The 72089-nt window shown below is 35.2% G+C and overlaps 1 protein-coding gene and 3 pseudogenes across 3 annotated transcripts; 1 reads left to right on the top strand and 3 right to left on the bottom strand.

The window, feature by feature from the left end:
- Nucleotides 1-10826: 10826 nt before the first annotated feature.
- Nucleotides 10827-15231, bottom strand: LOC143547331 (L-type lectin-domain containing receptor kinase IX.1-like; annotated as a pseudogene).
- A 20709-nt stretch (nt 15232-35940) lies between these two features.
- On the top strand, nt 35941-38722 carry LOC143547330 (pentatricopeptide repeat-containing protein At4g19220, mitochondrial pseudogene; annotated as a pseudogene).
- Nucleotides 38723-38802: 80 nt separating this feature from the next.
- Nucleotides 38803-45313, bottom strand: LOC143547329 (nudix hydrolase 3-like; annotated as a pseudogene). Its single transcript, XR_013137754.1, has 21 exons — nt 45240-45313; nt 43639-43818; nt 43455-43532; nt 43282-43378; nt 43072-43205; nt 42903-42984; nt 42383-42469; nt 42208-42313; nt 41916-42087; nt 41631-41836; nt 41457-41538; nt 41283-41348; nt 41134-41211; nt 40947-41042; nt 40179-40285; nt 39913-40081; nt 39756-39839; nt 39584-39678; nt 39396-39486; nt 39016-39162; nt 38803-38934 (listed from the first exon to the last, which is right to left on the bottom strand). The product of XR_013137754.1 is annotated as a nudix hydrolase 3-like (transcript).
- Nucleotides 45314-46415: 1102 nt separating this feature from the next.
- On the bottom strand, nt 46416-50645 carry LOC143547348 (uncharacterized). Of its 2 annotated transcripts, XM_077038798.1 has the most exons (9): nt 50253-50645; nt 49748-49895; nt 49338-49415; nt 47963-48323; nt 47766-47878; nt 47519-47683; nt 47293-47420; nt 46817-46909; nt 46416-46741 (listed from the first exon to the last, which is right to left on the bottom strand). In XM_077038798.1, the coding sequence occupies exons 1-9, from the start codon at nt 50327-50329 to the stop codon at nt 46582-46584; spliced, it is 1323 nt and encodes a 440-aa protein (XP_076894913.1). In that variant the 5' UTR covers nt 50330-50645; the 3' UTR covers nt 46416-46581. The 2 variants fall into 2 exon arrangements, with proteins under 2 accessions (XP_076894913.1, XP_076894914.1); XM_077038799.1 differs by lacking the exons at nt 46416-46741; nt 46817-46909 and adding an exon at nt 47046-47207.
- Between the last annotated feature and the right edge of the window lie 21444 nt (nt 50646-72089).

The raw sequence follows: 72089 nt of genomic DNA, 5'->3' as shown, positions 1-72089 counted from the left end.
GCGACGAAATCGTACACTGGTTGAAGCTGCAAGAACCATGCTGTCATACTCCAAACTCCCTTTATTCTTCTGGGGGGAAGCCATTAACACTGCCTGCTACACTCAGAATCGTGTGTTGCTGAAAAAAAGATTTAATAAGACACCTTATGAAGTCTTTTATGGAAACAAGCCAAGGGTTAATTTCTTCAAGACATTCGGATGTCCTTGCACAGTTCTTCCGCCAAATGTTGCTACAACTTCAAAGTTTGCTGAAAAGTCGGATGAGTGCTATTTTGTTGGCTATTCCGCTGACAAAAGTGCTTATCGGGTGTTCAACAAGAAAACCTGAGTGATTTTGGAGTCCTACAACATTGATTGGCAAGAACTGAACCCTACCGATGCACACCATGGTCCTGATTGGATGTTTGATTATGAAGGCTTGTTTAGGCAGTTTCGAGGAATGTATGTACCACCGTCTGCACCAGTGATGTCTCCTGTTGTTCCTGCACCATCTCCGACAATTGTTGATCAATCAATCTTGATGCACGCCATTCTGAAAGGTCTGACGGACATTCAGATTGATGCACCCGCACCCACACTCAATGGTCCACACGGGGCAAATAAACCTGTCCCAGAAGTCAATATGCAAACATCTGCAATCTCTACTGAAATTTCCGCTGTCGAAGACACAGATGATTCAGACACCGACTCATTTATGTCAGCTGACAATGTGGGAAACGACCAGACCATTCAACCGGCTGATCAACAAACCAACCAAATGGAAGCTTCCCCAGCTCATGATACAAGTATAGTTGAATCAGTTCCTACACCTTCCTCTGAAGAAGAAGTTCATGGATCTGCTGAGGAAGCTATTCAAGAGAATGTGCAGAATGACACCGTTCCTGTTGGAAATTCTCGCACCACTGACTCATCATCGGTACCTGCTGTCGTCGTACCTTTCTATGACAACCTATGGGAAGGCACCATCGCTCAGGATCATTTGGTTGATTAAGAAGAAGATGCAAGTGATCCTCAACCAAATGCCGCTGTCAATGTGACCACGGTCTTTCATCCCATAGAGAGCCTGACCATTGAGCTTGAGGCAACGCCAGTCGAGATTGTCGAACAAATTCCACAGTTACTAATACATCGCCGACATCCGACTGAGAAAATCATTGGAGATCCGTCCACTAGCATCCAAACACGCAGCACCTCTGGTAACATTAACAGGTGTCTTTTTGCTTGTTTTATTTCGCAGGTAGAGCCCAATGACTACAGAGTTGCTTTGAAGGAAAACTCTTGGCTTGAAGCAATGCAAGAAGAACTATTGCAGTTCAAGAAGCTAAACGTTTGGAGGCTAGTGAAGAAACCAGATCACAAGAAGCCAATCGGAACAAAATGGGTGTTCCGTAACAAGAAAGATGACAAGGGAGTGATTATAAGAAATAAAGCCCGGTTGGTAGTGCAAGGTTTTTGGCAACGAGAAGGACTTGATTACGATGAAGTTTATGCACCGGTGGCCAGATTGGATGCAATTCGTATCTTTTTGGCATATGCCTCGTACATGAATTTCAAAGTATATCAGATGGATGTGAAAACTGCTTTCTTGTACGGGAAAGTAAAAGAAGAAATTTATGTGAGCCAACCACCAGGTTTTGAAGACCCAAATTATCCTGACCATGTTTACCGACTTGACAAAGCACTTTATGGTCTTCACCAAGCTCACCGTGCTTGGTATGCCACACTGGCTGATCATTTAGTGAAGAATGGATACAAAAGAGGCATTGTTGATCAAACTCTCTTTGTCAAGAAAGTGAAGGGTGATTTGATTCTCGTTCAAGTGTATGTTGATGATATTATCTTTGTGACCACGAATGAGACTCTGTGCAAGGAGTTTTCTGAGATCATGCAGAAGCGATTTGAAATGAGTTCCTTAGGGGAGATGACTTTCTTCCTGGGCTTACAAGTTGAGCAAAAGAAGGACGGGACTTTGATTCACCAAGAAAAGTACGTTCATGACATTGTTTAGAAATTTGGTTTTAAAGACTCAACTGCTTTCATGACACCAATCGCTACGCGTCCTGTTCTCGCTCCTGATTCATCAGGAAAACCAGTTGATCAACACCTTTACAGGTCAATGATTGGTTCCTTGATGTATCTCACTACAAGCAGACCGGACATCATGTTCCCTGTTTGTCAGTGTGCCAGATATCAGTCTGACCCAAGAGAATCCCACATGACTACTGTCAAGCGTATATTCAGATACTTGAAATAGAGACCACGTTTGGATCTTTGGTATCCAAAAGACTCTCCCTTGGAACTTCATGCTTACACCGACAGTGATTATGGGGGATGCAACTTGGACAGAAAATCCACATCTAGTGGATGTCAATTCCTGGGAGATCGGTTAATCTCATGGCAGTGCAAGAAACAAGTCACAGTGTCTACATTCACAGCCGAAGCCAAGTACATCGCCGCATCCAGCTGCTGCTCTCAAGTGATATGGATCCAGCATCAGCTGCTGGATTACGGTTTGAATTTCTATGGATCAACGATCAAATATGATAATGAGGCGGCCGTTGCTATTGTCAAAAACCCGATCTAGCACTCAAAGACTAAGCACATTGACATCCGGATACACTTTATTCGTGATTGTTATGATCGCAAGCTTGTCGAAATAAAATGGGTCCATATTGATTTTAACTTTGCAGATCTCTTTACAAAAGCTTTCAGTCGTGCCCGATTTTTGTTTCTCGTTGAGTCTTTGGGCATGATTGCCTTTCAGTAAAATTTTATCGACTATCTTTTAGTTTAAAACTGTAAATATTTTTCAAATATGTCACACTTTTAGAGGGAGAAAATGAGTTAACTTTAACTCACCAAAAGATTTTAAAATTTACTTTCAGTAAAACAAAAATCAAGTCATTTGACTTAACAAAAAGATTTTATTTCTATAGTTCAAGAAAATTCAAAAAGAATTATTGTCCCGCTTAGAGGGAGCTCCTGCTTAGAGGGAGTCGGAAAATTAAAATTTTCAAATTTTGAGAATTAGATCTGACTATTTGGAAAGTGATAGTACATTGGTTTGTAATGATTCTAGCGCGTTAAAAAAATAGAACAAAAGGCTACAAGGTCATTCATTTATGTGTAGGTAGGCTTGACAAACAAGTAAGTTTCAAGTGATATAAACTTAAACTAATGCCGGTACAAGTGGATATACAATTATAAAGCGGTTGCATGATTCCGTTAAGTCATATTAATGAAGGCAAAAATGTAACTACACATGTCATACCCAAGCCTCTCTTTACCTGATCATAGTCGTCTTATGAAAGTCAGTGTCAATTTTCATTGAGTCAAGTAAAAAGTCAAAGAAAAGCAAGAAAAAGAAAAACAACAGAGTCAGAAAAAAAAAAAGAAAAGAAGTCAGAAAAAGAGTCAGTCCTAGGAATTTTAACTTCTGCTTTATTTCTTCATTTATTTTCGACTCAAGCCTTGGACTTTCTACGTTTGTAGTCATACAATATCTGATTGTTAAGGCCCTGAGTCTTCTGCTTTGTTTTATTTTCTTTCTTTTGTTCAAGCCTTGGACTTTCTCTGCGCGATAATATGGTATTATCCGACCTGATTGTTATGGCCTGAACTTCTGCTTTATTTTAATCTTTCTAGATCGAGTTAAGTGTACAAAGTTTCAAGTGCACAAAGTCAAAGTGTCAAGTGTGTTAATAAGATTACTGTGATCAACTAAGAAAGGTCTAAGTCAAGTTGAGGTGATATGTTAACACAAAGTAGGCCTGAGATATGATGGAATCAGTAACATATCCGATTAAGTGGGGACCACATACGCACCGTGCCTAATAATACCCTAAATGTATCACTTTTGGCATCAAAACATTTGTCAAGTTAAAAAGGAGGACAATATCTACAGTCAATGATGAACTTGTGTCACAATAATTTCAAAATGCAAACGCGATGTAGAGCTTTGCAAATCAATATGATTCCATATCGTGATCATTCTTTGAAAATTCTATGAAAATTAATTTAAATATTATTGCTTTTAACTTTAAAATTGTTTTATTTTAAATTTATTTCTATTTACTTTGTTTTATTTTTATTTTTATTTTTAGTTTGATTTTACTTTAGTATCTTATTTTATTATGATTTGTTTTGACAAAAGAGATCGATCGTGCATAGGTTAACAGTTATGGACCAACAAAAGGAAATACTATAAACAATCAAGTGCGTGGATTCGGTGGGTAGATGTTTTTCGGGTTTGAAAATGCAAATATTTTTAAAGACCGAGGACTGAGAATGTATTTTCGGTAAATACTCACGATGTTTTGACCTTATCGCGAGATAAGCTGACCCTATATATAAGGAAAACCTAAAATATCTTTCATTATTCATCAAAATCTTTTGAACTTTCACTCTCTCCTCTCTCAAATCTTCAAACTCTCTAAACCCAGATTTTCTTCAAATCTTTAAAGCATCCGGCCCTCATAATCACAAATATGCCATTGAATCCAGAGTATCCACCTTGGGTATAACAATCAGAACTTCATGAATCCTTCATCTTCTTGTTTTCTGGGTTCCCGTGGATCGAGACGACGGTTCAGATGAGCCGTCGGGTCAATTCATAATTGATCTTCATATGAAATTGGTTCATATGTTATGAATAATCTGTTCTTGGACTTATAAATCTTGAGTATCATCATTAATTTTTAGCCTTAGGGTTGTTTGTATAAAGTTTGTAGATTTAAGTTTTTGTTCATATGTTCTAAGGACAAATTGACCTAGTAATCATAGGAGCTTCAAGTCCAAACCTTCCAGAAACCCAATTCGCTTTAAGGCGATCTTGAGTAAAGAAAGAAGAGGATAAAAAGGGGCTAAGTACAGGTCTTCGCATGAAAGAGTCTTTCGCTTCGTTTGACCATGCGAAGCAAAACACTTTCTGTTTCGCTTCGCTTGACCATGCGAAGCGAAACAATGTCTCATGCGAAAAACTCCTACTTAGCAAATTTTTCAGAAACTCAAACACAATGCAACTGATCTGTTTTTACTCAAACACACTGTTTGGACTTGTGGTCTGTTTTGATCTTGATCTTTGTACATTATGATCCAATTGACTTATAGATTGTCTAAAATTAACTTATTAACTTTTCACATCTAGAATTTACATAATGGTAGTATTAAATCTAAATTTTTTCTACTATGTAAAGTCTTAATGTTTATGTACATATCTTGTTTGTTTTGGTTTGACTTAATGATGATTCTCATGATCTTTTGATTTTAAAATTTCAGGGTCATAACAACTTTTGTGCTCTAGCGTTGCCTAAGGCAAAGGGTGACAAGGTGTTTACTCCCATTGTCAAGGGGCTCAAGCAATCGCCCCTTGCATATGCCATCACTGCGGATCCAGCCATCTATTACAAGTGGATCTTAGATTTCTGGGCCTTCGCCAAAATTGCTGACGATTCTATGTCCTTCACCACGACTATTTCAAGACAAGAATTAACTATCACTGAAGATGACATCAGAAGGGTGTTAAAGATCGACGACCAGCCCGATTACAAGTACGAGAAAGGAATCAAAAAGATGCTGGAAGGGTTCGTTACACAAATGGGGTATGACACAGAATGGAAGAGCCTAGAAAAGAGCCATCTATCACCATATTGGAGATTTCTCTTCCATATTATTACTCATTGCTTCACAGATATTTGAGGCGGTTTTGACAGCATGAGCACAGACTGGGTTCGAGTTATGTACGCATTGACCAACAAAGAGAAGTTTAACTACTCAAGACGAATATTTCTGTGCATGCTTGCGAACATCAAGAGTGGGGCCACATGGTTGATGTACCCAAGATTTGTGCAGATGTTATTAGATGATATGATCCCAGACGTTCAAAGGCCGGGATACAAGAAAGTAAAAGACAAGAGGTCACACCCCGAGACATTTCACATTCACGAGATTAAGAAATCAGTTTTTGGTGTGCTGTTGAGCACCAAGGGCAGAGGTCATCAGTACACATGACCACGACCTGCGCCCAAGTTTGGATTGTTTGAAGAGACAGAGCCTGTTGGTGTAGAGGCGTCTGGTGAAGGAGAAAGTGATGAAGAACTTGTAGCTGGAGGTAGTCAAGATTCGTCCGATGAGCCGGCCGAAGATAGAACAAAGGCCAAACACGATTTGAAGAGAAAGTTAGCAGAAAATGGCAAAGTAATAGAGCTTGAGGAGGAGGAAGAAGACCAGCCGCCCCTAAAGTGTTTGAGGAGACATGGAGACTCCCAGAAGTCAACCAAGTCTCATGTTAAGTCTCCCTCACAAGACAAGCCCTCAGACCAACCAAAAATAACCAAAGAAGCCCTAGCCCAAGCCCTCAAAACCCTAGATGTGACCAAAATACAAATCCCTGCCCTTAAACCACCAAAAACCAAAAAGAAATCCAAAGCCAAGAAAACCAAGAACCTACTCCATGACTCACCTGAATCCTCACCTGAACCCTCCACCTACAGACCAACAAATTCCAACTTTCCTACCCCAAATACCTTCCTCACCACACTCACCACCTCAACAACAATCTCAACCTGAACCTACCCAAGCCTCAACACCACCTGCACAACCAACCTCATCCATATTCACTTCCTTAGTTTTTAGCTCCCCAATACAAACTACAAGCATATGGAGCAAAACCATCCTTACTTCCCCAACCCAAAACCGTCACACCAACTACAATACTACCAACACCACCCACCACTATAGCCTCACAAGTCCTCACTCAAGCCATCACCCTACCTTTACCAACCACCTCACCACCCATAACCCCACCATCCACCATTATCTCTTCCAAACCAATCTCACGAGGGATGTCTGCGACACCTCCAGTGTACGTTGATCCTATCCTCGATAGGGTCGTCGCACTGGAGGAATCAAACGCCAAAAGGGCAGAACGATAGATTGCCCTCCTCAAGCTTATCAAATAAATGAAACAAAAGGCTCTTGAGGATGAGAAAGAAAAGGCGGACCTAAGGGAAAGGATCCGGGTGTTGGAAGACCAGAAGGCAGCAAGTGATGAAGCTGCTGAAAATCAACGGTTATTGACCAATACCTTCCACACCCGCATCCAAAATCTTCAGACATTGATGAATCATGAGGCATCTGAGAACGCTAATCTGAGAGCCGATCATACTAGACTTGGAGATAGATTGGCCACACTTGAAAGAGACTTACCAAGTGCTAGTGCTCTCAGATCGAGCGTAAACAAGAAAATTGAAGATGCTACAAGAAGGTGGAATGTTGAGAAGGAAGCTACAAACTCAAGAGTTGCTGATTTGGAAAATCAACTCGCTTCCTCCACCTCTCTTGAATTGCTCAGATCGGACATGGAAGCCATCAAAGAAAGAATCAAAGAACAGGCCCGTCTAAATGAGCTCCAGCTCAAGACAAACGAAGTGATGGTGAGCAAGACCAGGCGGCCTCAGACCTCATGGGCATTCAAGAAGACGAATTTCATGGTCTGGAGGATAGGCTTGATGTTGTGTTCAGAACTTGGAGAAGGTCTGGTGAGACGTCTCAAGTTGGTGGTTCGCAACCTGCCGCAGGTCCTTCTGTGACCATGCGGGGAGTACAGGTTGCTGTGTCAGAAGGAGAGGCGACTGTTGGTCGATTAGTACAACAGGGCGGCCAATCAAGCGGTGTTGGTGGTGGATATGATGGTGATAAAGAGGATGATGGAGATGAAGAGGATGATGATGATGATGAAAAAGATGACGACGACGATGAAGTTCATGACAGCTTTGATGATGATGATGATGACGCTGGTGGCAACGGTGGTGGTAGAGATGGAGAGGCCGGGGCGGCAGGAGGTGGAGGTGGAGCTAACACTCAATCACCTCCACACTCTCAACACGACACTCAAGACCCTGCTAACCCCGGCTCAGCCAGCAAAGTCAGAGAGGATGATTCAATACTTGACAGCTTATACAAAGATATCATCTCTCCGATTGACAATACAGGTGTGATCGCTGACTTTATTAATGCAGGTATGAGCTTTGAAGAGTTCATCGAGGGAACGGAAACGGAGAAGGCAGTGATTGAACAAGACGATGACATTAACTACTCGCCAAATCCGAATACTCCTCCCACTCAAGCTTCAGAGGCTCCTGCAACAAATCCTGTCATTGTACAACCACCAAAGAAAAAGCAAAAGACACACATTGTCACAAGCTGTGCGTCTGCCCGCGTGCTCAACTATCCATGTCACGATGACTCGCTGATCGTATATGCTAGGTATGATCAGCGAAACAAAGTTCGGCCATCAGACGCTACAGCGGGGATCTCATTTATCTTAGTCATCATGAGCTGAAAACTATACCTGAGCTTGATCTGAATTATCTTCAAAAAGCTCTAGGTCCTGGTGCTACTGGAAGCACGCTGGAAAGTTGGGTCCCGACTTATCTGCAGCGACAATCAAGAGTCAACTACAAGGACTTCGAGCGAAATAAGGGTCGCAGGTACAAGAATCCAAGAGAGATAAACTCTGCTACCGGAGAGCCTCGCACTATGTGGAGATACAAGGCGCCGAAAGAATGTCACGAGATTTATCATGGCAAGCCTTATCTTCCCAACACTCTCTGAGACTTCATAGATTGGGAGTTCGATAACACAACCGGCGAGGCCGTTATTCACTGCCGTGGCATGCACGAGATCAGAGTGTTTGACGAGCATGAGCTTATGGGACTAAACGTTGAAGATGTGAAGAAGCTCTACAAAAAGCCGCCGGGAACCGTCGAGGATCTGGGCCGTCAGAATACCGACCGGATAGTGGAAGCCTTCAACAAGTTCGTGCATAGACTTGTTGAACTTCCACTGACCGAGGACGAGTGCCTGATATACGACACCAACGGGTTTCAATACTAAAGACTAGAGGGAGATTGTTAGGCCCCGTTCTGTATAGTTAGTCTTTTGTATTGATTAAATTATGTATTTGGGCCGATGGGTCATTTTGTACATTGTTTAGGCCATGGTCCATTGTAATGAAGCCCATTGGCCATTAGTAGTACCTTACTTCTCATGCATGCTTCCCTATAAATAGGAAGCATGCCATGAGAAGCAAGGTTGTTGATGAAAAAGGGTTGATAGTAGTTAGAAGTTCATGTTTGTTGGTTGTTGAAGTAAGATATACAAAAGAAAAACATTTGCAAAAACTCTATCTCTCTCACTCGGCTCTCTCTCTCTTACTTTCCTCTCCTTATCCGAAAATAAACTCAAGATCCGAGACCTCTTGGTTGCTTAGTGTGATTTCCGCTAGCACTAAGTTAGGTTGATCCAAAGACGTTGTTAGATCCACCCGAATAGGGACCTACACAGGCTGCAATGTTGACTAATCTCACATTGATGGTGGATGTAGAAGAAAGCGAGCATAGTTGTATATAAAAGGAGGGGCTGCGGATTTGTTTAAGGTATTTTTGCGTTTAGGGCAATGACGCAGATGATGAGGTACAATTGTTGGTTGAAAACTATTTCCAAGTCCCCCCCCCCCCCCCCCCCTCTTTGGCCTTGGGTCTCCCTTGGTCATTGAGAATTTATGGAAGTAGTCCCTTCTAAAGGTAAAGTATTACAACTTGTATTATTAAAATTTTTTAGTGATATTTGTTTGTTTAAAAGTGTCCATAAAGGTAAAGTACCACAACTTGTATATAAACAAATTGACGGTGTGTGAGAGAGAGAATGATATTGAGTAGTGAGAGATTGATGATGTTCTTGTGCAACCACACCCAAAACAACGGGTTATTTGAAGGCGGTGGGGGAGAGGTAGGAGGTAAAAGGCGTGTTTTTGGGACGTTATAAGTTGTTGCCATACTGTCTTACATGTATGCACATCAAATTTTATTAGTATTTTGATGGTTATACATCGTCCTAAATTCCTAATACTAAAAAAATTAAAATTTTGGTTTGTTTAAAAGTAAAAAAATTGCTCACTTGAACTCGGGTCAACCCAATATTCGACTCGCCTGTTTGCGTGCTTAATCCATTAGCATCAAGTTTTCCTGATAAAATAGAGAAGGTAACTTCGCATAAATAATAAATTTAGTTTTATCTCTATTAAAGTTGAATTTATAACTTATCACAAAGAAATTCTGGAAAGTCCCCCACTTTCAGGCTCCCTTTATGCCTTCAAAATAATTGTTCTGGCCTTGCAAAGATAGTATTATTTAAATTTTAAAAAGTTATCTGTTAAGACCTTTATTATTGCTAGTATGATCAAGTCTTATGTAGTGATATTCTTCAAGAATAATATGGGCTTCAAATGAGTCTTTCAAGTTTTTTCTGTTGATTTGAGTCTCGAGTGTGTTACTTTAAACAGGTATTTGTCAATCAATAACATCTACAGCGTAGTCTTCCAGATACATAGCTTCAAACCATAACTGGTTCCAGTGGTCCAGCTACTATTTGCGTAGTTGGTTAACTGCATATATATTAAATTCTAGGTTTCAGGTTATCGCGTTGAGTGAGCCAACAAGTGTGAGTGACATGAAGGCCCTGGTCTATTGGCAATTTTCAAATCATAAATTCACCACCTTTTTTTTTCTCGCAATGTGTTACGTTATGAATCAAGTGGTTTCACCAAAACTACAAAAGCGTGTTATGCAATGAATCAAGTGGTTTCTCTAAAACTACAAAATTCGCATCTAAAATTTCTACTTAATGTTACCCAAGAGGTTAAAGAAAACATTTTACAAGAAGGTAAATCTCATATGATAATATATATATATATATATATATATATATATATATATATATATATATATTCATTCATAAAATTGCTACAGCATTGCCAATAAAGGTATTTAACGACCATATAAGTAAGATGCAGATGTTGTCAAATCCACATTAGAGCCACCATATAACAATGGCATGCGTGTTGTTGAGTAAGACGCTACAGGCATCTTTGAAGGCAGTATAGTGAGGGATGCTTCGGAGTTTAGTACTTGAATCACTTGTCTCATTGATGGGCGAAGTTTTGAGTCAGGATGTACGCACCATAATCCAATGATTATTAAACGCTTGACTTCATCTTCATCAAATTCTAACCCTAGACGCGGATCAACTGCTTCGAAAATGGACCCAGCCCCATAAAGCTCCCAAACCCATTCCGGTAACCATGTTTTCTTTTCATGTGCGTTGTAGTCAATGGCTTTTCTCCCACATACTATTTCGAATGCAACAACACCGAAGCTAAACACATCTGTTTCTTTGCTTGCCTTGCCTGTCACTACAGATTCGGGAGCCATATAACCCAAGGTGCTGGCCAAAAGTGTTGTTTGGGAGCCTTTCTCATGGTCAACCAACTTGGCTAACCCAAAATCACCAAGCTTTGCATTGAAATTTGAGTGCAGCATCACGTTACTAGATTTGATATCTCTATGCAAAACACACTACTCCAAGTCTTCATGTAGATATAATAAAAACAGAAGCCAAACCGATAGCAATTTTGTACCTTGTTCCCCACGTCAACAAGCTCTTTCCCTTGAAAAGATGTGAGTCTAAGCTTCCGTTTTCCATATACTCGTAAACAAGCAGAAGTTCTCCTTTCTCATGGCACCAACCGATGAGCTGCACCAGATTTTTGTGCCTCAGCCGACTAATGATCCTGACTTCCGATGCATACTCCTTCATTCCCTGTTTGGAAGTCTTTGACACCCTTTTGACTGCTGCATATGAGCTCAAATCTTTCAAATACCCTTTATAGACTCCTCCAAAACCTCCCTGCCCAAGCTTCTCGTTCTCTGCAAAGTCAGTGGTTGCCTAAGCTAATTCAAGGTAAGAGAATCTTCTTGGACCGGTGGTGCCCATCTCAAAGTCATGGTTCATTTCCATAGAAAACCCAACTTCCTCGGCTTCATCACGATCTTTTTTCTTCTTCCTCCAAAACACGAGTGCAAGAATAACAAAAAGTGTGATTAGAACCAATACTCCAGCTGTTAATCCCACCACAAGCCCGATCTTGTTTCCTGGCCCATCGTTTTCATTAACTTGTATATTAGTACTACTAAACATCTAAGATGTTACAGTGTTCCGATCAAGCAATTCAGAACTTGCAGCTGTAAACCCAAAAACAACCTTTTCAGGCAACTCATCCCGGAGATCAACTTTGTATCTTATTGTGTCACACCCCGACCATGACGGAAACGTCGGGGCGCAACCTATTATTCATCGCACACGACACTATTAAGTGACAATATTTAATCAACTCATTTAAATTCATAAAAACACAAAGAGTCACATAACTTGTTCATACAATAACCGAATTCAAATCATAGTAAATAATCTATTGTTCGTTTTGCTAATATCCTAATAGTCTCGATAACGTTTTTTCTTCAAGTCCTCGAGTCAACCTAAAGTCAAACCTGTAACATTGCATAAATAGATTTTGTCAACACAAAGGTTGGTGAGCAATTTCATAGTTTTTGAACAATAGATATATAATATGATATTCCACAACTTGTATACAAAACAATAAATAATAGCAACAATTTAGATAAATGAAATCGTTAATAAGAATACATTAACGACACCTTTCTATAAGGGGATGCCAAATGTACTCGAATTTTGTATGAAATCGTTAATAAGAATACATTAACGACACCTTTCTATAAGGGGATGCCAGATATACTCGGATTTTGTGAATCAACCATCCAAAAGCGGTAAACACATTAGCACTTAAGCATATAACACCAAATCGAGCATTTATTTAAGAAAAGTATACAATAAAGTTTGTGGTTTAAGACTCAAGTATAAATCATTTGAATTTGAATAAGTTTGCAATGTCACCCCCAAATTATAAAAGAGTGAAAACAGGGGATGAAAGTACTCACGTTCAAGTAATAAACTTGAAAGATTTGATGATTTGGAGATTAACCATAACGATGAGTTTAACGAACGAAGCCTAAAGGAGAAGAAGTCTTGTATTATAAAAGTTGTCTTGGAATTCTTTAAATGATAAGAAATGTAAACAATTTAAAGTTTAAGGTTTAAAATGTAAATATTTAAGAAATTATAATAATAGTTCTTTAAAAATGTAAGTTTGCTCGAAACCAGGTTAAAGTATCTAGCCCTTAATTTTACTCAACCTATGTTAAGTAATAAGGTGGGTAAAAATGCAAGAAAGCAAGTCCCTTTATAATATAGATACTAAAACGGGTTTTAACGAGTGTTCGGGTGGTCGGTTCGGGTCTGTGTGACTTGACCAAACCCAAAGTCAACTTTCCCAAAATAATAAATGTATGAGATAACTCAATAAATCTTAAAGAGACTTAACCAAGTATGTAGTTCTATTGTTTTAGAACTAACAACGTCCGTTAAGCGAGTGTTCGGTTTAATCGGTCCAAACTTTGTTATAAGATCAAGTTGGATTCAACATTCCGAGTACTTTGGAAAATAATTAAAATCAGTTTATAAAGTATTTTTAAAGAAATATATAAGCTTTAATGGTTAAAAACACACTTGTGTGTCTTAAGCGCGTAAACTTGGTTTAGTTCGGTTTGGTTCGGTTTTTATCTTGGAATAAGGCCAAGAATGGTTACCACATATCCAAACATCATAGAACTTGTAAAATAATTTATAAATAATAATACCAAAGTTTTACATACAAAAAGTCAACAACAAAGTCTTTAAACGAAAATTCGGTTTCCGGTTCGGATCTTGTTTCGAGATAAGACCGAGGTTAGATTCTACAAACCCATAACCATGGAACTAATTAAAATGATTTTAGAAACTCAAATCTTACATAAAACATGTTTATACAACTATTTAAACAAACTAGTAAACAAGAGTTCGGCTTCCGGTTTGGAGCTATTTACGGAATAACTGAGGCTAGTCTCTACAAACCCACAACCATGGAACTCAAAATGTAAAATAGAACTAAGATGAGCAGAAGTTAAACAAGTATAACAAGTTTGATGGTTAGATGCGGAAATGTATATAATCAAGGACTACTACGAGTCCTCCATGTAGCTTTGTCTTATGGGCCGGACACTTAACCGACCGAGACCGGAGAAATGCCCACCGAAGGTACAAAGGGTGCTATTATATATATGTTGTATAACATTCTTCAAGTATAAATAAGTGTTAACAAGTTGATTATAATGTAAGACTATGGTCAGTTTGACTTTGGAAAGTCAAACTGCCAAAAAATATGAAGAACGCCTTTGAATGCTTGAGAATTGAAAGAGAAAGAGATGAACGAGCAGGAATTAATGAAGGGGATATGGGTGTATATATAGGGTGGGTTGAAAGGGTCAAGCATGGGGTGTGATATCAAGGTTTGCATGCAAGAGGGGTCAAGACAAGTCACAAAACAACAAAAAAAAAAGGTGGGGCTGCTGGTCTGCTGCTGGTCTGCACGTCGGTTCGCGTCCGGAAGCTCGTTTTTAATGTATCTTGAGCGTTTTAAGTCCGTCTTCGAATCCGTAAAAGGGGTTTTTCAAATTAGACAAGCGGGAATGTTTCAGTAACATAAAATCCAATATTTTATATATTTGAAATGTTCGGGATATAAATCGGGTCGGTTTACAACATAAAAATAAATACAAAATAATACAATTTGACCCGAAATCGAGGGATGTCACATATTGCACCGTCTTGAGATACGGTATTGTTGAGGAAACCAGTGAAGGAAACAGTAAGAGTATTGAAATCCGAGTTGTACTGAATCCAAACTCGACACTCTTTTCCAGTTGACAGGTCATTAAGCCATCTAGTTTGAATAATAGAAGCATGAGAGTTAACGTTGATACCGACATGACCATATTCAGAACGGCTTTCCCAAGTGTTGCAATAAGGATCAAACTCTACCCAAACATACGGATCAGAGATACCATTGGTATCTAACTGATCAGGAGGCATAGCACTACGTATCGAAGAACTATTCTGAGCAAGGAAGAATATGAAGCCATCATCTAGATGATGTTGCTTAGCTGGGTCAGATAACTTTATAAATGAGAAACTGGTAAAAAAGCTGGCTAGCTCACCAGAGCTTTTGTCCCAAAGATGAAGCCGTTCTGTATATGTCACCCGCCCAACGACCATGTCACTTCTATTTTATGGGGTTACTTGAATTGCGTCTTCAGAGACATAAGCTCCACCATCTAATAAGAACATATCCTTATCATTTGGACTGATGTTTGTATAATGGAAGGAGACCGAAACTACTTAAGGGATTAAGATAAGACGGAAGGAAGCTAAGATGGTCATGATTTAGCAGGAAACTTGCTAAAGAATTTGTGAATATTTTGATAAGTTCTTGGCAACTACCATAGATATGAACCAGAGACTTTTATTGACCGTATAAGGAAGGTGTTTTAAGTAGAATTCTCTAAGGGTGGGGGGAGTGGTTCCTAAGCCATCTCACATCTCTAACCAATTTCTTTCTTGCACGTCAACGTCACATTATTTAATCCCACAACCTTTCAATTCATCCCTAAACCCTTAAAACCGTCCCTATTCATCTTTCAATCACTTTAGTTTTTTTTCTTTAATTAAATTAACTAAATTATTTTTAGGGTTTGTATCAAATACAAATTAAATTAACTTGTTAACTGTGAGAATCAAGTAGTGTAGGTATATATATAACATGGTGTAATTATAATGTAATGTAATTACACTACGATGTAATTACATCATTACACTACTTGATTATCACAATTATTACGTTAATTTAATTTATACGTTAACTTTCCTCTTATTTTTAAACTAAAGAAACATAAAATATAAAACAAAAAACACATTCATTTTAAAACTTAAAAAATCATTAAAAGATTACATCAATCTATAAGACAGTAGAACATAACATTAAAAAAACTAAATTCAAAATACATAAATTAAGGGTCCTGCTAGGGACACCCCTACACCCCACCAATACGTCCCGTATAGCTCTATATTGATTGGTTTTTCTAGAAAAAACCACCAAATTTGTCTTATTATGTTTTTTTGTCTGAAAATCAGAAGGGGCGTATAGCCCTATACGCTGCCTCTGATATATTTTTTTTAATTTATTATTTGTTATTATTGTTGTTGTTATTATTATTATTATTACTGTTATAATTCCGATGAGGGTGCTGTAACATCTTGGATTTTTCGTATTTGTATTCATTTAAGTTTAAACCGATTCGGGATCGTAATTCGGATTTTTTGAACTATTTAAAACTTGTATTTATTGGTATTTAACTTGGTTTAACTTATTTTAAAATTTCATAACTTTCAATTATGCCAAATGTCCCTTAGAAACCTTTAAAATCGCTTAAAAGGCTAAAAATCGCATTTTTGGGAACTATAGGCTAAAGTCAAACATCTTTGACTAGTCAATTTCTCATGCTTCTGGTTGGAACCGACTTTCGGTCTAGAAGACTTTTATTTTTGTAACAAAATTTTAAGGCTACTCACCAAAACCCGACTTCCGACTCGCTGTTCAGATTATGGTCAGTACCAGCTCGCTTAAACGTTTAATTTAACATAACCGGAGTTCTAAACATCCGTTTGGATCGATTCCAGCGGCATTTTAGAACCTGAAACTTTGAGATATGATAATATAAGTAAAAAACGAACTTAATGCCGCTGGAATCGATCCAAGAAGATGTTTAGAACCCCGGTTATGTTAATAACAACAATAAATAATAATAATAATAATAATAACAACAACAAATGATAAATTAAAAAAATAAATATCAGAGGCGGCGTATAGGGCAATACCCCTTCTGATCTTCAGACAAAAAAACATAATAAGACAAAATTGGTGGTTTTTTCTAAAAAACCGCACCAATACGCCATATATAGCTATACGGGGCGTATTGGTGGGGTTTTTTTAGCAAAAGGGGGGGTGGCTGTAGAAAACCCCAATTTCGCTATTGTCAGAGTCATATTGAGCTGAGCCAGATCTATCTTTCTAACCATTTTATATATTCTTGGAAAATTGGAAATAAATAATCCCACCTGTTGTAAATTGGCCAATAATAATCCCACCTTTAAAAACCACTAGCAATGGTCCCACCTTTTAACTATTTTTGTCTCACTGGTCCTCAGTTAAAAATACTTAACGTCGTTATGTTTTTCCCTTAGTTTCAAACATATGTTGTAGGGCTTTTGATCGAAAGAACGATACGAGTCGATCGATGTAAAACTTATCTTGAAATGGTGATCCAAACGACGAAACAATGTTTCAATTCGGTGCTTGAATTTCCAATTAACAAAAATCAAGCCATTTAATCACCGTTTCGAAATAAGTTTTACATCAGTCGACTCATATCGTTCTTCCGATCAAAAGCCCTAAAACATCGGTTTAAAACTAGGGAAAAAACATAACGACGTTAAGTATTTTCTAACGGAGGACCACTGAGATAAAAATATTTAAAAAGTGGGACCGTTGCTAGTGATTTTTAAAGGTGGGATATTATCGGTCAACTGACAACATGTGGGATTATTTATTTAGCTAAATTCTTTTAAAATAAAATAGCATAATATTAATAAAAATAACATTCTATGAATTTAAAACAATATATACAAGATTTGCTTAAAAATACACAAATAAAATTAAAATTCATTTATATTACAAATAATTGGGCTATTATTTTAGGCTACTACGCATTTCAAAAAATAAATGTGGGCTCATCATTTCGGATCAACACAAGGGCATGAGTGACTCAATGAAGAAAGATCGGGATCTTTTGATCTCCGGTTCGATTGTAAGGGCGCCCGAGTTTTACCACCGACGGGTGGGTTTTTTGGTAACTGAAGATAACATGAAGGCGCTTAAAGGCTTCTACAGCTGGGTTGGGCCATGCCGACGGTGGTCTTTTACCATTGGATCATCCCGTACAGAATATCTAAAAAATTCTTTATTTGTTGGTTGTTAAAAGAAACAAAAAATATAATATAAGTAATTAAATAAAAAAACAAAAAAGTAAAGCCTAGATTAATGAGATCGTCACCATCTCCAGCAACCTCTGCTACCACCGTCAACCATTCATATTCTTCATGATATGTTTATTAAATAAAAGAAAGAAGAAACCAAAAAAAGAAGAAAGAACGAGATTTTTTTTTGAACGGCCAACTAAATATAATATAATAATTTTAAACAAGAGTACTAAGACCATCTGTAGCTTTTTCTTCGGAAGGGACGGCAGTGTTCCTGTACCTCCCGCGTGCACTAGTCTAGTCCCTAGCCCCACTCTGTCCACCCTAAGTAGATTAGTCGGACAATAATGTTTAATGCAACCACTTATCTGGACTTGGTCGGACCCTTTATTCATCAAGATTTTATGTGCTAAAAGATTTTTCTTTGAATTATTAAATAATTGGATGATTTGTTCATACAAGTCGGGCTGGTAATTCGTGTCTTAACAGGTTTAACACGTAAGCAACGACGTGTTTAACACAAGTATCAAACAGGAATACGACTCATTTAATTACTTTATATGTCATGACTATAACACAGTTTTAAGTTTCATATACCAATAAGGGGAAATCATGAATTCTAGCCTACTAATTTCAATTATAAGAAAATAAAAAAATCACATGTCGCACTTTTTTAATTATTTAACAGGTTTTATCGCGTCTTAAACAAATACCCAATTACCACATAATAATGACCATAGAGTTAATGAGTTGGATCACACTTTTTCCATATAATCTTTTCCTATCGTTTACGATGGAAACACACATCATTTTCATCATTACAATCGGTGAACATGCTATGCTGTCCGTAGCTGCCAAGGTTTAAATATATATATGATTTGGTAGAGATATCCTTCGTGATGTGTTAAATGAGCAAGAATATCAGCAAAAAAAGAGACTCTCGTGAATTTCCTGTCGGATCCACGTGAAAGGAGGTCTACTCTCTAGTCAGCGGACGTTCTTATGTTTGGATGGCCGCGGGGGGGGGGGGGGGGGGGGGGACGCCTGTGTGGACCTTGCTGGAGTGTCCCCCTATGTCGGGCTTAGGGACACTGGATTTGTTGCAAGACAGGTCGTATTAAAGGCAGAATCTGAAAAAATTGTTAAGAACGAAAAGACATGTGCCAAAAATCAACATATCTTCCATCGCTTTTGATGCATTTGGGTCCTTTGCCCCAGATGTTGTTACGCTTCAGAATAAAAGTTCAATGGGTCGTGCACAGTAACATATCGATGCCGAAAAACTGTAACTTTGTTTTCAGTAAAATCAGATTTGTTATTCAAAAGGGGTTGCAACGCAACTTGTTGTCCGCTTTCCTGCCTCTCTATTGTAATTGGATCATTTTGAGAAATAGTAATTTGAGTTTAAAATTACAATCACTATTTAATAAACCATTTCAAATAAATAAAAAATGTAATATTAAGATTATATATAAAACTAATTTTAAATTACATAAACTATTTAAAAGAAATAATAATAATTCAAAATATTAAAACTGGAAATGAAATAACATTTTATTTATATAGTAAAATCAATTAGAAAATAACACCGTATATGTTCATTGAAAACAACATTATCACCATCTCCTACTCGTGTAACCTTTCCCGCTAGGCTGTTCAATGCATGACAATGGTGGAAAACAAAGTAATATATGTTTGGAAGGCCGTTATTTTGTCTATGTTGCCTAGCTATGAGTGGCTAGTCTTTCTTTGATCAATCCCTAGGTGTAGAGTTTAGTTAGTAAGTTGCATTTAATTTGATTCTATGATACATAATGTTGATTTGAATTTCAAAGAGCGTCAAAATCATATTTTTCTTATTCAACTTGTTGGGTTTTGATTAGGAAATGAACGACTGGTCTTAATTCAACTTGTTGGGTTCACACCTTTAGGCCAACACGGTTGGATTCCGTATTCGTCCCTTATCCTTAGAATATTCAGAAAAATTGTGTCCAGGTAATCTTTTAACTAGAGAATTAATATCGGCTATACAACTATAAATTACAATTGTTTATAGTAGAAACACATTTTACATTAAAAACATCCAAACGATTACAATAACGTGACAGGTAAACGGACAGCAAGCTGCGACGCTTAATTAAATTGATGTTTCTTAGCGACAATTAATCCTTTTGTAATCGTATAAAAACAATGACACGAAAAGAAAATCAAAATGAATAAGAGGGAGAAATTTTATTGCTTCATAATCAAATTACAATACATTGAAAAATCAACATATGCGCTCACCCCCCCCCCCACTCCCCCTCGAGTTGGAGGTTGAGAAAACCCCAACTTGCACAGAAGCTCGTGAATAAGGCCCAGGTAAGTTTTTGGTAAAAATATCAGCAAGCTTATCGGTCGTCTTCGTATGGTATAAAGTCACTAGACATTCTTGTAACTTCTCGCGAACAAAATGGCAATCGATCTCAATGTGCTTAGTTCGTTCATGAAAACAAGATTTTTTGCAATATAAATTGCAGCTTGACTGTCACATTTGAGGGTGACAAGGCTAATGTTAGGAACACTAAACTCAGAGAGAAGTCTTGCCAACCATGCAAGTTCGGCAATGACACGTCGTAAAGATCTGTATTCGGCTTCAGCAGAACTTAAAGAAACAGTAGGTTGTTTCTTAAATTTCAAAGAAATTGGGGAACCTCCAAGAGAAATATGAAAACCACTAACCGATCGTCGAGTATTAGGACAAGCCACCCAATACGAATCACAGAATGATTGTAAGTCAAAAGAAGGATTGTTGTTGAAAAATAATCCTTAAGATAAAGTGCCTTTGACATATGAAAGAGTGTGAAGAGCAGCATTCCAATGAGACATCCTTGGATCTTGCATGAATTGACTCGAAAATTGAACAGCAAAAGCGATATCAGGTCTTGTGTGAGTAAGGTAATTGAGTTTACTAACAAGTTTCCTGTGTCGTAAAGGTTCATCAAGAGCGAGTCCCTCATGAGCTTTCAGCTGCAACATGATGAGGCAATGGAGAATTGTGGATAGTGATCGATGTCGAAATGGTCAATCAAAAACATTTATAAAATTACTTTTACTAGAAAGGGCAAGTAAGGTGTCGAATCCACAGGGAACAGTGGAAAGTGCCAATCGAGTTTATTGTTAAATAATTATTATATTAAATGGACAGATGATGTCAAGCAGATTTAAAATTAACTTGGTTGTATAACAATTATGGAAAAGTAACCAACTCCAAGTTTCAGGCTGTGAAGTAGACTCGACCAATTGATTAAACCTATTCGGAAAACTTGTTCGATACACCTATAATCAAAAGATGAAATATTTGACCTTACTAATTGACGGGCTTTAATCCGAATAATTGGTTTGGATGAATAATAACTTAATTGATTACCAGTTTTAGGGGTTGATAAATGGAGGTGATTTAATGGCGAACAATAAACGGGTCAATGACTCAAAGAACTTAATCCTAAAAGTTGATGACCACAAATCAATTTACTGATAAAATCACAAACCATTTAATTAGGAAAAAACTGTTGAATGCATGAACAAACATAAAAGGTTAATCAATCGAATGATTAATCAATTCTAGTTCCAAAATAAAGATTCAAATACAAAAAGTCTTGCTTACAAACACAATCCTACTCCCGGAGATGGTCACTAGCGGATTAGCCTAGCATAGTCATCTTGAATAGCTTCTTTGATTCTTGAATGGATGATGGCATGGAGGAGTATGATGATTGAGATGTTATAGAATGGTGTCCAGAGGCTCCAAAATCGTCCAAGTATGTTGTGATATCAAAGGTAGGCGGCCTAGGGTTGAACCGGGAACAAAAACCTAAAAATCGTGTTCTTCCACCCAGGCGACCGTAGCCTATGGTCTCCCCACCGTAAGCTATGGTGGGACCGTAGACTACGGTCATCAGACTCTGCTTTACGGTGACAGCCCCCCGCACTGTTTTGCCCATAACTGCTTCATTATAACTTCGTTTTATGCACCGTTTTCGGCCACGTCTTCGTCTTCAAATTCTCTATCATTCCATGCGATAAAATCTTCATTTACATTCCATCTCATATGTTAAAATTTAGATCATTTAAGTTCCGCTCACCTATAATTATGAAACTGCTCAAAGTAATCGTGTTCCTGGTAAATAAACCCACAAAACATGTGATATGACTCATTTAACACACGATATTTCACCCACACATCAGATAATAATGTTGGAAGTATCAAATTCCAAAAGCATTTCTTTAGCAAACTTGCGTTGACACATGATAACACCCTTAGTGATATAAAAAACCTCCATTCCCAAAAAATAATTGAGTCGTCTCAGATATTTAATTTTGAAAGAAGAATCCAAAAATTCTTGAGATTATTTATCTCTTCCAAATTGTTTCCAGTGACTAAAATGTCGTCAACATAGACATCTACATAAACCACTGATGATCCCATGGATTTGGAAAATAAATAATGATCATTCTGAGAACTCATATACCCTTTTGAGTTTAAAGCAGATGACAATTTTCCATACCATCGTCGAGAAGCTTGTTTTAAACCATATAAGGATTTTTTAAGTTTAAGCACTTAGTGATTAGGGAGCAGCATACCAGGTGGTGATAGCATATAGATATTCTCATCTAAATCTTCATGAAGAAAAAAATTGTTAACATCAAGTTGAAAAGGAGGCCAACTTCGTTTCGTAGCAACAACAATAAGATTTCGAACGTTGGTCATCTTGATAATAGGAGAAAATGTTCCAGTATAATCAATCCCCTCTGTTTAAGTATCTCCTCTTACCACCAATCATGCTTTACAACATTCAACCGTTCCATCTACTTTGTGTTTGACTTTAAACATCGATTTGCTTTTAATGGCCTTCTTTCCAGCAGGAAGATCCATAACAGCCCAAGTATTAGTATTTTCAAGAGCCTAAAACTCAGATTTCATGGCATCTTGCCACTCAGGGATATTGGCATCTTCCTTATACAAAGTAGGCTCATTTAAATTAGATATTGCTTTGGTGAGAGATTGACTAGAAGGAAGAAGATGAGAAGAAGAGCAAGAGGTGGAAGAGCAGCACGAATTAGTGACGGTGTGGAAACAATGATGAGAAGAATCAGAGTGATTGTGATTTCAAACATAGTCATTCAAATAAGAAGGCGGAACAGAAGTTTTGGAAGATCTTCGAACATGTGGATTATTAGAAAGAGAATCAGAAGAAGAAGGATTAGGAATAGGAGTAGGAGGAACATAATCAGTAGCCGTAGTAGAAGCGGAAGATGGATAAGGATCATCGAAAATTAATTGATGATAACAAAGGCTTTCTTTAGATTTGGTGAGCGAAGGAAATAAAGCTTCAAATAAAATCACATCTTTTGATATGATAATCTTGTTTGTATCAAGATCATTTAATCTTTAAGCCTTTTTACCAAGAGGATATCCCAGGAAAACACAAGGTACAGTCCTTGATTTGAATTTGTCTCTTCCATGAGTCAAAGTGGAAGCGTAAGCAAGACAACAAAAAGATTTCATGTGATCATAAGAAGGAACTTTTCTTGTTAAAACCTCATATAGGGTTTTATTATTAATAATTTCAGTGGGAAACCGATTGATTAAATGTGTTGTGGTTAGAACACAGTCACCCCAAAACTGAACAAGAAGTTTAGATTGTAATATGAGAACTCTCAAGGTTTTAAGAAAATGTTTATGCATTCTTTCAACAATACTATTTTGTTGAGGGACACAAGTAGTCTGATGAATAATGCCTTTACTCAATAAATAAGCATGTTGGATTAACCCAGTCCCCAATTCAAAAGCATTATTAGATCTAATGTATTTCACATTGGTGCCAAATTGGTTGCTAACCATTTCAATAAAAGATTGAAGTATGGGAAATGCATTGCTTTTAGTGGAAAGCAAATGTGTCAAAGTGGTTATGCTATAATCATCCAAAATGGTTAAAAAAATATCTAAGGCCATTAAAAGTAGCTGTATGATAAGGCCCCCAAACATCAATATGAATTAGCTCAAAAATTTTGCTAGTTCATGTAGTTCTAATTGGAAACGGCAATTTATGTTGTCTTGCCTTAGGACAAATGTCACAATGCTCGATAGATTTGAAAGAAACATTAGAAATGAAAGGTAATTGTTTCAGTTTGTAAATTGGAAAATGTCCTAGACGATTGTGCCAAGTTTCACTATTTACAAAATTACAAACTTTATTGGAAACTAAAGAAGTATCAACAAACTACTTAGTTGCCTCAAGAAGATAGAGACCATTCAGTTTATCACCAATTACCTGAGGGCTCTTTAGAAAAGGGCCTGCAAAACACAATTGTGTTTAGAGAAAATAACAATACCATTAGCATTAGAAGATAAAGAAGATTATTTCTAAAAGAAATTTTGACAAAGAAATTGTATCAGTTAAAGGAACAATCCCATACTGATGAACACCAACGCTTGTGCCATTAGGAAGAATGATGAAAATCGGATTTTTTAGAAGAAACGCTTTAAAACAAATTTTGATCATGACACATATATATGATCATTAGCACTAGTGTCAATGATCTATTTGGAAAAAAATTTAGAAGATTTGCAAGATATTATACCTCGGAAAGAATCATGATTGATGGTTGTAACATTATTAGCAACATAAGTATTTAAAGGTCCATGTTGAATTTTGTTTTGATGTAATAATACCATCAAGTCATGGTATTGTTGTTGACTGATTCCTTGCTGAACAGATTGAGTTTGATCACTTGTTCCTTGTTCCTCAGCAAGATTTGAAAATTTCTTTCCTTTAGCGAACTTGTAGTTCTTTGGGAAACCAATCAATTTACAGCACTTGTTCACTGAATGCCCGTTGCTTTTACAATGGGCGCACACCAAAGTCCTCATGTTCTCTCCCATTCCACCACTGACATGTCCTCCACTGCTTGCATGCATAGATGCAGAGGATGCAGTGAAATCAGTGGTGGTGGTGTGGATTTCTTTTTGCTTCTCATCTTGCATGATAATCCCATAAGCACAATCAATGGAGTGAAGAGGCTGCATCATCAGAATATTACTTCTAATCATATCATAACTCAGATTCGGTCCAACAAGGAACTTGTCCCAGCTAAATCGGAAACGCTTGAGTGTGACGTACAGATTGTTCAAAACACATGTGACACTATTAAGTGACAATATTATCATTAATTAATTTACAAATCAAATTTATAAATCAAGTACACAAGTTTGCAATGAGGAATACCAGGAAAATATAAATACAATAAACACTTTGTCCATTTGTTTAAGTAACCTAAGTCTAGTGTCTTCTCCGTGTGTCATCTTCAACTAACATTACCTGTAGCATATGTATCAAATGATGTTAACTATATGAATAGTTGGTAGTTTAGACAGTTTGATATAAATATGTAAAAACCATACAATTCGATGAACAAGTGTAATCGAGCAAGTAAAGTCCTTTCCAGAGGTAACAACCAATGTACTCGGATAATCGCGCAAGTAAGGTCCTTTCCAGTTGGTAACAATCAACGTACTCGAATAATGAGGCCATTTTTCACTCATAACAAAATGGTCGTGAGCGCAAAGGGGAGAGTATGATCATACTTATTGAGGCAACCACTTGAAATTGAAATTAACGTAAGTAAGTAAGTAAACATGCAAGTCCATGTAATGAATTGTAGTTTTGTAAATGACTCGATAAACCATTGAGTAAATAGGATACATATGCTACCCCCAAAAGTAATAAAAGCATTAAAAAAAAGGGGGTGTGAGAAACTCACCTTATGTAAGGCCCAGGTCCGGGTGCCCTACTTTGCGTTGAGGTCCGGGCGCCCTACTTTGCGTTGGATTTACTCATAAACACAGTTCTAAATATCAAAGTTAATTAAAACTTTTCGCTGAAATATAAAAGTCATTCATTCTTACAAACCAACAAGTATTCATTCAAAACAAAAGAACGTAAGTCTTAACGATAAACACAAATAACACGTGAATCTTCTTTCTTTCGATGCCAGTCTTCACTTTATTTCATTGCCACGTGTCTCCCCTCAAGCAACCTGCCGCATTCTACTCACCTGCGTGCATACTAAAAGTCAGCTACTCTGAGTGAGTTCTAGTTTAACAGCTACAGGATTATTCTTACACGTTCTTTCATTTACGTCCAAATGTTACTCGGTATTATTCTTATATTATTCTTACATTTTCTTACATAGCATACAACTATTCTTACATTCTTGCACAAATATTATAAGGGTCTGCCACCCTACTTCTTGCACAGATATTAGAAGGGTCTGTCACCCTGCTTCTTGCTCCGATTTCATAGAGTCGGCCACTTTATTCTTGCCCAGGTATTAGAAGGGCCTGCCACCCTGATTCTTACATATATTCTTACTTGACTCTTACAATCATATTTAGCTATCAAACTAAACACATACAATTTCTTACCACGTTCTTTCATTCTTGCATTAGTTATTCACCTTCATCATATATGTATGTAAGTGCGCATATATATATATAGGGGATAGATCTTGCGAGAAGTGATTTTATAGCGAGAAGTGCGACAACTTAATCATAACCATTGATGATGATTGATCTATGGTCTACAATCAAAAGGGTAATAGTGTAATTATGAGTTTCAACATCTTAACGGAAATTAATGGGGTTCAAACAAAAAGGATATATTGGTATTTTGCTTCGTAGAAGCCACATTTGTAGCTTACATTTCATTATTACATTCCTAAATTTTAACTACATCATCTCTCAGATAAAAATTCTAATAACTTAAGCTCGCAAGAAGTTATCACAACCTCAAAAAAAAATCATATAGTCTATATTACCAAAACTTTTTATTACCAAATAAATTCGTGGGTTTCACCATACGTTTTCTAGTTTATACAAGCTAACACGTTCTTCAATGTTCATAAAAAAACGTTGACCAACAAATGTTAAAGTTACATTATTTAGGAATTAATTTGTTCACAATTAATTAATTTACTAATTAAATTCATATTTTAAAAATGATTATGTTAAAAGTCAAATTATTTATTTTGTTAGTGTATGTGGTATTTCAAATTCTGTATGCTTATTTTTTTCGTGTGTATGTTCATTTATATACTATGTAGGTTCATACATGTATTGTATTTGTGGTATTTTGAATTGTGTAAGTGTAATTTTTATCGTGTAGGTTCATTTATGTAATATGTAAGTTCATATATGTACCGTGTAGGTGGTATTTCAAATAGTGTAGTTCTATTTTTTATCGTGTGTACTTTGTAGGTTCATATATGTACTTTATATATGGTATTTTTGAATTATATATGTGTATCTTTTATCACGTGTAGATTTATTTAAGTAATGTAGGTTCATATATGTACTGTGTATATGATACTTTGAATTGTGTATGTGTAATTATTTTATCATGTGTTGGTTCATTTATGTATTGTATAGGTGGTCTTTTGAAGTGTGTATGTATAATTTATATAAAAATCTTGAAATTAAAAAAAATAAAAAAAATGTAGATTTGTTTGCTAATAAACTGTAAATAAGATGTAAATAGGTTTATGTGTATAATATGTTATATGACGTGTAAGATGTGTTGCTTAATGTATAGGATATGCTTTATGATGTGGAGGATATGCTATATGATATGTAGGATTTATTGTTAAGATTGATGTGTAGCATGTATTTTTAATGTGTAGGATACGTTGAATTATGTGTATAGGATATGTTATTAGCATTGACGTGTAGTGTGTATTTTTAATGTCTAGGGATAATTATTAGGAATTAGTTGTTTTAATATAAAAAACTGAATTTGTGAAAAGAATTTCAAAATAATAAAAAATTAACAATCAATGTAATATAAAAAATGATAAAAAGAAAATCATGTTTGAAACTCCTAACTTATTTATTAGTTACCAAAAACAAATCATGAAAATTTTTAAAATATGCCCTAGTAATTAATTAAACATAAAATAAAAAGAAAATTATATGATTGGCTAGAAGGACTTCTCGCACTTCTCACAATAAGAAAACTTCTGAAATGATAAAAATTACACATACATCATTCGAAATACCACCTACAGAGTACATATATGCCTACACAATAATGAACCTACATAGTACATAAATGAATCTACGCACGACAAAAATTACACATACACAATTCGAAATACTATATACATAATACATATACGAACCTACACATTATATAAATGAACCTATACACAATAAAAAATACGCATACACAATTCAAAATATTATATACACAGTACATATACGAACCTACACAATATATAAATGAACCTACACAATACAAAATAAACTTTTTTTTATTGCATTAAACTATTTATAATAAATAACGGATAATGATAATAACTTGTACTTTTAAAATTTTCACATACACATTCGTGATACCACCTAAATAGTACATATATAAACCCTACACGGGACAATAATTTTTTTATATTTTTTTACATATAATAAATAACAAATCATGTTAATAGCCTGCAATTTTAAAATTTTTACATACGCATTCGTGATTCCACGTACATTATACATGAATATGCATGTGTATGCAATACATAATTAAAAATGTGTAGGCATTATATAATAGTTAATGCATTTGAAGAAATATGATTGAAGATATTATAGTATTTGATTAAAGTTATATTTGTTTAACATTAGTTTGATTAATAACATCAATTAAAAATAACAATTAAAAAATTCATTGGTAACTTTCAATTAGTGAGTAATGATAATAAATAAATGCTATTAATTGCTTAAGTTTTACTTTGAAAAGTCTACAAAGCAAATACTAAACTACCCTTCTTCATTAAAATATTGGTAGATTAATATCTTAATAATTACAAGTTTGCCATAATTTTTCTAATCCATTGATTACACATAATCAATGGTCCATATTGATTTCTCGCACTTCTCGCTGTAACTTGATTTCTCGTATGATCCATCCCCTATATATATATATATATATATATAATATATATATATATATATATACACTTCTAGTTTTACAAGTATGCACCCATCCCCGAAAACACTTCAAAGATAAATGGGGCTAGAACTCACCTGAAGCCGGTTCCTCTCGGAGTTAATGGTAATACCCTTCTTTAGCTGCGCACGGCTAACTGTTTAACAAGTTACGAGCATCAGTTATCTGTTTCTACTACTTCTTACATCTAGGTTAATGAGCCCCTCAACTAACGGGGGTCCAGGGGCAGCGCCCCTGGTAGCGGTGTCTAGGGGCGGCAGCCCCTAGCAGGGTCCAATAGGCCCTTTATCAAAAATGCACCAGAAAATGAATCGGGTCATGTTTTACAACAATTTGAAAGAATTCGCATGGAAGAATTCGCATGAAACCATTCGCTTCGCATGGCACCATTCACTTCGCATGGAGCCATTCGCTTCGCAGGGAGCCATTCACTTCGCATGGAGCCATTCGCTCCGCATGGCATGCGATGAAATCCTTTTTGTGCGAATAGAATCTCCTTTTCTTCATTTTTACCATTTTAAGGCAATTTTAGGACCTGATTCTACCCTTTTTATGGGTTTTGGGCCTACCAACTTTGTATACTCGTGTTTTTCATGGTCAGAACATCACCTTTGTGTCCTATAACACTCCCGTGAGGTTATAACTCACCAAGTTTATGTTTTTCTTACATCCTAAAGCCCGATCTAACGTTATATCAGTTTGCATGTCGAAACCAACCATAAAAACTTAACCTTTTTAGCCAAATCTCGCCTTTTGGTCTCGGTCGGGTTCGGATTTGGACAACTCGTAGATCTGGGCGTGTTCTTGTTGTTTCGAGACGTTGAACACGAGATTTGTCTCACCTTTGGCTCAGATTGGGATCCGGGTTTGAGAGAAGTATGTGTGTGTGTTTGGAAGGAAAGAGAGAGAGAGAGAGAGAAATGGGAAAATGGGAGTTGCTGCACAAGGTTGGGGTTTAAATACCCCACCCTATGGGCCTTGGGCCCGTATCCATTTTCTCAAGCTCATTCATAAGTCCTACGTCCATCACTCAATCTCTTTATACTTGGCAAAATTAAATAACGACACACACAATGAGTACTGAAATTCTATTTTATTTAAAATTCTCAAATTACGGATGTTACACCTTGAAATTGAAGATAAGCATTGCAATAAAAACCGAAATAATGATAACCGAAAGTGCGTTAAAGTACCTGAAATGATTGACTTCTCAAACTATAATTAAAACAAAAACAAAATCTAACTATCGGATTGTAAAGGTCATATATATTCGGTTAATAGAATATTGCATTAATATTATATTATTTTCAAGTTTTAACAGATTTTTTTAATAGGCTTTAAGGTTGTGACATATTATTTTAGTAGCTAATATAATGAGGTTTACATTATTTGTTAAATGCGATTTGTACAATATATAAGTTTATGAACTAACAAAGTGATTTAAAAGCTTAGCGACTAAAATTGAACGAATTTATAATAATGGTTAAAGATTTATTAATATCTTAATATTATTTAAATTGCAAGATTAATACTAAATTTGAATATTATAACGCTTACGGGATTTTGGTGTTAACGGTATATTTTATCTTGAAAACAAAAGTGTTAACGAATTTTAAAGTTTTACGAACAAAAAACATGTTTAACGAATTTAAACGAGACTTGACGGATTTTGAAATATTGGTTTTTCGGTGAAAATGATAAGTATAATTCTATATTTGATTTTATATGATTTAAAATGATATATATATATATATATATATATATATATATATATATATATTATAATAATAATTACTTTAAAAGGTTTAAAAAAATAAACAACAGTATTGCATTGACCCGGGTTCGAACCCGGGTCTTCATGGTCATAACAAACAGACATAATCACTGGACCAACTCAATTTTGTTGTTTTAAGCATGAAACATTATATATATATATATATATATATATATATATATATATATATATATATATAAGGGTTTTTCCTCACTACATCATTGTGTCACTTGCAATATTTACTTGTTATTTCGTTTACATCATCAAACATCATACCTCACAATTAAAGTTTGGTTAGTTGATTATCCTTGTGTAATTTTAACCAAAACAAGTTCCTGGTGCTTTAATAATCGAGCGTGTATATGGGGTTGTCAGGATTATGAGACAAGCTAGTTGTACCACCCCCAAATGTGATTCAAAACGTCTACTCCATCTTGGAAAAATCTTCAATATTTATCAATTTTGGAGTTTTTGCATGAGTTTTGATCTCGTTATCAGAATTAAGCATCGTTTGCATGACGGAATTATATGAATCCAATGCATAAAACTCAGACATATTTGGGTATTTCTAATTAAAAATATTGAGAATGATGAAAGCAGTGAGTGAAAAATGACAAATTTGAAAGTATAAGGGTTAAACTTGTCAAATTGAAATGTTTAGGGATTAAAGATGTCAGTTCATACGCTTAATTGATGGAAGCGTATGATTTATACTGTAAGTGAATGAGTGAAACTTGTTTTGTGACTCATACTCTTATATGATACAGGCGTATGACTCATTTGAAGAAGTTAATGAAAGGTATAAGCAAATAGGAGGTTAGGTAAGTGAATGCGTGACGGTTAAAGTGAATGAGAAACAAGTATGGTCACTGAACAATACTCAACAACACAAATGTAGCGACCAAGCGAATGTACGGGAATTTTTGAAAAATTGTCAAGCGAATGAGCCAAACGACTAAGCCAATGAGCCTAGAACAATCTTCAAACATTTTCCAGAAATCAACTCTAAACAATATCAATATACCAACTCAACCAATTACACTTGCAATAGCAAACGAATACCAAAAACTACTAGAATTTTGACCTATGCTAAGTCAAATTGGTCAATTAGGAACTCCATTTTTCGTGGTTTATCAAAATTCAAATAAAGAAAGGAAATAACAAATAATATAAAGAAAGGAAATAACAAAAACTAAGTCAATGGAGGCGGAGTGGGAAGAGGTTACCGGACGTAAAGACAATGATGGGGAAAGAAAATAAATCCTCGGTGAGATTCCGACTGATTGCAGTCGTAAAGAGATGATGGAGTTTTCCAAGAAAGAAGGATAAGGGTGGGAAATGCTTTGGCTTTGTTTCATTCACAGGGGTGAAGGATGCGACAATATCTCTAAAAAATATCAAAATGGAAAAGAACAAACTATTTGGGACAGATTAGAAGAAGAGCCAAAAACTCAGGAATACCCCCCGATGGGAAGAACTTACAAAGATAAAACAAATTTACACAAGAGAGCTTTTGTGGGGATGGCAAAGGATCTGTCGTTAGTAGGGAACATGGAAAATGTGCATGCAATTAGTGAAAAGACTTTCAGGTCAGAAGATTCTGGGATAATTCAGGTTTCAGTATGGATTTTGTGGGAGCTACAGGAAGATCAGGTGGTCTTCTTTGTATTTGGGATGAAGCTATGTTTAGACCTATAGAGGTTGTGAAAGAAAGAAATTTTCTATTTATCAAAGGCTCGGTGGTAGGGAGGATGGAACCATTCTGTATATTGAATGTTTATCCCCCCCAAGGGACGGGAGAGAAGAAAAGACTTTGGGACCGTATCACGAGCTTGAAAGAAGATCACGAGGGTCTGTGGTTTTTTATGGGAGATTTTAACGTGGTTAGATTTCCCTCCGAAAGAAGAAATTCGAGCTTTAACCCGATTAGAGCTAGGGATTTTAATGCCTTCATTTTTTAAAATGATTTATCCCTGAAAGGGGGTAAGTTTACTTTCTCAGTCTGTAATAAGTTGAGTAAGATTGATAGGTGTTTGGTTTGTCAAAATGTAATTAATATCTGGCCGAATGCGAGTTTTAGAGTGTTACCTAAGTTCTTGTCCGATCACTGTCCTTTAATTCTCATCTTAAAGGATGTGAACTTCGGGCATCGTCCGTTTCGGTTCTTCAATTCTTGGCAGGAACGTAAAGATTTCGATGAGGTGGTGCGTTCAACGTGTAGGAATTGGATTCTGGAAAGTCCTGCGGATTTAGGTTTGGTAAAAAAATTTTAAACAATTGAGAACAGAGATTAAAAAGTGGTGGGCGAGAACGAAAGCGAAAGGAGAGACAGAAAGGTTGTTAAAGTCAGAAATGGAGAAAATAGATAGGGAGTTGGATCTAAGGGACTTACCTGAGGAAGAAGAGTGGGTTAGGATGGAATGTTTGAAAGAGCTTATGGATTTGGAGAATTTTAAGCTGAAGGATATTAAACAAAGGTCTAGAGTTAGATGGGCTCTTCACGGTGATGAAAACTCGGCGTTTTTTCATGGCTACATTAACAACAGGAAAAGGAAAAACGCCATCTCAGGTTTGGTTGTGGAAGGTAGCTGGTGCGACAATCCTAAAAAAGTTAAAAAAGAGGTTTTTTCTTATTTTAAGAAGATGTTTATTGAGAACGTGAAGGAGAGACCGAGGTTGAAGTGTCATAATCTAAAGAGAATTTCGGAGTTGGAAGCTAAGTTTCTCACTTCAGATTTTACCAAGGAGGAAATTAAAGACGCGGTCTTTGAATGTGATGGAGATCGAGCTCCAGGCCCAGACGGGTTCAGATTTATTAAGCATTTCCGGGATATTTTTGAAGATGATTTTCGGAAGGTTATGAAAGAGTTTCATGAAACCGGGATTTTCATTAATGGGGTTGGCTCCTCGTTTATAGCGTTAGTTCCGAAGTGTCTTGATCCAGTAAGCTTAAATGAGTATAGACCGATTAACTTAGTTGGTGTGATAAGAAAGGTGGTGTCGAAGGTTTTGGCCAATCGTTTAAAGAAGGTGCTGGGGTTGGTGATCTCTGAGCCACAGTCTGCGTTTTTAAGTGGTAAGGCTATCCTTGATGGGCCTCTTATAATGAATGAGGTTATCGCTTGGGCTAATAAATCTAAATATAAAGCTTTCTATCTAAAGATTGACTTTGAAAAAGCCTTCGACAATGTGAATTGGAACTTTTTAGTTTCTATTTTGGATCAAATGGGCTTCCCTACGTTGTGGTGCAATTGGATGTTGGGGATTCTTTCCTCGGCTAGTTCTTCGGTGTTAGTTAACGGGTCGCCCACTTTCAAATTTCAATGCTTTAAAGGAATGAGACAAGGAGATCCCATTTCTCCTTTTCTGTTTTTGGTGGCAATGGAGGTTCTTTCTAATATGGTAAGTACGGCGGTTGAGGAGGGTATAGTTTCGGGAGTTCAAACCCCAAATAATGGCCCTCTCTTATCTCATCTATTATACGCGGATGACGCCATGATTATTGGGGAATGGTCCAAGGCAAATATGATGAATGTTAATATAATATTGAGATGTTTCTTCATGTGTTCCGGGCTTAGAATAATTTTAAAAAATCTGTTTTGTTTGGAAGTAATGTGAACAGGGAAGAGATAAAAGAGATGGCTAGAGTGTTAGGATGCAAACCGGGGAAAATGCCGTTTATTCACTTAGGCATTATAGTGGGAGCTAACATGAACAAAATTCACAGTTGGAATGGGATAATGAACATTTGTTAGAAAAGATTAGCAACTTGGAGAGTAAATTCTTTATCAATCGGAGGAAGGGTGGTGCTAATTAAAGCTGTTCTTGAAAGTCTTCCGGTTTATTATTTTTCTATTTTCAAAGTGCCGAGCAAAGTTGTGGAGAATCTTGAAAAGATTATGAGAAAGTTTTTATGGGAAGGGTCTAATAATACTCAAAAAAATCATTGGGTGGCTTGGGAGGGGTGGCTAGTCCTAAGAACAAATGAGGTTTAGGCATCTCAAGGCTTAAAGATGTCAACATTTCGTTGTTAGCTAAGTGGGGTTGGCGGTACAAAACGGAAGTTAATAGGTTATGGAAGCGAGTTATTGACTCCATTCATAATCAAATTAGAGATCGGGAAGTGGTGCCGGGAAAGAAGGGAAGCTCAGGTGTTTGGCTAAATATAGCTAAGACTATAAATAATTTAAATTTAGAAGGAAGTAAGATGGTGGATTTGATAAAAGGGAATTTAGGAGATGGCAAGAAATTGCTCTTTTGATTTGATAATTGGGCAGGGAGTCAAAGTTTAAAAGAAACTTTTCATAATTTGTATAAGTTGGAAAAAGTTAAAAAGTGCAGAGTCAATGATAGGTTATGGAGGCATGAAGGCAGCTTCAGTTGGTCTTGGAATTGGATCAGAGTTCCAAGTTCAGTTCAGGAAAGGGTTGAATGGGAGAAGTGTTTACATTTGATGATGGCTGCAAGTTGGAAGGAAGGCTCGGATTCTTGGGTTTGGCTTGGAGATAAAGAAGGGGCTTTCTCTGTAAACTCGGTCAAATGCTTGATGTTAAAAAATAAAAACGCGGGGAACAATTTTATAATGAAGGGGAGCAAGTGGGTCCCAACAAAATGCAACATTCATGCGTGGAGGGCCGAGATGAATAGAATCCCTACCCGCGAGGCGCTAGAGAGAAGGAACTTAAGGGTGGCCAATAACGCGTGCGGTCTTTGCAAAACGGGCCGTGAATTTGCAGACCACATTTTCACAGGTTGTTATGTTGCGGCCGTGGTCTGGGAGCATATAAGTCGTTGGTGCAAAGTGCCCCAGATTTTTGGATTTTCGGTTAGAGACCTTCTTGATCTCCATAAGTCGATAAAGCTCGGAATTTTGGAGAAAGAGGTGTTTCATGGTATAATTATTTTAACTTGTTGGAGTTTATGGAAGGCGAGGAACGAAAAAGTTTTCGAAGGAAAGGAGGTTAAAATAGAAAATATTATCGGTGATATTAAATCCTTTGGGTTTCTGTGGCTCAAAAATAGGGGGAGAAATGGATGGTTAATTTGGTCTAATTGGTGTGACTTTGTTTTAATGTAATTTCTCGTTTTTTTCTTGGGCTGCTCTCCGGATTGTGGAGATTGCCCTTTGGTGTTTTGTTTGGTGTTTTTGCTCTGACGGTTTTTTGGTTGTTTATAAAAGTTATAGTTCGAAAAAAAAGTTTAAAATATTATAAAAGGTTACATGAAATTATTTTAATCGCATATAATATTATTTTGATTTTGTGTTGAGCAAAAACCATAGATCCTTTCGATTACTATACAACCCATGATTCATTGGGCTGGCAAATGTCTACTACGCAAATCTTCTCAAACGATTCACAATCTCGTTCCATTTTATTTACCCTGGTTTTTCCATGGTGCATGCCACCTGCTCGACGAAATGCCTCAGAGAACACAATCTTTATCCACTACTGGTTTTTTTGATGTTCTTAATCTTATTGAGCATTGTAAAGTAAGACCCTGTTTCCAAAGTGTGGTAAATGTTCATGCTTTAGCATTAAAAATTGGTGTTCTTGCTCATTTACCCGCGTCCACGTCTCTCGTTATGGCGTACTCACGAGCGGGGGATTATTATTCCTCGGTGGCGGTTTTTGGCGAGATTCCATGTAAAGATGTGGTAGTGTGGAATGCGATGATCACGAGTACGGTTGAACATGGGTTGTTTGTAAATGCAATAAGTGTGTTTGGTAAAATGCTGCAGGATGTAATCAAGTTTGATTCTTTAACTCTTGTGATTGCGGTTTCAGCTGTTTCGAGAGTTACAAATAGATTAAGATGTTTACAGAATGTTCATAGTTTAGGTGTAAAGAATGGTCTGCTTTCGGATTGTGATCTGTGTAATGCTCTTATGAATGCATATGCGAAATGTGGTGAGTTGGGATCATCAGAAAGAATGTTTCTTGAAACGAAAATCAAAGATAAAGTTTCTTGGAACTCCATGATAAGCGGTTGTTTAAGCCATGATCAGCCTGATAAGTCTTTATGGTATTTCAAGAAAATGGTTTCTTGTGGAACCGAGGTTGATAATGTGGGATTATCATGTGCTATTTCAGCTTCAACGTCTTTGCTAGATTTAGATAATGGAAAAGTTGTTCACGGGTTCGTGATAAAACTAGGGTACAACGAGACGACTCATGTTTCTGTACTGAACTCTCTCGTTTCGTTGTACTCTAAATGTGGAGAGGTTGAAGCAGCCGACACTATTTTTAAAGGGATCTATGCCAAAGATTTGGTTTCTTGGAATACGATGATTAACGGGCTTGCTTCAATTGGAATGATTCTTGAAGCATTTCATGTTTTAAGAGAGATGCAGTTAACAGGATCTATACAACCGGATAAAGTGACAATACTTTCGTTGCTTTCATTATGTGCAGAATCAATGCTTTTAATAGAGGGAAAAACCCTTCATGGGTTTGTGATAAGAAAATTTAACCGATCATGTGGTTTAGTGACTAACAGTCTTATGAACATGTACTCTAAATGCAATGAAATGAAAAAAGCTGAGATTTTGTTCATGTATTTACAAGATAAAGACTTGGTTTCTTGGAATACAATGATATCCGGATACGCCCAAAATGGAAATTCGTTGTTTGCTCAGGTTTTATTCAAGAAACTGATGGATCAGTGTTTGAAATGCACTTTGTCAACTGTTTTGGCAGTTCTTTGTTCTTGTAATTCGCCTAAATTTCTTGAATTTGGCGGATCGGTGCATAGCTGGCAACTAAAATTAGGGTTTTCAAACAATATTGTTACAGTGAATTCATTAATCTGCATGTACACTAATTGTGGAGATTTGAAAGCTTCTTATGCATTGTTACAAAGTGTTTCAACGGTTGCTGACACCGCATGCTGGAATGCCATGATTGCAGGCTGCACGCAAAATGGATACTTTTCAGAATCTTTAGAAACTTTCAAGTTAATGAGACAAGAATCGGATGCAAAACATGATTATGTTACACTGGTAAATGTGATATCAGCTTGTGGAAACCTTAATTTGGTGTTTCATGGGAAACTGGTTCATGGGTTTGCTCATAAAATTTTAGTTGATCAAGATGTTCGTGTAATGAATGCGTTAGTTACAATGTACGGCAGATTTGGGGATGTTGAATGTGCAATGTTGGTGTTTGACTCGTGTTCAAACCGCAATCTTTGTTCATGGAATTGCATCATTTCAGCTCTTTCTCAAAACAAGAAAGCACGAACCGCATTACAATTGTACCAAAATCTTGATTTTGAACCTGGTGAGATCACACATTCCACAGTTCTATCAGCATGTACACAACTTGGATCAATCAGACATGGAAAACAGATTCATGGGCATATTCTAAGATCCAATTTTCACAAAAACTGTTTCATAACCGCTGCTCTTATCGACATGTACAGCAACTGTGGAAGATTAGATACATCTGTTTATATATTCGACTCTTCACCAGAAAAGAATATTGCAAGCTGGAATTCAATGATTTCTGCATATGGGTTTCACAGTAAAGGTCAAAAAGCCATGACTTTATTCGACGAAATGATAAAATCTGGTGAAAAACCGACAAAAACCACTTTTATCAACTTATTATCAGCTTGTGCTCATTCAGGTTTTGTCAAGGAAGGGTTGAGTTATTACAACCGTATGTCTGATGAATTTGGTGTTGAGCCCGTTACAGAGCACCACGTTTGTGTTGTAGATATGCTGGGTCGATCAGGGCGGTTAAATGAGGCTTATGAGTTCATAGAAAAGATGGTGGTGAAACCAGATCATGGTGTTTGGGGGGCCATGTTGAGCTCATGTAATTATCATGGAGATGTTGAAATGGGGAAGAAAGTGGGACAGATTCTGTTTGGCTTGGAACCTAAAAATGTCGGGTACTATGTTTCTTTAGCGAATACATATGTTGCCATTGGAAGTTGGAGTGATGCGGTTGAGTTAAGAAACTTTGTGCAAGACGTGCGGTTAAAGAAGCCCGCGGGTTACAGCCTTGTTGATGTTGGTTTACATTGACTTTGTATGTAACAAAATAGATCAAATTTCTTGTACCAGATAGTGTACACTCATATTTAATCTAACAAGGCTATAGTCTAGAGAGCTTGGAAAATGTGAAATGTAACATCCAAATGAAGTGAATATGCAAAATGAAGAAAGACTATTAAAGCTTAATTCTTGTGTAGCAAGTTGGTAACAATTGGGAAATCAGGTGTTATATCAACTGGAACCTGCAAAAATTCAAGAAAATATCCATCAAATGAATATATAGAAATATAGAATTTAAAAAATAATATAATTTTGAAATTTACCTGGACTTTGGCCAACTTTTCCAATGCAATATCCAAAGGCTTTGTCATTTTACCATATTTGTCAAGAAGCTTTTGTGCTGAATCTTTGTCACCTTTGGCTTGTATTGTAAGTATTTCCCTACTTAAGCTCTCGACCGCGCCTTCAATCTGTTAAAGCATATGAAAAAATCCAAAAGAAAACGTAAAATGCTTTATTTGTTATATTTGGAACCAAATGATAATCCAAGTAAGTGGTTGAAATGGTCCTCTCTGACTTTCATTGACCTTTTAATCCATTATAATTTTTAAAACACAGTCAAAGAAAAGTGGATGACCATGGAATATGAAGCTGCTTATCGGAATCTGATTTACAAAACAAATAAATGTTTGGGAAGTCAAACCTTATCAAAGTCAACCGAAAACATTTGGTCAGGATGCAAAACAAAGGCCCCTTTCTCAAATAAGTAGTTAAACTGCAGTGCTTGTCCTTTACTGATAAGCATGAACAAATACCAATTACCATAATATAGTAATACTTACTATAAAACCAACAATATAAAGTTAAAAAATTGTTGATCATCTGATTTACCCATGAGCTTCCTCTAACCCAAAACGCACTGAACGAAAGCAGCCAGCAAGAAAGGAAACGTACATGGACTTAACAAGGGTTTTTGGAAGTAAATCCTGGTCAATCAAAAAAGTCAAAACAATCTTTCAGATAAACATTACTCACAGCAGTAAAAAATAAGTCAAACGAGAACCTTAGCTATAAGAAAATTAAGGGCCCAAAGGCCAAAAATGTCAGCTTTAGCTTCTTCAAGAGCCGAGTGAAGTTCTTGTAGCTCCTGTTTCATAATAACAAACTGTAAAAAACGATCACATTAATAACTGTAAATATTATATCATAGAGAAACTGACCAATCTCACAGTAGATTTTTGACCACTTGGAAGTGTTATTGTATGTGGTCCAATCCCGTGACAGCACTCGTGGCAAATTGTGTGAGTGAAAAAAGAGTCAAAGTCAACAAGTCCACACTGCTCTTTTATAATGCATAAGTCAGCTATAGGCTGAAGAATCAGCTTGAACCTGCTTAACAGTTAATATAAAAATGTGATTATCACATCAATTATGCAACTTAATTCTCAATGGTTGTAAGAATATAATTATAGAATGTTGACTTTACTTTGCCTCAGAAACATTCTTCAACATGACCATTGATGAACCACGATCTTTAACAATACGCTCATCGTTTGGAAGATTGAACGCAACAGTTTGAGGGCCCTTCACATCCTTCATTACCATTAAATCCCATATTTTAATAAATGTTTTTCATAGATGTCTTAGGTGTACAACATTAGATGGTAATAATACCATTTAGAGTAAATTTACACGGATGGTCCCTGTGGTTTGGCACAAAGTATGGATTTCAACACCAAGGTTAAAATTTAAAGTTGCGGATATAACCAACCACCTAGTCTGCTTTCATCCATGCTCCAAAAAGTTAACAGGGTTAGTTTGGACGTTAAATAAATTTAAATTTACCCTTATTTTGAAAATAAAGAAAAATCAATGAACATTGAACTAGCGCCCAAAACAAAAATCAATGTAAACTTACGCTTTCGCCCTTTTAAACTTATTTTTGCTTTATAAGAATAAGGGTGAAAGGGTAAATTTACATTGATTTTTGTTTTTGGGCGTTAAATCAATGTACATTGAATATTCTTTTCTTAAGAATAAGGGTAAAAGGGTAAATTTACATTGATTTAACATACAAAACTAGATCTGTTAACTTTTTGGACAATGAATGAAAGCAAACTAGGTGGATGGGGACTATAACCGAAATTTTTAAACATTAAGGACGAAATCCATAATTAAGCCAAACCACAGGACCATCCATGTAATATAATCCAAATGGTATTATGCATACTTTTGTTAAGTTTTGTGGACTCACCCCTGAATTATAAACAAGTTGGATGACTCGAATAGGTGCAGCTATCACATCCGGTGATTTGTATGTGTCATCCATTGGAAGATTTTGTTCCAAAACCTACATCTTTTAATTGGTTAGATAAATATAAAGCATAAATGATAATGATGAAAATAAGTAAACAAGATCATGAATAGATCCAACATTATACCTTCAAGTAATCTCCAAAGAGTTTCAGTTGAGCAGTTGCTTTATCATCTCGAATACCAATAAATGCCTCGAATGTCGCCTAACAAAAACCATGATCATTACCTATGAAGTATAAATAAAAATAAAAATAAAAATGCAAGACAAGTTTACCTTGTATCCAAATAGAACGTCTTCATAAGTCTCATATGGGCCAATGGTAACATCCAACTTAGAGTCCTAAAAAGATAAAAACACGCACACAATGAGAACCGCATTAAACAAAAGTAAAGCATTTTCTATATTTATGATATCTTCCTAAAGTAACCCTATATTATTTATACAGACCAATTCCATCCAGGCTATATCAGAGTCATAATAATCATTTGACAGGAAAGCATCAGCCTTGCTATGCAACAGTCTCTTCAAACTAAAAAAAAATATAAAACACGAGTTCAGTAAACCTCATATAAAAAAGAATGCATATAAATAAGAAACTAAATGGTTTAATAAACAATATACCTAGGTGAGCTGGTTAAATCCCCTGCTTTATGCAATAACTCAGCAGCTTTTGCAAGAAACAAGGAATATTCTTCCGAGTAAGGAATAATATAGAGATCACTAGAATTATTAGAATTATCGTCGTTACGCCTTCTAATAACATTAAAAAAGCCTTTTGCATCTTGTTTTTCTTTCTCTGAAAGTGATTCTATCCATGATTCATATTCCTGATAATAAAGAATACGATTAACTGGAATAATAAAGAAGTTTGATACATATATGAACATAAAACTAAAAACACTATACCATTTTATCCATATCTGGAGGATAGAAATTGGCACCGGGTGGTTTCAAAATGGGAAATGCAGCTTTATAATCAAGACCTTTCCAATTAGCAACCGGTTTTGTTGCTTCCGGAAGCAACTTAACAGCAGAGTCTGCGGTTGTCAAAAATGCTTCATTTTCATCCATACAAGACCTGTGAAAGAATATACCTTTCAATTAAATAAGCAACTTTATATATGCAAAATAGTAGTTTACAATAATAAAAATATCCTATAGGAGATACAGTATAGTGCTACTAGGTGTAGGATATTACCATGGACTCTATTTATTGAATAATATTTCCATTTTAACATGTCCAGCTCAGATAATTGCTCATGCCCGTTTAACCATTCCCTTAAAGATGAATTGCTGCACCAAACCTGTTGCATAGCTCTTTGCTAAATAAATAAATATTTATCCCGAATATTGTTTATCTTAATTAAATAAACCTGGTGGTAAAAAATGCCATCCATTATTCTTGCAGCTTGAATTAGCAAAACCAGAACTTCTTTGTCCTCCTCGGTGACACCTGTCAACTGTTATAGAAGAATTTCATCAAAATTCCTATTCAAATTCAAACGTACACGATTATATAAAGTTTATATAATATTACAGGTAGGCCTTTAGAAAGGGAAATAATATTTAAAATTTATTACACGGATGGTCCCTGTGGTTTGGCAATATTGCAACTTCATTCCCCAAGTTTAAAAATTTACAACTTCACACCAACTACTTGCACGTAAGCACGTAACACCCTTGGTCCCTAATGGCTGGAAGTCAACTTGTTCTGTTAAGTGCATGGACATAACGGGGAAAAAATTAGCATCCATCCATTGCAGAGACCAATAATGTGGCATTCGTGCAAAGAATTGGTCTAAGCCTGTAATTTCAAAACTTGGGGACTAAAGTTGCAATATGGCTAAACCACAGGGATAATCTGTGTAATTAACCTAAACGATAGAAAACAACCTCTGCAGTGAGTGAGATAGGAGAATAACGGTTAAGCTTCTTTTGCAGCAGTAGACTTCGTGCTTCCGTGTTGTCCTGATATCTATCAAACGTTTCAAATAAACAATAAGTTGCAAATGAAAATACAAAAATTTACTAAAATGCACTTTTACGACGGTCAAAGATGTACCTTTTGGTAATTATGTCAAACAGTTGACCGTACGGTCCATCCACATTGTAAGGTACATGATGAGGATCTCCCTTAGCAAGTAAGTTTTTGTAATCCTCAACCGAGATATATTTAACAGCTGAAACTTCAGATTCCTTCAAAAAAGCTATACTGGTCAACCCTTGTATTTTCTCAAAAATAAACAATGACTAGATAAAATATAATCATTACCTGAAGTGTAAAAGCTTCCAAAGGAATTGGGTCGAGTGTTGTCACGAGATATATGTCATCTAGCTCGTTATCAATGAACTTTCCGCCATTTGTAACACTATAACCAAATACAACAATGTCATAATAAGAATAATAATAGTATTTCTTACACGCCAACTCTATAGAAGTTGTACCTTTGTTGCAGGTAGACAAATAATAACTCAAAGGCGTCACTCGGGAGGGTCACACCAAGCTCTTCTTGAAGCTCTCTCCTACAAGCATCACATATTTTGAAGTTATATATTGATAAACTAAACATAATTTAATTAACAAATTTAGCATACAATTCGAGCATTGCAATATGGTCCAATAATCTACCTGGCAGTGATAAGGGATGTGTCACCAGCAGATACATGGCCTGCACTAGATATGTCCCATAATCCAGGCCATGAATCCTTCCAGTCGGCCCTTTTTTGGAGAAGAAGTTGTTGTGTACTTTCAGCAAATATCCAAATATGAACAGCTCGGTGATAATCACCGTCTCGGTGAACCGCACTTCTGCATAAAATAAATGCAATAATGTTACGTTAATACATTATGTATGGGTGTAACAAATAGTTGATCTTGACTACAAAATTCAAATGGAATCAATCTGGCAATCTCAATTTCAAAATTAACAACATTTACTTAAAATACAAGGAACTGAAATCAATTCTGACATTGAGAAGCAAAAGTGTCATTATTTTGACTTTTATGGTCAACACAAGATCCCATGAAACTTCAAATCAAACAGATTATGAACTAAGAGCTGATAAACCTATCACTTGCAAAATTTATTGATATGCATTCGTTTATGAAGGGGCAGACTATACACAAACCACTCATATAGCATTTTGAACATGCTATACAGGCCATATAACCCTATACAAACGGTATAACATGGTGAAAATGTATAAAAATAAATGTGCTATATACACCACTAGCATACTATACACACCACTTAAAGATTATCCTAGCTGTATAACATTTTCAACATGTTATACGGGCCATATAGCCCTATACAAGCCATATGATACGTTGAAAACTTGAAATTGTATAAATAAAAACATAAAGGTTAGGGCTGTCACTTTTACCCGAAACCCAAACTAACCCAGCCCGAAAAACCCGAACCCAAGAAAAGACCAACCCAAACCCGAACCGAAGTAATTCGGGTTGGTTCTTGGGTCTGATTTCTAGGTTTCGGATCAACCCGAATAAACTATTTATTTGAAAATATGATATTATTATTAGGTATGTACACCGCATACGAAACACTCTGCATATCACACTTTTTTCCTATTCCACCTATTATGGTTGATCGACTATTTATTGTTTATATATCCTTTTCTATTTACATCTAATAACAACCGTAGTCGAAGAATATGTTGCTTTACTGGGTTATGTTTATTTAGTATTTGGTTATTTACGTAATGAGTAAACAAGAATATGTTGCTATAATGTTCGCGTTGTAGTTTTTCTTTACTTTTTTTTATTTTCTTTTTGTTTTCTTAGATACCCGAAACCCGAAGAAACCCGAAGAAACCCGAAAAAACCGTGAGAGATTTGGATTGGGTTTTGGGTCTAAAATTAAAACTTAGAAACCCGAAACCCAAAAATCAAACCGAAGAACACCCCTAATAAAGGTGTTATATGCACACCACTGACAGGTTATACAGGCTGTATAACATTTCCAACATATTTGGTGGGCCGTATAACATTAATAAAACTGATTGATGTGTCAAGAGTTATATGGTCCGTGTGAAAGTTACATATAACCAGTGTTGTAAAAACTGGGACTAGTCGGGCGGTGACTGATTAATTTTTCTATCCTCTAATGGCATGCTATTGACATACCCCAGAAAGTTGATGTTAAAAACAACCCAAATCATGATATGTTTAATCACCAAAGAAAAGAAAGTTATAAAGAAATGAGATTAGACCTGGGTTTAGAGATGCCAGTTTTGAGACCAGATTCAGTCAGGACGTCGAAGTGTTCTTCTTCTTCTTGGCCCATTTTTCTTTTAAACAAACAGATGATGAATATGAATAAGATGCTGCTTTGTCGCCGTGGATTATCACTCCCAAAAGATGAAAACACAGATAATAATGATATGATTATAGAATATTATTAATTCAACAAAAGTAATAACAATTATAATTATGTCAATATTATTAGTTCAACAAAAGTCACGCTGCATTATTTCTTTTTTTCTTCTGTTTAATTAAATAATAACAAAGTTAAGTTTCACAAAATTTATAAAAATAATTGCATTTTTCTCTACACTCTATGATTAGACGATGTGTTCAACTAGCAAATACCATACCAGTTAACTCATAAACTTTAACAAGCATATTACGGGTTAACTAGTTTTTTTTTAAATGATTGGTTGTTAGTGGGATGGGCCTACCTTTTTTTGTTAACACTTTGGGCATTATAACGGAAAGAGGGGAAAAGGGCCATGGCTAAGCACAACGAACAACCTTTCTAAATTACTTTCAAAGACATTCATTCGTGCAATTTTGTTGGCTTTTAAAATTTTTATACTCATTTATACAACTTTATTAAGAAAGTATACTCTTTGAAAAAAAAAGTATATATACAAGTATACCACCACTGATTTTTTGTGAAATAAAATGCAAAACGGAAAAAACTTCTACTTTTATAGATCTAGTTAATTTTTGAACTATTATTATTCTTTAACTTTGTGTGTATGACATTTTCCAACTCTCATTTATGTTCATACGTTTTGTGAAGAATAAAATAGGATCACGAGAGGCCGATGGTGATTTCCATGGTCTGTATCGCTGGACAATGCTTGCGGGAGTAAATTAAATGAGCAAAGTTAGATCGATTTGTGAAAAGCATGAATCAAACCAAACTAAAACATGAAAATATACTCGTTTTGAGTGTTTTATTATTTTTTTTTTCCTACTTTTTTTGTATTTAAAATAACTAATATGATTGATAGTAGTAGCAATAATAACAATTGTACCAAACATATTGCATTATCTACATCTTTTACTGATCCAACAACCATGGCTGAAGAAACAATTAAAAACAAATGTAAGAAACAACACTAATGAATCAGACTGCAATACAAGACTTTTACTCTCTCAAATGTTGAATATTAAAAATCAGATGATCCAATAACTATGGCTAAAGCCAAGTAGCAAACCTACAGATTGCAGTGTCAAAAACAACCCACCGGCAACAAGATAACTTCGTTAATCTCGAATACTAATAACTCAAATCGAACAATACAACCATATGTGTTTTTGATTTTAAGGAACCGCCATTCGCCCTTTATGTCCCAATGATTTCCAAGACGATTCAAGCCTCAACAAATGCAACTTTTCCACAAAAGGTTCCAAGATTTCCGCCTCTTCTTCAGGTGCAAAAGCCATGCAAATACTTAGTTCTTGGACCGCCTCTCCATATTCCCTGCCATTTACAACAAAAGATCAAAAACCAAAAGCATACGCGCGCGTTGGATTTGGTGGGATGGGGGTCTCATACCTGTTGAAATACAACATCATGCCATGATCTCTTCTTAATGCCCAATTATGAGGCTGTAATATCAGCAGCTTCTCGGACGCCATTATAGCCAGCCTAGTGCATAACAACAGACGCAACATGCCAAACACAAGAAACCAACTGATAAGGGTTCAGAAATATACTTGATCATATAAAGATTTCAAATTTACTTATAAAGATTCCATTAATGGACTGCTTTTGCACATTTAAGCTCAAAATGAGTTCATGAATGGACACTTTGCAATTTTAGTATGGATTTTATATTAAAAGTTTTGATCTTTATGTTTCTTTTTTAATATCAGAAAGTGGGACTATTGGGCATTGGTCACAGTTTAACAAAATCTCCTGTCAATTCTCATGTCAATCCTGAAACCTGTATGAAAAAGAAAGAGGTGCCTAAAGAATTAGTGAAGTGGTAGCGGGATACCAGGGGCATATTAGTAATTTAACATGTTTACCTTAGATCTTGAGGACGCAACAACGGTATGCTTGAAGCATCAGTATTATTATCATCATCAACGGGTCTAAGTGGAGAAGTCAACATTAATCCACGATTCAATCTTGAAGCACGTTTCCAGTGAAGCCTCTAGTGATAAGGGAAAAGAATATCGAGAAGGTAAAAAAAAAGTCAAAGGGTCAAAGCTTTTTTCTACTAATTAAAAGTAATTATGTTGAATTTCTTACAATCAGATTAGCAAGATAAATCCCAATAATATCCCGGTTTGTAGCAATATCAAGTCCCAGAAGTGAACTGCTGTTTAAATCTGATGCCTTTGACTTCGGGTTTTCAACACACCGCCCGTTGACTATCCCGAATAAGCTTTGACCCGAATTTACCTTAAAAAGCTCCTGTTAAAATTTTAACAATTTTAAAACTGACTATTAACTATCAAATTTATCCAAACTTTTAAAGTCTGTCAAATTATCTAACCTCAGGATTTCCTGTCTCCGGCCAGATCAAAAATTCTTCCCCGACCCGCGATCCAACAATAGTCAAACTAAGTCTTCTACAAACCTCAATGTAAATAATGCTAAGCAAAATTGCTGTCAAAAACATTATATAAGTGTCACGTATATGTCTTAAGTTAAGAAAAAGTTAAAAACTTGCGAATAGGAAAGATGGTTTACCACTGCCACATTTAGTACTTAAAACAGAATGCAAATAGGAACATTTGGAATCCACAATGTTTGACCTTTTGAAGCCCATTGAGTCAAACAAGACTTTGTTGACCGCCTCTAAAACTTCGGTCAAATGGCAACCAATGTCTCTTGATATCAGTTCAACCTCAACTTCTTTTGCAATGGCATCAAGTTCTGACAACCAGTCTTCAATTTTCTTTCCCGCCAAAAGCATTGACTCTCTTTGACTTAAATCTTGGCCATCGGATGGCAATTTGGTACCCTCGCGCTCACTTTGGAATGAATAAGCATCCATCTCACGGTTATAAGCAATAAACGCCTCGTCTTCAGCAGAAATATGCAACAAAGTCTGCAGAATATAGAGAACCAGTAACTTATATTTGATTTTTTGACAACGGAGAATTGACTCACGACAGATTTTTTTGTCTAAATTGTACTCGAGAAGCTAAATCAACTTGTGTTGAATATGATTATAAGAACTATATTATAACAATTATAATCTTATTTGTCGAATAAAACAAGTTAGAAATTGTATGCCTTAAAATTCCACTTTGGGCCACTTTTGACCCATTTGGCATGTTTTGTATATTAACAGGTAATTTTGATTTAAACAAAATAACCAAACATAGCCCGAACCGACCATTCTCAAAGATAGATGAGCAACAACTAAAACATACATCCATTATCCATTATCAAACATTAAACTAAACAGTTGACTTCTTAAAGCATCATACTTGACTTTTTGTGGCAAAAACAATGAATTGTTTGCAACAAAAATACTAAGTATGAAACTTGAAAGTCAAAAAGACTCCATAAAGAGCAAGAAAGAATAGACTGCAGATCATTATCATGCTTATTTAGTGTAACAAGAAAGATAATGCCTTTGATTTGTTGAAGAGATGAATTCTAATTAGGCAAAGATTTCAAGAAAATGGTGAACCCGAAAGAAACGACAAAGAACTAACACCACAATACATAAAAAACAATTACATCACTGATCACTAAAAAGTTGGCCAATTTAGGTATAATTAGTTATAAAGAGCATTCATTTGCCAGAAAAGATAACAATCATCAAAAAGTTGAGTAATTTAGGTGATCTTTAAGTTAAAAAAGCCACACCAAGATCCAGATTCAAGATATACATAAACCTCATCATAATCAGGCTGAAAAGACTCACATGTAGCTACACAATTGTGCAAATGGTCAAGAAATTTGATCCTAATTGAATGATGATGTTTTCATATGCTAACAACATAAAAACAAACTTATGGGGCCACCAAAAAGATAATATTATTCATGATACTGTCTTTTTGTACAAGCCAATAATTTGAGATAAAGTAATGTTCTTTATGGAAAAAGCTACCTTAGCAAGGGATATGTCTTTGTCTTTAGACTGGAATGATATTTCTTGCGTAAAGTTTGCTCTTGCAGCTGTTAGAACCTGTAAATTTCATGATCAAAATGTTAATTCCAGGTTCATTAAAATAATTTACAGAAAAAAACAAGAAAGTTAAAGATTATTCATAAAAGGGTATTAAAAATGTTGAATTCCAATAATAAACTCCCAATTTCATTTAAACAAATTACAGAAAAAAACAAAACAGTTAAAGATTGCAGAAATTCATAAAAAGAGTATAAAAAATATTGAATTCCAATAATAAAATCCCAATTTCATTTAAAGAATTCACAGAAAGAAACAAGAAAATTAAAGATAGCTGAAATTCATAAAAATGGTATTAAAATAAGACCCAAAAAAAATGCATGATTTAAGACCTCTTGGTAGAATTTGGGAGATGAAAAACCACCAGTTTTGACTGGAGCAGCTGCCGCCATGGGCGATAATAAGCTCAGCCGCCTCTTCTTATGCTTGATCACGGCGGCAGAAGTAGTGACATCTGTCAAATTCCGGCTAAATCCACACCTGATCATCACAATTTATCCAAAATTAACTAAAATAACCAAAACCCACATGAATTTTGCAAATTAAACCAAAAAGATTGGAACCCATTTGCTAAAACCTTGAAATAACAAAAACCCACATCTAAAGTTTGCAAATTTAACCAAATTTAACAAAAACCATTTGCCAAAATCTTGAAATAACAAAAACCCACATATAAATTTTGCAAATTAAACCAAAAAGATCAAACCCCATTTGCTAAAACCTTGAAATAACAAAAACCCACATCTAAATTTTGCAAATTAAACCAAAAAGAATGAAACCCATTTACCAAAATCTTGAAATAACAACACCCAATTAAAAGAAACTCAACAAAAGTACCTCAAAACAGGCCAATGAAACAGAGTACATGTCATCTGTTGATGACAAGAAGCCCCAGACAATGATGCAAGCACCATACTTTCTTCAATAAAGTGACAAAAAGATTAAATTTCACAAGAAACAGCTGATGAAATACAAAGAAAAGATGGCAAAAAAAAAACTATCAGTTCAGTTGTATTCTTCAGCAGAAAAATGGGTACAACAAGAAGGGTTAGATGAAGAAGATGATGACGCAGACATCAGGTTACAAGACATCAAAGATGAGTGATTGTAGAAGTTGAAGTGAGAAATGGGTGTGTTTCTTGAAATATTACAAGAGTTTCCAAGATCCATGGATGGTGGTGGTATTCAATGTTTTTGTATCTTTCTCACTCTATATAGATATATATACATATAGAGAGAGAAAGGATTAAAAGGGTGGGGTTTTGATTTTAGCAGAGCGGTAGGATGATATTGATGAACATATAGGGTGAGGGGGGTGGTGGTGGTTGAGGGGATAGAAATAGAAAGATTGGATTATATAGATGGAAAGGGAAAATCATTATCATCTTAGCTATTTTATATCAAAATAAATATATTTATTTATGTTAAAAATGAAGATTTTGGTTTCCCTCCTTAAATAGTTTTAAATTTACATTATATATTTTTAAATATTTAGTAAAAAGTCAATGTTTTAAAAACCAGTTCGTACCGACCGGTCAAACCAATTATACCAGATTTTAGTAAGGCAACAGGTATTTAGATGTCGGTATCTTTTGTAACATCTCGGATTTTCAGTATTTGTATTCGTTTGTATTTAACCTTATTCGGGAACTTATTTTGAATCCTTACTATTAATAAAATCAAACAATTATAAGTATTTAAGATTTGTATTTTCATTTTGTACCCTTTATGTACTTAAAATTTGTTCATTCTTTGTTTAAGCTTTAAAATAATCAATAATTAGCCTTTTTAGAAAGTACAAGGGTCAAAATTGCCAAAACAACAAAGTTTTCCCCCATGGAGCCGGGGCTCCGCGCGGCCGCAAGAGCCCTAGGCCGCCTGCGTTGTCGTGATATGTCTGCACAGATCGTTTTTTTTATTATGCTTTTGATACATACCCAGCTCCAATATGGGTTGGTCAATAGGCTAGATCGAATGGGTCAAGGTTAATTAAGTGGGAAGATGAAGAGCAAAGAATTAGGGACAACAATCAAGATCTAGTCAACGAAGAAATCCTATACAGCAGCCGTAGCGTTGACGAAGATCGATTAGAGCAAGTTTTAGATCTTCAATCAAAGACCGAAGATCTGTCTAAGCATGTTTCAGATGTTCAATCGAAAATTGAAGATCAGTCTTTGGGTGTTAAATTGAAGGTCGAAAATTTTGATAAACGAAACCAATCAAAGGAGTTTGAACAAGAAGTAACACTAAGTAGCCTTGATATACGCGTCGGGGTCACTGAGGAAGTTCAGAAGCATTCTGATGTTGATTCTCTGTATGTTAAAAAAATTCATGTCTATGAAGAACAACCTAGACTTGAAGAGGGACAGAACCAAAAGGCTGGTGTTCTGTGCAACCTAATGCCAGCAACCATGAGTGGAATTAGGGCGTCAAAATACTTGTCCCTGAATTTTTCTTAGCCTAAAATAGTCGTCGCGACTAGTTTTATAAACTACTCGTTGACGCCAAGAATCTAGTCGTCACGACTAGTTTAAAATACATTTTTTTGAAATTCTTTACAAATGATACTTAAAACTTGAAACTTGTTTTTAAAAATACATATTTTAAGAATTTTTCTTATAATTTTCTATGTAACATCCAATTTCAAACATTAAATCAATCAAATCAAAAATATATATAACTTTTCATGTAATTAATTTTTAAATTCTTTTGTCTTTTTACATTTATTAGCTTATTAGTATTCTTATTATATTTTAAATATAAATATAGGTGAGAGATATAAATATTATTACTACTAGTATTGAATGTAAGACCATCTCCAATGGGATGATGTGGCAAATATTTGTGAGGGGTTTTCAAGAAAAAAAGATGAGGTAGAGATGATGTGGAGGTGAGAGAAGATAGAAAGAGAAAGAAAAATCTTTTGTGAAGTGCATGCATTTGTAGAGAGAGAATGGTGTTTGTGAGTAGTGTCGTATTAAATGAAGAAAGAAAGAAATAAAATATAGTGAATTGGTAGATGATGTGACAAACACAAATGCAAAGATTTTAATCTTGCATTGGTGATGGTTTAAGGTAGCGTTTTGTATGCAGGAATAACAGTAGGAATTGAATGATTCATTACGTTGGAATGAAAAATGTGGTGTTTGGTTGCTCAATGGAATGGAATCATCCATTACACATGTAATCGCATTCCATCAAAACCATTCATTCTCACCCCCCCCCCCTTTTTTTTCATTCCATTCATCCTTCACCCTACTTTCTCAACACCACCACCACCTAACAACCACCACCACCACCACCATCGACACCACCACCACCACCACCATCACCACCGCCACCACCATTTTCGTCACCGGAGTTACCACCGTCGCCATTGTAAGTTTTTTTTTATTTTTTTTTCGGTTAAAAAGTATTTTGAGATATGAGTGCTTTTATTGTTTCTATTTCATTTCTACAATTTTTTTTGGATACCAAACAATAAAAATGAATAATTGATTTCATTCCCATAGGTTAACCAAACAAGAAAATGGAATGGTAATGATCCATTTCATTCCCTTGTCTATTCCATTCCTTCTTCCATTCCATTCCCCTCTCATTCCATTACCTCAAACCAAACATACCCTAAGTGTTAGTTACCGAATGGATTTGGCTTTGCGCTATTGGTACGCCACTCTGTTTTGAAAAATGAGGGTTCGATTAAAAAAAAAAGTATTGTGTGAAGTTAATGGATGTCATTTAGGGGTTATGAAAAAAGAGTTATTAAGTGTTTTTATTATCAAAACTAGCCGTTCATAAAAAAATATATATGTATTTAGCTAAAGGGACTGTATAGTCCATACACTGGTTGTCTGCCACAAATATGACACGTATAATTCTAAGTAAGCTCAACTAAATTTATGATCTTTCACAGGTGGAACCAACCAGTTTACAAGCAGTTCTAGAATCAACTATATGTATTATGTTAAATAAATATTTTGCTCGTTTTTTTGTTCAAACTCTTTTGCAAGTATCATATTACTTAAACGTCACTGCAGTGGAGCCGGTTGGTGCATCATCAAACCATCATGTACTAACTTACAATTTACAATAATTTGTACTACAGTTTAAAAAGAATGTCAAATAGGGGAAGGCAGTACACATACAATGCATTAGAAAGAATATTAAAACATTATACGATCAAACTGAAATTATGTACTTCTCAAAATAAGCAAGTCGATGAATTAATCAAGTTCAATGAACTATTTAAGATCTAGGGCTAAAAATTACCCATCAAAATGAAAACAAGAACTAAATCAATAACAACTATATTTTTAAACGAAAAATAGATGAAGGGACTCAACCTGATAGCACCTGAAAATCACAGGGACTCAAGTGAGTCAAATTTTGCTGAAGAGGGTGCAAGTTGTTCCCGCTTCCAAACCACAGGCACGCAATCTGAAATTTTAAGGTGCTCTAGGTACTCAAGTGATTCAAATTTTGCTGAATGGGTGCAAATTGTTCCCGCTCCTAGATCACAGGCACGCAATCTGAAATTTTAATGTGCTCTTGGCTCATTTATTATATATAGTATAGATATTGATAGTATGGTAGTGGTAAGATACTCTATATCAATCCATGAACACAGTTACTCTTAATACTAGACTCTGTATCAATATTTCATGGATATAAAAATGTTTTGTTTATAAAAGAAGTGATTAAAAGCTTAAAAGACAAAATTTGAAAAGATTGTTAACAAGTGATTAGGAGATAACCCGTTAGACATTCGAATACTCTTAATATCATGAGATATTTTAGAAGAATTCACATGTAGAAATTGTTCCAAAGGTATCCTCATAAAACGTGTGTGACATGCTAATATATAAGAGTCTGCTAAATTTAATCACACGAACTCATAAAGTCATGCTATAAACATACACAAACAAACTGATTTCAAGAAGCAACTTTAATTACCAATCCCTTGTGACTTACGATTTCTTAACTGGTTTCTTACATGTTTACGAGTTACGTATTATAACCTATACAGATCTGTTTAAAGAAAACTCTAACTGGTTTCTAGATCTATTTATTTAGACCCTCCCAATAGGTAGTTCACACAATGTTTATCTATTACCAATTAAGGTTGCAAGCCCCGAGTTAACGATTGATATATAACCTAGAAATAGAATGAATCTTATCTAGCATGCATAACTTCATTGAAAGATAAATCCAATCCCCACAAACAAACCATTAGATCAATACACAATATGCAACCATATACATCACAAGATTAGGATAAGAAATTAGTTAATCACACTATCATAGCAAAACCTCCAATAACTTATCAATTAACAATGATTTATCATTGCCTAACCGAATATAAAGCGGTTAGCCTGCAATTGGAAAGATTCAAAACCAAAATACAAATCGAAAACATGATAAAAAAAGGTTCGAGTTACTTGGCAATGTAAAGATCTGGATCCGTTGGAGACGCATTCGCATAGTCGAATGGTTAAATCTTTGATTCCCAATTGTGTTAGCCTTAATTTATGCTGATTGACTAAAGCCCCAAAGTCCATAGCCGCCACATTAGCCTTTTGGTCGTCATCCTTGGGTTTTCAGCCATTCAATCGAATTTATAGGTGTTTTTAGAGTTTTAGAAGTGCGCACTACTCGTGCAGGCCTTATTCTTACATGCCGGGCATGGTCAATTTAGGTCGGCATTAGATTTTCACTTAAATAGTTCTAACGTAATATGGCATAGGTTGCATGGTTCATGCGTAATCATGTATGTGTGAGCCTTACGTATCAAATTTTGGTTATGTTAACGTATTTCGAAAACTCTAATGTATCGGGATCCTTCATTTTCACCCTAGACCGACAAAAATCTAATGTAGCAAATATTAACTTATGCTAAACAGAGTATAGCTAAAACATCAAATATGAGAGTTTCATATTAAAAACCATGCGTTCTTGCAAACGCATCGCTTAAAAACCTAGTCGCTATCCTCTTCATCTCCAATGATAGTCGAGACGACACATAAAAGTCAGAGGATGGGAACCCCAGGTTGTTGATGGAATCATTAAGAAGATGGAATCAAAATCAACATGCTACATGACATGGATGAGATGTGAGGCCATGATTTAAGGTTGGCTAAATACTTCAAAGGAAAAAGAGACCAAGAATAGTTTCAAATATGCTTCAAAAGATGTGGACGGATTTAACGGAAAGATTAAAGCAAAGTACACAAAGAGCCTACGAATTGAAGCAAACCCTCACGGCCATACAACAAGATGAGGTTTGGGTCCAACTTATTACGCAAAGCTTAGGGTTTTGTGGGATGAATTATAATGAGTTGGCAATATATAGAATGAAAATCATTTGAGTTGGCAATAATATTGTTTCTTTTGTTTTTTTACATATGTTGTCATATTTAATACAAAACATTGAAAATAAAAAAAATTTGTTTTGCTATTTTTTTACATTTTTTTACTAATTTTTACATATATTTTTAGGAGAGAGAAAAGGCTAAATTTACTTTCAAATTTTTTTATTAACTGTAATTATGAACCACATGATTCAAACTTTAATTAAAAACATGTTGTTGAAAATGATTTTTAGAGTTTTCTCAAATTAAATGAATTTTTATTTTATCCTAACTCATATTGAGTTCTTCATCCTCCTAAACTTTAGTGGTTTCTCTTTCACCATGGGAAGATGTGGTCCTTCAATCATACAAAAACCAGGACATGATGGAAATCAATCAATTGGGAGACTTGGGTAAAAAATTCTCTGAGGTGTTTTCAGGTGTAATTACACGTAGACATCTTGTTATTCTTTTCAAGTTCATATGTTTTTGTTTTTTATTTTTCTTTTTTTCTTAACAACGAAACAAACTTTCATTAAGATAAACAATTACGCATACGGTAAGCAAGGTGTCGAGAATGACATCCCCAAATACCTTGTAAACTTTTTGCAGCACCTTGCTGTGTTTATTATTAATATACTTTTGTTCTAAACAATAAATTAAAAAATAATCATTCTGTTAAATCTTAGAATATTCTAAAAGTATCTCTAGATAGCTTCCTAACGAGTGAATGATGTCTTGTTCGTTAGTTATTACCCTTTTATATTTTTTAATGAATATTCTTCACAACTTGCAAAAATTTGCGTGTAACCTAAAACCATATAAAAAACCCATTAAACCGTTATAAACGAAGCTCTGAAATAAGGAAATACATTTTTTTCTTTCATATACATAAACTAGCCGTAGAAACCCGTATATTACACGGTTTAAGTTAATGTATAAATTACAATGAATAATTTAATATAAATAAAATAAAAGATAGTTAAGTCTCTTTATATTATGTAAAAAATGTATTACAAATATAGTCGTTTTATATCATCAAATGTATTTAAATTTTAAATCGAGAATGGGTTGTTCTACCATCGGTTTACAATAATGAAGCAATGCCATGAGAAACAACATTTAAAACAATGAGGCATTTAGATCTGAAAGATGTAGTTAAAGTCTTTTACAAAAATGTTTTTCATTCAATACCCTAAACCATAACCCAAAAAAAACATCAGATTTTCCATTTTGAACAGCTTTCATAATGTCTTTGTAAACACACCGTTGTTCAACTGTCATCATATTCTTATACTAAATATAAAAAATGAAAAATTTGCCTACGATTTTTAAGACTTATTAAACATTGAATATTAAAAAGTAAACAAAATTATTATAGTTTTCTTCGATGTCTCAAAAATTAAATGTTAGTGAACTTTTTAAAGATAAACTATTTTATATATATTTTAATTTTTAAAAAAATATAATTATGACACGCAATTATTATATATGTTAATATTTTTTTATACTAGGTACTAGGATATAGTCTGTGTGATACACGGGTGGTAAAAAAGTAAACAAAAAAAATAAAATTTAATAATATAAATAATAACATACCTTATGTATTTATAAGATATAATTTTTGTTAAATACATAATTAGTAAGAATATTTTGTATTTGTATTTTAAAAGATATCAAAATGGAAGGTCCTGAATCTATAACAATTAAGAAAAAGAGAAGGTTAACATCAACCTATCCTAGTTGAGTTGGTAAGCTACAAACATTTTAAAAATAAAATAGTGAGTTCAATTCCAACCAACAATATATTTTCATTTTATCATTCATTAAATTAAAATTGTAAAATTGGAAAGTTATACACTTGGCACCTATGTGGAGGGTCTAGTTGAATGACATGTGAAAAGAAGGTGTTGCTTTAATAATATAGGTAGATGTTTACAATATAATTTACAGCATTAATAATTCAATCAATTTAGATTGACCAATTAATACGATATGCTGAATTTATAATCAATACTATATTTAGAAGCAAGATATTTTTTTTTTCTTTTCTATCAATAGAAGAGAGTGATTTGGGCGGGAATTTGATAGTGAGAATTAACCTCACAATGCTATATGTCCAGATTATTTTCTTTTATTAATATAGGTAGATAGATAGGTAGATAGATTACGTGACAATTGGCTTCTAAGAAATTGTCTTTTTCCTCTTCAATTTTCGATCCCATTCATTACTGTAAATTTAAATATTTAAGGTAGCCCAAGTGGCATTTTAATTGTATTTGTGATGTGAAGTTGTGAACCATCGTTATAAACTATTAAACGTGCATATTTGTATTGCATATGTAAACAAAATTATGGGATTTTCAATGTCTTAGTTGCCCAATTATTTAACCTATTGATTGCATTTTTAAGGGCTTGCGTATGCTATCAGAAATAATTATGTGATTTTGATGATGCATTATACAAATAATTATTGGAGCTGCTTTAGGATTATAAGCATCCAAGTTATTAGTAATTATATAACAAACAACACCATGTACAAATTACTGAAATTAGTAATTACGTAAAACTATCACTTAATTGTAAAACTTATTTAATGCAATCATAAACTAATGAAACATAAAACATTAAACATTAGTTTTTAGCTTTATTTAACGATACTAATGAGAGATATATAACAATTTATTTGACATATAATTAAGATAACTATGTTTCATCATACATGCATGTAGCACTTATATAAACTAACACAAATATGATAAAAAGTTCAAGTGAAAAATTGCATTAGTACGTACGTTTAAAAGCTTAAAAATGAAAATTAGTTAGTTTTCAAGGTAAAACAATTTTTGTTATTATTATTTTTTTTTTGACTCAACAAATTCTTAGAATATATTTTCTTGTTATTTGTTTTTTTATTCCAATATGTAGAAACATAGATATTACATCAATATAGCAGGTAGGCGGGCAACAAGCTGCGCCGCCACCCCTTTCTTTCAAAACTTTTACTAAAGAATAGAGTATAAAATTGGATAATTCAAATGCAGAAACATTTGTAATTAAAACGTACTTGTACAACCATTATAACCAAAATTAGTATTAAGTATTAAAGTTTTATTTAAACTTCCGACTTATTTTTCAATACCATATCTATTTATTTAATTAAATTAACCATGTACTGATGCCTCAGGTGTGCGTGTGGTGTGTGTGTGTGGAGATGATGGAGCATGCGAGTGAGTGTGCAAGTAAGTGATCTGGGTGTGTTGGCATCTCTCGGTCAACACTGTTTGCAACTTCGGCCCGGGCAAGAGTAGTAGTGGCTGTGGTTCTCGGATTAATCTAAATAAAAAATTTGGGTTACATATTCTATTTCTACAATTAGAATTCGTTGAAAGAATTAACTTACCACATGCATTGTATTTTTTTATTTTTATTTTCCAAACGTACATATTAGATTAATAGAAGGGTCAATATGCCTTTCCATGAAGAGTCATATATCACCGGCCATTTAAAAAACCGTTTTGATCAGCGGTTGTGTCGTTTCGGCTTTCTCCAGTAACCACCCTTTAACCGTCATGAACAACCGCCGCCATCCCAAATCTATAAATACACCATAACAATGTTAAACGATGGTGATCACAAGTAACCAGATGGTTATGTAATCATATTTGACACCGCCTCCGTTGCTAAAACAATCGCCAAACATCCTAACGTCCAGTGAGGGGAAACCTGACACATGCGGTGGCACTTGGATGGGCAACAAATATCGATGTCACGTGGCTGGGTATGGGACAGTCGGACAGCGGGAACGCCCGTTGGGTAAGCACTGAAACGCTACAAGACACCGGGCCGTAACGATTCCCCGCCGCCGAAAAAGGTGATGTCATGATGGAGACTTCTTTTAATAGCCTTTGCCGGAGTGAATATTTGTGAAATTAAGGCCACTTTGACAGACTATTTGTTGAACAAAAATTTTATTTGAGACTTCTTTTGTTTTTGGTTATATGATGATCGTTTATGTCGTCAACGTGTTGGAATATACTTAAATTCTGCAAACTGTAATTTGTTGTTATTCTTTTAATTCAATATTAACCCTTAATTTGCATGGCAAATACATTAATGTGGAGTGAGTTGTTATTCAAATACCCTTTTGAAATCCAAAGTTAAAGGGATTTGTATAAAAAGAGAAAAAAAATATATGTTTGTTTGTGTTCATGAACAAGTTCAATTCTTAACAAACAAACACAAATAGAGATTTTCTTTTCGGTTAGCGTTTATGAACCATTCGTGAACAAGTGTAAAATACTAAACAAGCGAACATAAACAACGCTTCGTTTAGTTCGGTTCGATTCGTTTACAACCCTAGGTAAGTTTATGTTTATGGTGTATTTTATCTTAGATAGCACTTTAATACTTAAATCATGCCACTTTATTTGAAATCAATGCCTAAGTATCACCAAATAAAAATGTTATTTGTAACCAAACATAAAATAATACCGCGGCAATGCGCGGGTTAACATTGCTAGTATTATACATAAGAAGAATAAATCTAGAATAATATTGCACTTTAATTATATCTGGTATAAAATGGATATAAGACCGTCTTTTATGGCAGTGTAAAATGCAAAAAAAGGCGATGCCATATAGGTGTCATAGTTGGACTTAATTGGATCGAGCAAAACAAAAATCAACAATTTGTAAGAACTACTCACGACTCTTTCAATATTATATAGGGTTGACACTTTAGACACGTACACAAATACACGACACAAATCTATACAACCTAAACAAGTATCGTATGTGGCCTTAACAAATTTCGTATACTAAATAACATGAATCGACCTGTTAATTTTCGTGTCTAAACAGGTAAAATACTCGTTTACTTGTTAAATACATGTTAGTTCTGATTAGATTTTTTTATAACTAAAATGTAATAATATAATATTTAGTATACCATAACTACTTAACCCTAATTCTTTTACACCCATACCACCCCATCGTCTGTCCATCGACAGCTGCAGCGTAGCACCCCCTTTTGTTTCACTAAACATGTTCTTAAATATGTGTTCCCAAGCAACTTTTACCGTGTCTTATTGTATATATCTGGTATTAACAAGTTCGTATTTGGGAAACAGTTACACGATAAATTTTCGTGTCGTGCCTTATCGTGTTCATGTCTTATCACATACGAATATACACGATCTACCAACTCTACTAAAAACAAAACCACACAAAATACAAAACTCTAAATTGCTCAAAAAAACTTCTCACTATACTCAAACACGGAAAACAAATAAATTAATTAAAATAAATTTATCTCTAACTCTAACATATCTTCTAACAATAAATTAACTATTTAATTTATTCTCTAATATTTATATTCTTTATCTTCAAGCTCTTTATTTAATTCACCTCTTGTACTTCTTAGTTGTTCATACTTAACCCTCATTTATATGTGAAATCAAGATTATGTCCTTTAGCCAAGTGTATAGTGAATCGGTTCACACTTCACACTAAAAACATGTGTTGCATGGGTTGAAATGTGATGGAGTGGATAAACTTAAAAAAAAAAAAATGAAATGATGACGTAACATTGTCTAATTGGTTTCAAAGACATTTTTTTACACATATATAAATTTGTCATTACATAAATTTTACATATGTGTAAACTTATAATTTATATATGCAATAGAAAATTTAGATATAAATTATATATATACAATTTGCAACTTTCTGTTGCATTGCTGTTGGTACATGCTGCTTCATGATTTGTACATTGCATTGCTGTGGTACATGTTGTTTCATAATTTGTACATTAATTCCATTGAGCACACACAGCCCCCCCCCCCCCCCCCTTCTCTCTCTCAGACACACACACACATAACTCCATACTTCCACATTATTCTAGACTCTCCAGTGTCTCTGTTTGGGTAACCCACCGCTTCTACCCTATCGCCTCTTGAAATTGATCATCTGATTTTGTTTCTGATCGATGCCGATGCTGGTGTTAGGGTTTTTGTTTAATCTTCTTATATATAGTTACTTTTGTTTTTAATTGCAGGTTACGATTAAGGCAAACAGCAAATGAAATAAGCACGATTGCTAAGGTAGGTAAAATGATATTATTTATTTATTTGTGTTGCCTTTTGCATTCGATTGGGCGAGTTTTGTATTTGGTAAGAGTGTTTTGGGTGTTCATTTATTTAGGTTTGTTTTAAATAATTACTACTATGTGTGCTTGCTTATGTTTTTTACTTCCCTCCCACTGTTAACTGATATATCGTCAATTTTGTTTCTGTTTTCTTAGTTTACACCACTGTTGTGCTTTGATTTTGCATATGTCCATCATTAGGATTCCACCTACTAAATATTGTTGACGCTTTTTATATGTTTACGCCTACAAATCTGTAATCCCCTTTTAGTCTTTAGTTGCAAAAGTATGATGTCCCATTTAATTGATATTTAGTTTTAGTTTTAGTTTTGTGGTTATAGTCTTTTGATTATGATGATTTTAAGCTAAAAATAAGTACTTTCTGATGCAGCGCAAGTTTGCTAAAAAATAATTATTAAGACAAGAATTGAATTGTTGGTGCTTTTTGTTGTATTCCTGTTTGATGATATGCATGATTTATGATGACGATTGTATTGAGTCTGCATTATTTGCCATATTAAACTAAACCCTATTTGAACATGTTACCACCGTCAGTGACGGATCTAGAACTAAATTCAAGGGTAACCTAAAATTTTTTATTTTGATCATAAATTCAAAAAAAAAAGACGCTAATAAATAAATTTAACACACCTACCTAATAGATGATCTCTCATCTTCGCATTTGATAGCTTGAAATCAAGCCATTACATCGTCTTCCATTACTTTATCAAATGTTTCTCTTTCAACCACACAAACTAGAGCATTGTTTAAATAATCGTCACCCATTCGCCTTATTATGATAGCTGTCAACCATCCCATCATATTTTTTTAAAGCACCTGGTTTACTCCAATTACAAAAGCCTTCAGTTGAAAAAGTATCTTTTCCACCTTGATTACCATCGGTTTCTTTAAACAAGTAGCAACATAAGCAATATTCCTTATCTACTTTAATACTATACTCTAACCACAGATATTTATCAAACCACTCTACATTAAAACGTCTCGGCTTACCATAATAGTCTTTGCATGGAAAGTTATGATTTCGTGGTTGAAAAGCCTTTTCAACAAGATAATGCCGTCTTATGTCATCTCTTTGATTAGGGTGATAACTAGTAATAGGTGGTCTATCAAAGGGTCCGAATGAAGATCATTCAAATCGATTGTATGTGGAATTGAAGGGCTTGAAGTCGAAGGAATATTTGGACAATATTATCATCATCATCTTGTTCTTGCACATTATTACCAATATTTGGACTTCCATCAATGTCATCAAACTCTTGAAATTTTCTTTTAAAAAATTTGCCAACAAGAACTTGTTTTGAAGTGGCTTCATCTTCTAAGTTCCAAATACCCTAATGGCCTAATTATATAAGAAATCAAGAGTTACAATTTTAATTAAAAACAAAGACAAAATAACAACTAAAATTAACAACCAAAGTACCAAACCCTAACCTAAAGTCCAATTTCATCCCTTTTAAATATAAACCCTAAAATCAAAAAAAACAAACAATAACAATTAACAATACCTTTGAATCTTTGAATATTTGAGTAAAACAATAGTGAATAGGAGGTAGATGACGAATTTGGCTGAAGAAACGGCCGGCGGACGACAGTGGTGGTCCGGCGACCTACTGGAGTGGTGGCTATTGGATGTGGTGGGAGCCGAGGGATAGCGGCTGTTGTCTGGATGTGTAAAATATTATGTTTTGTGGGTTTATTTTATTTCAGTTGCATGGGCTTTTTAGTAATGTATAGGCTTTTAAATAATGTGTGGGCTTCTTGAAATTTTTGAGGGGTAACCTAGTTTTAGTTTAGGGGTTACCCGATATATAAAACGACGAAAATAAAAAAAATTTTACACTATGGAATGGAAGTTGAGAGGTAACCCGGGTTACCCCTGTCCAAGCCTTATGTCCACCACTGACCACCGCAGTACTGCACCGACTCCAAACAATCCCTCTTTCACCATATGTTACTACTCATTTTGTAATGATACACAAAGTTACAGCAAGTAACAACATTAAAATAGTCTAATATATATCATCACCTACAAGTACGAAACCATAATGCTAAAACATTAGGCATGTGATATATTTTGGTAAAACACACATATTTTACAAACTTTCATTACTTACCTACTTTGCAAACAAGTTGACTAAAATGGAGGCATAAAGAATTATCAAGCCAAATGAATTACAACAGGCACATTTGGTTCAGGTGTTGAGGGTGTTAGACTCGATTGTTGAGTGTACGGCAGATTTATCAAACATGATGAAAGTTGATTTAGAGTGAAATATTTGACTCAAGAGAACATTCTGCACAAATTAGATTGTTTCAAAGGATGTTGTTTGGCAGTCAAAGCTATTACAAGTCCATCGACAGCAAGTTTTTAGTGTTTGAAGGTATCCAAGCTTTTTCTCTGGTTTCTCGGATCAAGTTCTTTGGGTTTTGTGTTGGTAAGAATCTATTCGGCTACCGACCCAACATATGATGCGTTAATCGGGTTAGAACAGGCCAGGTAAGTCAAGCATTCGCATGAACGTGTAGATTTGCGATATGACATGTAATAGGTTGTCTTAAATACTTATACACCAATTAGGCCTTTAATCGGAATAGACCCATTGTATGGAGTATGTTTTGAAGAATATTACGCTGTAAATAGTTAACTTTTGTATGATTTTCGTATCTATAAAAATCCTCATGGTAGTAATTTTCTGTTATTCTTTGTGGTAAACTCATCCTAAATCTATACCAAGTAATAGTGTAATTGAACTTTGTTTTTTTTATGAATTTGTAAGGCATTTGGTTAACACGAGTAACTTGCAGTGAAACGTAAAACCAGCCGCGAAGCGCGGGTCTATTTACTAGTTATGATAAAATTACTATAAAATAGTGTTAATATATAAAAAAATTAGAATAATATTTAGTTAGTTAAAAGTTTCTGAAAGTTCTTAACTTTTTTGGATTTCTTAACAGAAACCAATCCAAAAGTAAAAGCTTAAATAAATCTTCATTATTAATTTTTTGTAGTTTAATCTAGTTCCATCAAACGTTTAAACTCAACTAACTTATATGTAGGGGTGAGCAACTTAAACGTCATAACTGTTAAACCGAACCGTAACCGATATAACCGAACCCATTTAAACTGAAAACCGACATAATCGGTGAGTCGGTTTAATGAATTTTTAAAAACTAGCAAATACGGGTCGGTTTTGGTTAAAGATAATTCCAAAACCGCTATAACCGAACCGACCCATTTATTTAACCAACAATATTTTTAATATATTTGGGATTAACTTCCACCTAACATGTTGTTGGATTATATCATTTTAATGTTTTTGGTTCAATGTTTGCTATCAAATTAAGTTGAATTTCATTGTTGGATTATATAATGTCATTCTTTTTTGAATATTTAGTATTATTATGGATTATATACCTTCTTAGACTATGTCATGTTGTTTTTTTGTAATAATTGATATCAAACTTTTAGGCTCAATTACATTGTTTTGTTACGGTTAACCGACCCATAACCGACTCACTATAACCACAAAACTGATTAACCAAAACAACCATAACGGGTCGGTTATGGTTATGGTTATGGTTATCCATTAACCGACATATCGGTTATGGTTATGAGTTTGACTCAAGACCGCCCCAAACCGACCCATGCACGCCCTTAGTTATATGTACTACATTCATTTTTATGATACCATACAATCTACAAGTTAATTTATATTTAATCTGAGAACATTGTTGATATATATTTTAAAAAGGTATTTTCTAATGTTGATGCATTGTTCATTATAGCGTTGCGTTCAAACTAGTTACAACGGTGCGTGAAATGTATTTTAACCAATTACAAAAAAATGTTCTAGCATATAACGCCGCATCCAAGTTATTTAGGTATGAAGCATAAAAGAAGTATCCACTTGTAATTGTATACGTCTAAAACTTAACAACCTATATACTCTCACATTTAAGGAGGTCGGGACGCAACCACTAGGAAATTTGAAATCTATTCACCGATTGAGAACTCACCCGTTGTCCTTGAACCCGCAGGAATCCGTTACCACTGGCGCCCCATTACCCGTAAACGCACATGCTCTCTCTCTCTCCCCTACAAACTACACACAAACATCTCACTCTCTTTTCCTTTCTTCGGATACCCATCACCACACGCACTACCCGAGCCACCATAGCTGCACCACCGGCATGGGCTGCTGTCCCTGCCCTAACCTGAGTCCCGCTATATAAACGTGTTACGACATGAATATTTTGTATACTTTATATTTAAAAACCAATCACTTTATGAAACCAACCTAGCTAGCTCTCTATATAAATTTAATTGAAATCATTAATATAAGAAAAAACAATGAGATGGATAAGAATATGACATGGAAATTGAAATGAAGGGTACGATTGATTGAAGTGCATCCAGAAAACACGCAGCCCACTCCATGGACCATATTTCAATTTTGGAAGTAACGCTGATTATTGATAAACGTGTTTTTATTTTCCTTCATTCTATTCATATCCATACTTAACCTAATTCACTCACATCATTCCCAATCAACCATACTTACAGCTAGGGATGTTCTTCGGCTTTATTTTTCGGGTTTCGGATTTTTTGGGTCGGGTTCTTCAGGTTTTAAAGTTTCAAATCTTAACACAAAACCCAACCCAAATCTCTCACGGGTTTTTTGGGTTCGGGTAATTTGGGTTTGGGTTTTTTCGGGTTGGGTTAATCGGGTTTTGAGTATCATAGAAAATGAAACAAAAAACAAAAAATTTTTTAAAAAACTTCAATGCTAAAATTAAAACAACATGTTCTTGTTTGCTCGTAACGCAAACAATCAAATAACAAACCAACATAACTTGATAAAGTCATAAAACAATTCAAAAGAAGAGTAAAACTAAATACCTAGCTCGAACCATAATCGTCTTCAATCAGACGTGATTTTGTTATTCGATTATGGTTGCTATTAATAATAAACGGAAAACATGAATTAACAATAAACAATCGGTTCATAATAGATGGAATGACAATAGTCGATAGACTCAGATTCTAATAACTTTAGTGACTAAGAATAAGCCTATTATACCTAAAAATATATTTAATTTCAAAAGTAAAAGTTTATTCGGGTTGACCCGAAACTTATAGATCAAATCCGAGAACCAACCCAAATTACATCGGTTCGGGTTCGGGTTAGGCTTTTCTCGGGTTCGGGTTTTTTGGGTCGGGTTAGTTCAGGTTCGGTACGGGTTTTTTCGGGTTGGGTTTTGGGTTTCGGGTAAAAGCGGCAGCCCTATTTACACCAATCATCTAATAATAATAATAATAATAATAATAATAATAATAATTATTATTATTATTATTATTATTATGTACACCTTTATAAAACAAAAATGTAGATTGAAGTACATCACACAACATTAGCCTGGTGAGGTTACCGTTTTTTAACATAACTACACCGATTTTGTGAATAAGTTGGGAACGAATCCATGTACACTGTACAATTGTGGGGAGGTATTAACTTTTTGAGATCGGCGTGCTTTAAGCTTGAGCAGACCGATATTAATTAATTGAGATTGAGGCATTGAGCTCTATATCAAGTCTAAAAATTATTTTTTTAATAAACGAGTCCGAACTTCACTTATCGAGATTAAATTGATTAAATTAACTAATTTCAGACATAAACTCTATCTAAGTATCAAAGTAAACACACTTAGCACCCTCAAACATCATATGCAATATTCCAAACCAAAGGTATTAAAACTTAGCACGTCTCCTATTTAAACCCCATTTCTAAAAAACTCGACCTATATATCCTTAATTTTCTTTTCTTTTAGTTTACAGAGATTTCACTTTAAAAAAGAGGCACGTGTCAAATATCACATATTCACATTCGTACTCATCATATCATTTAGATACGTATTATCCGTGTATTCTTCCTATTCATATTATCCGTCAGTCTTCATGAACAATCACAATCACATAACCATTTTTCTCCGAAAATGCTTCCAACATATTGATGTGAGTATGATATGATATCCATGCATGTTAGACACCTTCAGCAGAGGCACCCATGTCTCACTATTTCGATTTTCAGTATCATAGATTTTAGATGAATCAACATAATAGGCAATTTTATCAAGTCGCCTTTAAATAGGATTTGAATGTAAGCAACCTAGCTAGTTGACATTATGTGTATCATTTTTATTTGGTTTGAGTAATATATACGGGTATATAATACCAATTAGGACTATCTTTATTTAGTTAAATAATAATATCTGTTGGAAAATTTTTGTGAAAAAAAAAATATGTTTAAACTTTGAATTATTTTATTCAAGTTTGTTAGTCAATTAGTCAAAGTCATTAAAATGTCCTTTAATTTGGTAAAAAAAAAGTTTAGTTAATGGTTTCTTTAATTTGGCCAAAAAATTAAAGTTTTGGTTAATGATGGTTGAATAGTTTCAACTTTCTATTAGTATAAATACCAAGGAAGCTCCTTGGTTGTAAACAAACAAAAACACAAAATAACATATTCTCTCTTGTGTTTTCTTCAACTTTCTCCCTAAATAATTCCAACATTCTTGATCATCTTCATCATTTTCTTTAAGGTACTATTCGGGTGCTAGAGCCCTTCCCGGCAGTACATATTTCTTAGGCCGTTGTACCCTGGGAAACAAAACGGGGAGAGACCCGAAAATTGTTTTAAGGGCCCCGTGTAAAACACGATCCTCGGCCACAAAGACCACGACACCATTCTTCTTCTACACCTTTCTTGCATTCTTTTATTTCAATTTTATTGTAATTTTGATTTATTCCGGTGTAATTCGTATTGTAATTTACTTGTTTTCCTAGATAGGTTTGATTCCTTGTATTGTAATCATTTAATTATAAGTGTTTTATTCTTATACGCGAACGGTTTCCTACAATCTTAAAACACATTTTTTTTAAATCACCGTTCGTGTATTCAAAACATTCTCGTGTGACTCAAACTAGTTTTGTTTCACGCAGTTGTCTTTTTAAAAAACATTTTTTTCCATTTCTATTCAAATGAGCGACTTTGTAGAAACGAAAACCGGTTACAATTCGGATTTTTTAACGCTAAACTCTTGGAAAAACCCATTATTTGGTCCCTTCAAAGTTGGACTTAGAACACCTTCGGTGGGTTAATTCGAGAGTTCGGATTAAAAAGTTTTGCGTAACTTTAATTTAGTGGGAGCGACCGCTATTAATATTTCCGAAAAACTAACTTAGCATAGTTTATTTTTCAGAAAAAATGGCATCACCGTCATCGAGCAAGGTTACCGGTACGCCTTTGTCCGTTATGGTAGGAGCGACTACCATGGCTAATCAAACTGAAAAACCCGAGAAGTTCTCGGGTTTGCACTTTAAACGGTGGCAACAGAAGATGTTCTTCTATTTGACCACCTTGAACCTTGCGAGGTTCTTGACAGAATCCGCTCCCCTAGCCACTAACGCGGAGGGGGAGACTGACGTTCAAACTTTGAGTGCGGTAGATGCGTGGAAGCATTCGGAATTCTTATGTCGAAGCTATGTGTTAAACGGTTTAGTTGACGCGTTGTATAACGTGTACTCTTCAATAAAGTCTGCCAAAGAATTATGGGAGTCTTTAGACAAAAAGTACAAAGTGGAGGATGCGGGAACAAAGAAATTTATCGTCGCCCGTTTCTTGGACTATAAAATGGTTGACTCTAAGACTGTAATTAGTCAAGTCCAAGAGTTGCAAGTTATACTTCACGACATCTTTGCTGAGGGAATGACACTTAGTGAGACATTTCAAGTGGCAGCGATGATTGAAAAATTGCCTCCTAGTTGGGTTGAGTTTAAGAATTATCTTAAACACAAGCGAAAGGAGATGACCATTGATGATCTTATTGTTCGACTTCGGATAGAAGAAGACAATAAGAGAGCTCAAAAAGGTAGCCTAGTGGATGTTTCCGTCAAGGCTAACTTAGTCGAGTACGGTCAATCCTCCAAAGGGGGCAACAAGGACAAAGGCAAAGGTAACAAAGGGAAAGCAAAAATGGACCTTGGCTTGAAGAAAGGGGCTGTGAAAAAGAAGCCTCCACCTTTCCAAGGACCATGTTACAACTTTAACGAGATGGGGCACCGAGAGAACCAGTGCAAGAAACCGAAGCGCGAGCGTACGCATTTAGTGGACGAGGATGGCACTCCTCTCGTGGCGATGATTACCGAGGAAGCGGCTTTCATCGAGGAAGTCAACGTTGTGGGAGACGCTCCTAAAGGGTGGTACGTTGACACCAGCGCAACCCGCCATGTTTGCGGTGACAAACAACTCTTTAAAAATTTCAAAGAGGCGGCGGGTGACCAGAAGCTTTATATGGGGAATAAAGCGACTGCGGACATCATGGGGGAAGGCGATGTGGTCTTGAAGTGGACTTCTGGCAAGGAGCTCACGTTGACCAAAGTTCTCTATGTTCCCGAGATTCGCAAGAATCTTGTCTAGGGATGGATGCTCAACAAGCACGGATTTCGCTTGGTGATTGAATCGGATAAATTTATTTTATCGAAAAATGGAATGTTTGTCAGCAAGGGATATGCCGACAATACTATGTTCAAATTGAATGTAATTGTTGTAAAAAATTCTATGAATAAAATTGCAACTTTTATTTACATGCTTGGATTGTATATTCATTGGATATGCACACCATAGTAATGTGCATAGGTTTCTTGTACATGAGTCCAAGAATCCCAATGTACATGAAGGCACTATTGTTGAGTGGAGGACCAACATTTTCTCGAAAATGTGTTTCCCTGTTTAAGGAAAACACATCCGAGTTCATCAAGAGCGGTCGATGAAGCAAGTACATCAAGAGCGATTGATGATACGGTTCATGATGAGAGACATGAACAACCCGAAATTGAGGAAGGTGAGCTAAGACGAAGCAAAAGACCAAGGATTGAAAAATCCTTCTGTCCTGATTTCGTGAGCTACATGGTTGAGGGTGAGCCCAATACCTACCGCGAGGCGGTTACCTCCGCGGAATCACCTTAATGGAAAGAAGCAATTAAGAACGAGATAGATTCTATATTGCAAAATCATACTTGGGAGTTAGTAGATCTTCCACCGGGTTGTAAACCCTTGGATATCGTTGGATATTCAAAAGGAAGATGAAAGCCGATGGAAGTATTGATAAATACAAGGCAAGGTTAGTGATCAAAGGGTGATATAACATTTAATATATGTTAATCCCGTGTACATTTTATTTATTATTTTATTAGTTTATGTTTGGTTTTTGTTAGGATTTGTATATTACTAACTTATTTGAATAATGTAGGTCTCGGGATTTGTTCGCGGTTAAAGAGGGCGAAAAACGATCAAAAACGAGCTAAACCGGTAAACCGACGCGTCAGGAAACGAACCGGACCGAACTAGGAATGAACCGGACCAGCAGGATGAACAAGACCCCCCTTGGGCCGGAGCGCCGCGCGACGGGGAGGGGGGAGCCCGCCGCGCAGCGCGACGTGGTGATGGCGGTGCCAGATTTCCAGAACCTTCGTTTGTGAACCGACTTAACCTATTTTTGGACCCCTTTTGCCTATATAAAGACCCCTAAACTCCCCATTAATGATACCCTGAAGTTCCAGACGATTTTGGTGAGTTCTGAGGCGTCCGAGGTCAGTTTACGGCAGCTTTGGAGTCGAGGAATCAGACGGCGAAGTGCTTAATATTCAAGGACGAAGACTCCAGGTTTGATCGCCTTTATTCTTCCGTTCTTATTTATTTTCGTCATGATTTCGTTTATTATTGTTTTGTTTGATTTTAAGATGCTAGGCTAAACTTTATAGACTACCTAGGCTTATGATGAACCTACTTTGACGTTGTGTTTTGATTTGGGATTTACTTGCGTTATGGTTTTTATGGTTTAGTAAAAGGTTTACTTATATTAAATTGATGCATATGGATATTTAGGATTGATTGATTAATTATTATTATTCCATAGTTGTCTTGATTATTGTTTGTCATTATGATAGGTTGCTATTAGGTCAATTACTTTGTGTTTTTTATTATTTTATGATTGATGTGCACTAAGATCATAGGAATAATAATTGTTAATTAAATAAACCTAAGTGTGCTGCTAACCTAAATAGCTGTAAGGTGCTAGGTTATCAATAGATCTTTATTA

The sequence above is a fragment of the Bidens hawaiensis genome, unplaced genomic scaffold (genome assembly GCF_021521415.1).
Source record: "Bidens hawaiensis isolate Kalapana, Puna unplaced genomic scaffold, B.hawaiensis_p1.1 tig00014712_1, whole genome shotgun sequence".
NCBI lineage: Eukaryota > Viridiplantae > Streptophyta > Magnoliopsida > Asterales > Asteraceae > Bidens > Bidens hawaiensis.
Note: the sequence above shows the minus strand (reverse complement) of the source record. Positions and strands in the feature narration are given on the sequence as shown.

Excerpts from the sequence above, each read along its gene's own strand:
- LOC143547348 (XM_077038798.1), bottom strand. The coding sequence starts at position 50,329 with ATGGTGCTTGCATCATTGTCTGGGGCTTCTTGTCATCAACAGATGACA. Across the intron at positions 49,416-49,747 it reads CTCCCAAATTCTACCAAGAG|GTTCTAACAGCTGCAAGAGC; the intron begins GTCTTAAATCAT and ends TGAAATTTACAG. Across the intron at positions 46,742-46,816 it reads ATGATGTTGTATTTCAACAG|GGAATATGGAGAGGCGGTCC; the intron begins GTATGAGACCCC and ends TGTAAATGGCAG.